Here is a 71,028-nt window from a genome sequence, read left to right as displayed (position 1 = left end):
TTAAGGCATTCATCATGATCTCAAGGGTGTCTAAGTATATTCCCCTGTTCTCACTGGGTCTAGAAGCTTCTCCGCCCTGGCCAGCAGAGTCTTCAATGGGGACCTGAAGGGAGGGCTGTTGAATGAGAGGGACAAGAGACATAAATAATGAGAGTAAGACAGAATGTCTAATTAAGCTCCAAATTTTTATTTTCCTCTTAAGGCATATGTTGGCAGGGGCAATGAAAGGTGCAAGCAGGGAGGGGACTTTAATCATGGGTTGTTCGGCCAGCAGGGAATGCTGCTATGTGGATTATCTATCTACTCTTGCCTAACTGCAGCGCGGTCACCTGATTTCTGAGAAGAGGTTCTGGTATTTGTGAGAATTGGTTCTGGTGCTATGGAGACTTAAGCAAGGCCTAGGTATAGGAAAAGAAGAAAATGGCGGCACGTGTATCAAGGGTCACTTAGGCTTATGGCACCCATCACTTCTCCAGGTTCTTATGATGATTAAGAACTTTTCCAAGTTCTCATTTAGACCTAAGGCCTTCCTGATTAGTATCTGTGGTCTGTTATGCCTAGATCACAGAGACTCCCAAAAGATCACCATGGAGACTGAATCCCATATATAAAAGCAAAAAGCCTTTATTTCAAGCTTGGAGTTTGGTCTCTGTCTGATGCAGTGGTGAGTGCAAGAGTCCTGATTATATGTGGGGAAGGGCTTTTATCATAACAGAAGTTGGGGTGAGGGCATTTTCAGGATTAAGGATCCTGAATGGCTGACATTTGTCTAGGGTATAGGTGTGTGCTGGGAATGTTTGGAATGTCAGGTATTTCTCCTTAGATGCTGGCCTCTTTGGGTGGGGTCAATTTTGGCTTTCCCTGGATCAGGGTGTTGCCTGCCAGTAAGCCTGTAACAGAAGCTGTGTCTGAGCCCCTAAGCCTGTCATGGCATCTGTATGATCAAGCTGCTTTGTGTCCCCCACATGGCCTAAAGCAATCCTTATGTTTTTACAGATTCTTTAACTCTTGTCCATGTTCTCTCAGGAGCTAAGGCATTATTTTGGGTCTCACTGAGGCCTAAAATTTTCCCAAGTTCTCACAGGTTCTATAAGGACTTTGATGGGTTTTCACTGAGACTGAAGGCCTTCTCCATGTTTTCACTGTGACCAAAAGCTATCTACAGACTCTCACTCAGGCTTAAGGCTTCTTCAGCTTCTTACTGCACTGGAAGGCTTCCTCCAAAGTCTCATTGAGGCCTTAGACCTTCCCTACTTTCTCTCAGAAGCCTAAAATTTTCTACATGCTCTCACTGATGCTTAAGACCTTCTCCAGGCTCAAATTGCAATCTGAGACCTTCCTTTCTGAAAGTCTTATTGAGGCCTAAGTCCTTCCCCAGGTTCTCGTTGAAGCCTAAAACCTTCTATGGGTTCCCACTAGAGTGTTAGCCCTTCTCAGCTTCTTACAGGAGCTGAAATCCTTCTAGAAGGTCTCAGTGGGCTTAAGCCCTTCTCCAGGTTCTCACTTGGATTTAAGGCCTTTCTAAAGTCTCATTGAGTTCCAAAGCCTTCTATTGGTTTTCAGTGAGGCCTAAAGTCTCCTACAGGGTCCCACTGGGGCCCAAGGACTTCCCAACTTTTCCTAGCATCTAAGATCTTCCCCATGTTCTCACTGAACTTAAAGACTTGTCCTGGTTCTTACTGGTGACTGAGCCATTACCCAGGGTCCCACAGCAGCCTAAAATTTTTCTTAAGTTCTCACATGTTCTGTAAGAGTTTTCACAGATTTTCAATGTCTGAACATTTTCTCCATGTCCCCACTGTGGCCTGCAACCTTCTGACTGGGGCTGAAGGCTTTTCCCAGGTTTTCACTGGGATCTATGACCTTCTCCAATGTTTCATTTAGACCTTAAGCCTTTCCCAGGATTTCACAGGACTCTAGAACCTTCTACAGATTCTCACTGGGTTAAGGTCTTCTTGAATCTCTCACTAAAATATAAAGCCTTCTGTTAAGTCAGATTGATGCCAAAAGCCTTCCCAAGTTCACTGTGGTCCAAAACCTACAGATTATCACTGGTGCTTAAGGTATTCTTCAATATCTCACTGGGACCAAAGACCTTTCCCATGTTCTTACTGTACCTTAAAACTTCGATAAGGTTTTCATTGAAGCCTAAGGCAATACACAAGGTCTCATTAGTGTCTAAAATTTTCTGAATTATTTACAGGTTTTATAAGGCCTTCAACATATTTTCACTGGTTCTGAAGGCCTTTCTCAGGTTCTTTCTGGCCTATAAAACCTTCTAAATGTTCTAAATGTGGCCTAAAAACTTCCCAGGTTGTCACTTCCTTCTATGGCATTCTCCCTTTTCTCAATGAGCCCTAAGCCTTGCCCAGGTTCTCACTTGAACCTAAGGACTTTCCTGGGGTTTCACTTGCTCCTAAAACCCTTCTTAAGTTCTCACAGGTTCTATAAAAACTTGAACCAGTTCCACTGGGTCTGATGACTTTCCTCTTATTCTTTTATTTATTTATTTATTTATTTATTTATTTATTTATTTATTTATTTATTTTTGTTTTTCGAGACAGGGTTTCTCTTGTGTAGCTTTGTGCCTTTTCCTGGAACTCACTTGGTAGCCCAGGCTGGCCTCGAACTCACAGAGATCCGCCTGACTCTGCCTCCCGAGTGCTGGGATTAAAGGCGTGCGCCACCACCGCCCAGCTTTCCTCTTATTCTTACTGTAGCATAAGACCTCTACTAGTTGTCACCTGGCCTTCTGCAGGTTCTGACTGTGATCTAAGGCCTTCCCATAAGACTGCATGGAGACCTTAGGCCTTCTTAAAGTTCTCAGTGTGTCTAAACCTTTCTAAAGGTTCTCACTAGAGTTTAAGACATTTCTCAGGGTTTCCAATGGTGCCTAAGGTCTTTTACATCTTTTCACTAGGTCTTAAATTTTTATCAGGTCGTAACTAGATCTAAGGTATTACACAGGATCTCACTTTTTCCTAAAATTTCCCAAAGTTTTCACATGTTCTATGAATCCTTTGAAGGTAATCTTGGTTGAAGTCTGTCTCCATATTTTCACTGTAACCTAAAATATTCTATGAGCTCTCTCTGGGGCTTAAGGCCTTCTCTGGGTTCTCACAGTTATCTAGTCCTTCTCCAAAGATGTACTGAAGCCTTAGACCCTCCCCAGGTTCTCACTGGGGCCTAAAATCTTCTATAGGTTCTTATTTGGAGCATAAGTTTCCCCCCAGTTTCTTACTACAATGTAAGGCCTTGCCAAAAGATCCATGAAAATTTAAGGCTTTCTCCAGATTCTCCTTATAGCCTAAAATCTTCTGCAGGATCACACTGGGGCCTAAGAATTTCCCATGTAGTCACTGGGGTACAGCCTTCTCCAAAATCTCATTGATTCCTTTGGCCTGCCCCAGGTTCTCACTTGAATATAATACCTTCTATAGGTTCCCAGGTTGTCACTGGAGTTTAAGGCCTTCCCCTGCTCTCACTGTGTCTTATAGCTTTGCCCTGGTTCATACTGGAGCCTCAGACATTACTCCTGTTGTCACTGGGGCCTTAAATTTTTCCTAAGTTTATACAGGGTCTACAAGACATAGAACAGGTTTTGACTAAGTCTGAAGCCTGCTCCATTTCCTCACTGTAGCATAAAACCTTCTACATGTTCTCACTGGAGCTTAAGGCATTTTTTAAGAATTTCAATGAGGACTAAGGTCTTTCCCAGGTTCTCACTGGATCTAAAAGATTCACTAGGTTCTAGCTGAAGATCTAACACAGGTGTTCCGGATAGTTTTATGTCAACTTGACACAATATAAAATCATCAGACAGCAGAGGGCCTCAATTAAGAAAATGCCTCCACAGGATCAGACTATAAGAAACCCTGTACAGATTTTCTTAAACGGTGATTGACGGGGCAGGGACCAGCCCATTGTACATTTTGATACCCCTAGGCTTGTGTTTATGGGTTCCATAGTTATATAAGCTAAGCAATCCTTGATGAGAAACCCAGTAAGCAGCATCCTCCATGGCCTCTGTTCAGCTCCTTCTTCCAGGTTACTTCTGTAACACGAATTACTAAACATTGTGGAGCCCCAATTGAATGTCAGATGAAAGATGAATTGTTAAATATTCTTATTAATAAAATACCCAGAGCCAGATATTGGGGTGAAAACTGAAAGATCAGAGAAACAGAACAAGCCAGAGCCAACCTAACTTCGATGTCTCCTCAGCCAATGATGTTTCCATGAATCCTCAAACTGAAAGCTTCTGAGTCCTCATCCAAAAGCATCATAGTTGAACTGATTAAACGTCACTAGTTCCTGGTCCTCACACCTTATATAACTGGTGATAAACTATAGAATATTTTATGCTACAGTGAGAATGTGAGAGAGACCTTCAGACCCAGGGAAACCTATTGAAACACCTTTAGAACATGTGTCTTCCAGGTCCTGATCACAAGTGTGGCCTCCATTTCTGGATTGTAGTTCATTCCAGATATAGTCAAATTGCCAAACAAGAATAGTAATCACAAACCTGTAGAATGTTTTAGGCTACAGTGAGAACCTGGGATAGGCCTAAGGCTTCAGTGAGACTTTTGAGCAGGCCTTAGATCTCTATGGCAATCTGAATAATGCCTTTAAACCAGGGGGAACATGTAGATGGTTTTAGAGCATAGTAAGAACATGTGGAATGTCTACAGACGGAATGAAAACCAGTACAAGGTGTTATGGACCCTGGGTAAATTTAGGAAGTAGGCCCAAGTAGGATCCTTGGTAATGTTATAGGCTCTAGAGAAAGCCTAGGCAAGACTTTAAGACCCTGGAAAGACCTTAGACCCCAGCTACAGCCTTCAAAGTCTTAAGTCCCCAGGGTGGACCTGTAGATGGTTTAATGATACAGTTAGAACCTGAGGAAGTCCTTAGGCCTTGATGAGACTTTGAGGAAGGCCTTCAATACAATGAGAACCTGGAAAAAGAGTATAGCACCAGGAGAATCTGTAGATGGTTTAAGTCACCAGTGAGGATCTGGGGAAGGCGTAAGGCCACAATGAGACTTTTGAAAAGGCTTTATGTTGAACTGGAGAAGGCTATAAGCCCCAGTGAGAACCTGTGAGAGACTTTAGGCACCAGTGAGAACCTGGAGAAAGCCTAATGTTTCTGTGAGTCTTTGGAGAAAACCCTAGATTATAGTGAGAACCAGTAGGAGGCCTTAGGTACCACTGAGAACCTGCAGAAGGCCTAGAGTTTCTGTGAGACTTTGGAGAAAACCTTAGATTATAGCAAGAACCTGGAGAAAGCCTAAAGCCCAAGTGAGAAGCTGTAGTGAGAACATGGGAAAGCTTTCAGTCACGTTGAAAATCTGTTGAAGCCTGATAGAATTTGAGAGAACTTGATATAATTTTTAGGCCCCAGTGAGACTCTACATAATGCTTTAGGCTCCATTGAGAACCTGGGCTAGGATTTAAGACCCAGTGAAAACATGGTAAGTCTCTAGACCCATTACAACCTGGGAACACTTGAGATACAAAGGAACCTTAGGGAGGTTTTAGGACCTCTGAGAACCTAGGGAAGGCCTTAGACCTAAAAGAGAATTGGGGGAAGGCATTAGATGACAGTGAGAACCTGGAGACGTCCTTTCACACCAGAGAACCTGCAGCAGGTTTTATGCTGCAGTGTGAACCTGCAGAAGGCCTTAGATACAGTGTTAATATGGGAAGGCCTTAGGTCCAATGACAACCTTGGCAGGCTTGGGCCTGGGTATAACCTGGAGATTTCTGTAAGCCCCACTGAGAACCGTGGGAAGCTTTAAGACCCAGTGAGAATAGTAGAAAGAATATTAGAAAGTGCAACTGAGTCCCTGAGGAAATCCTTAAACACTAGTGAGAACCTGAAAAGGTTTTATTTAGGCCACAGTGAGAACCTGGGGAAAGCCTTACACCTCAATAAAATGATACCATAAGTTATAGCAAAAAATGGTTTAGGTATAAAACTTCAAGTCATCAAGATCAGGTAGATAAGAGAGTATTTGCCCCAAATATGCCAAATACAAATGGATTGGACATTGTAAATATAATTCTTACTTGATAATTGTTCTTATTGTATATAGTTTCATTTGTTAAAGTTAATAACTTTCCTTTCTATTTAGACAATATCTGATAATTGTTCTTATTGTGTACAGTTTACTACATTATAGTTAAAACATTTCTTTTTTATTTAGACAAAAAGGGGGAAATATTATGGAATAATATTTTTACATTGTAACAATATGCCACTTTGACTGGTTTAATAAAAAGCTGAATGGCCAATATCTAGGTGGAATTTTTGGACAGAGAGAATGCTGGGAAGGAGAAGGCAGAGATGCCAGTAGACACAGAGCAAGCAGGATAGATACTAGAGAGATGAGATAATAAATCCACAAGGCAGAAAATAAATTAATAGAGATGACAGAATAGAGAGGCAGAAAATAAATTAATAGAGATGACAGAATAGAGAGGCAGAAAGTAAATTAATAGAAATTAATAATTTAGGTTATAAGAGCTAGTTAGAAATAAGCCTCAACTATCAGCTGAGCTTTCATAATTAATAATAAAGCTGTGTCATTACTGGGGAGCCAATTGTCCTCAGGAAAATGTCTGACTACACTTCTCCTTCCTTTATTCCTATTATTCTTAGGTTTGGTCTCGTCATGGCGTCCCATATTTCCTGGGTGTTTTGTGTCAGGAAGTTTTCAGATTTAACATTTTCTTTGACTGATGTATCCATTTTTTCTATACTATCTTCAATGTCTGAGATTCTCTCTTCCATTTCTTGTATTCTGTTGGTGAAGCTTGCCTCTGTAGTTGCTGTTCAAATTCCTAAATTTTTCATTTCCAGAATTCCCTCAGTTTGTGTGTTTCTTATTGCTTCTATTTCCATTCTCAGGTCTTGAACAGTTTCGTTTCTTTCTACTGTTTGTTTGTTTGGTTGGATTTTTCCCCCAGGCTTTCTTTAAAAGGTTTTTCATTTCCTCCAATTGTTTGTATTTTTCTGGCTTTCTTTAAGGGATTTATTTCCTCTTTAATGACCTCTCTCATCCTCATATGTTGGTTTTAAGGTCTTTTCTTGTGCTTCAGCTATGTTGGAAAATTCAGGGGCTGCTGTGGTAATATAGCTGGGCTTAAGTGACTATGGATTGTCCTGGCTGTTGTCGATTGTGTTCTTATGCTGGTATCTGAGCATCTGTTTTGGAGGTTATTATAGGTCTAGGTGCTGATTTCCAGGGTTTTCTTTCTTGGGTGAATGTTTTATTCCTTGCTTTCTGTCTCTTCTCTGGACTTTCAGAGTATGAGCACCGTGTGTTGTCTGCTCTACTGGCCTGTTCAGCAGGTGTGCTCACAGGGAATGTCTGCTGCTGTCAGAGGCTGTGACACAGTGACAAATAAGGGGAGAGAAGGCAGGAGGGGACAGTCTGTGGGATTCACAGGAGATGTGGACAGGTGAAGAGAGGCTGAAGCTGGTGTTCTGTTGCAGCACTAGGAACAAGCCTGAGACTGGGTCTGGGGGAACAGAGAGAGTAGAGAAGGTCTCTGAGGGGCATAGCTGCTTTTCTAGAAGGCATGGACTGTGCTAAAGGCCTCATCTATTTTCATTGGGGCATTTGGCCTTCCCCAGGTTCTCATTGTGGTCTACAACCTTCTACTAGTTTTCTCTGGAGCTTAAGGCATTCTTCAGGATCTCAGTGAGGCCTCAGATCTTTATCATGTTCTCACTGAGTCTTAAAGCCTTGGCCATGTTCTCATGGGATCCTAAAGCATTACTTGGTTATTGACTGGGCTGAAAATTTTTCCTAAGTTCTCACAGGTCCTGTAACGTATCCAAAAGCTTTTACTGGGTCTAAAGTCTTTTCTCATGTTCTTTCTGTTGCCTAAAACATTCTACAGCTTTTCTCGGTTGCACTAATTTCAAAGACCTTCTCCAAAGTCTCATATAGTCCTTCATCCTTCCCCAGGTTCTCCCTGGAGCCTAAAACATGCTATAGTTTTTCATTCTGGCTTATGACCTTCTCCAGGTAAACACTGTAATCTAAGGCCTAGAACTTTTGACAGATTCTCACTGAGGCTAAAAGCCTTCATCTGGTTCTCACTGGGATCTAAGACCTTCTGTAAAGTCTCCTCGAGGCTATCTTCCTTGGGTTCTAATTGGAGCCTAAAACTGTCTGCAGATTCTCACTAGAGTTTAAAGTTTTCTCCAGATTATACCTGTGACCCTCCCCAAAGTATCTTGAGGCCTAAGGCTTTCCCCAGGTTCTCATTGGGGCCTAAGGGATTTTCCATATTATCACTAGGGTGTGGGGCCTTCCCAGGTTGTCACTGGAATCATAGACTTTCACAGATTCCTACTAGTGTTTAAGGCCTTCTTCATGTTCTCACTAAGTTCTGAGCCCTACCCAGCTTTTTTTTCTTCTTTTTTAAAAAGGTTTATTTATTATGTATAGAGTGTTCTGCCTCCACGCCAGAAGAGGGCACCAGATCTCATTACAGATGGTTGTGAGCCACCCTGTGGAATTGAACCCAGGTCCTCTGGAAGAGCGGCCAGTGCTCTTAACCTCTGAACCATCTCTCCAGCTCCCACATGTATTTTTTTTTTATTTTTTAAATTACACTCATCACTCATGATATTCATTACTTACACTCATGATATTAATCACATTTGTGTTATTCATAGATTACATTTGCAGTATTCATTCAATTTTTATATATATATATATATATATATATATATATATATATATAATTTTAAATGTCGAATGTCATTTCTTGAAGCGGGTAGGAGGTTAAATACAGGCTTACAGCACAATGGGAGGACCCCAGAGGGCAGAAGTTCGCTACTGATGTTTTACAATCTTGCATCTAAGTTGTTAATATCCATTATTCAGGATACACAGACAAGAAACTTCCCTTAAGCATTCAGGAGTGTGGAATCTGGCAGGGAATTAGCATTGGGAGGATATCAAGGTCAAGGTCCGCAAGCAAGGCAACAGTTACCCAAAACAGGGGCCAGGACCCTGCAGGTCCCCCTTTTATTAAAAAATGAGCTTTTGACTTGGGTTGAGTGGGACGTCAGCAGGTCACCTTACCCGTCATGGAGACGCCTGCCCAGGCTACACAGGCGCTCTGTCCTAGGTTGGTGAGTGCCCCCCAGGCATTACCCATCTCTGAATACTCATTATCATACCGGCTCAATCATGTGTGAGCAGCATGGTTAATTGCTGTCAAAGATCTCAAAGTGGCACTGGGCTTGCAATCTGTGTGTTCGCTACAGAAAAGACCAACAGAGGTCCTATCTTACCCATAGCCAGTAGGCTAAAGGCAACTGAGCCATTCCCTTCCTTAATGAGCCATACTGTACATTGGAGTCCTTGTAAGATAGTATACCAAAAGCAACTGGAACTTGAGTTTATAAGTTTATAATTTTCAAAGCCAATCAAGATGTATATAACTACTGAATTAAATTTATCATGCCCAATAGAATGAAAGATTAACTAACTGTCTACCCAGCTTTTTAATGGGGTCTCCTTACCCATTTTTCATTTGGTCTTAAAACTTTTCCCAGGTTCTCACTGGATCTTAATGCCTTCCCCAGATTCTCAATGGAGCTTAAATCTTGTACAAGTTTGCTCTGGAGCTAAAGGTCTGCTCCACTTTCTCACTTGGATCTAAGAACTTCTCTAATCACACAGAATCCTTAGGCCTACCTATCCCACATTCTCATTGTGGCCTAAAACCTTCTACAGGCTCTCACTGGAGCTTAAGACATTCCTCAGAGTTTCCAAGGGACCTTAAGTTTTTCCCATGTTCCCACTGGGTCTTAAATGTTTTCCCAGCATGTAATTGGGGCTTAAGGTCTTTTCCAGGTTTTCATCTGATCCTAAGGCCTTCCAAGATTTTCATTCTAACCTGAGGTGTTCCCAGATTCTTACTGGACTTCCACAGGTTCTCACTGGGGCCTAGGTAGTCAAAGGAGCCTAAGGCATTCCCATGTTCTCACTGGAACTTAAGTTCTAACTGGAACCTAAAGCATTTGTCAGGGACTCAATGGGGCCTAAAAATTTTCCCAAGTTCTATAAGGTTGTTGATATGTTTTTCCTGGGTCTGAAGGCCTTCCACATGTTCTCATTGTGGCCTAAAACTTACTGCAGGTTCTCAATGAGGCTTAAAGTCATCTGAAGTTTCTCACTGTGTTCAAAGCACTTTTTCAAAATTTTGTTGAGACCTTAAGCCTTCTCTGTGTTCACACTGGCTCCCAAAAATTTCTACAGGTTCTCATGGTGGCTTACAGATTTCTCCAGGTTCTCACTGACATCTCAGGCCTTCCCCAAAGTCTCATTGGTCTTAAAATTGTGCCCAGGTTCTCACTGTTGCTTTAGCTGGAGCCTAAACATTTTCTCAATTATTCACAGGCTCTAGAAGGCCTTTATCAGGTTTCCCCTGAGTCTGAAGATTTTCCTATGTTCTCATGTACTCTAAACATTGTACAGATTCTCACTGGGAACAAAGGCCTTCTCCAGATTCTCACTGGTATCTAAAGGCCTTCTCCAAAGTCTCAATGATATCTTCTGACTACCCTAGGTACTCACTGCGATGTAAGGATTTCTACTGATTCTTACTGGGACTTAAGGTTTATTCCATGTTCTAACTTCAATCCAAAGGCGTCCTAAAAGACTTGATAAGGCCTAAGTTCTTTCCAGGTTTACACTCTGATAAGGTCTTTCATAGGCTATCACTGGGGCCAACCACCTTCCTGGATTGTCACTGGATCCTAAGACTTTCCCAGATTTTTTTCTAGTGTCTATGGGTTCCTCCCAATTCTCACTAGGGCCTAAGGCCTTTCAAGTTGACATTGGGGTCTAAGACCTTGCCTATATTTCCAGTGGGTCTTAAAACCTTGCCCAGGTTCTCACTGAGGCCTTAAACATTCTACAGTTTCTCACTGGAAACTAGAACATTGTACATATTCTCCCTAGGGCCTGAGACATTCTACAAGTTCTTATTGGGCCTAAAGCCTTTCTCCAAGTTCTCAGTTTGATATAAAGCCTTCTTCAAAGTGCGTTGAGGCCTTAGGCCTTCTCCACATTCTCACTCAGGCCTTAATTTTTCTACAGGTTTTCACTGTACTTTGTGGCATCCCTCAATGGGGCTTTACATGTTTCCCTTATTGTCACTGTGTCTTAAGATTCACCAGGTCCTAACTGTGGCCTAAGGCCTCCCCCAGATTATCACTGGGGACTAAGTTCCCAGGTGGTCACAGGTGCCTGAGGCCTTCCCAGATTCTCACTATTGTATAAGGCCTTCTGCATGTTCTCCCTGAGGCCTAAGGCCTCACAAATTGTCGCTATGGGCTAAGGCCTTCCTAATATATTCACTGTGTCATAAAGACTTGCCAAGTTTTTCGTTGGATTCTAAAATATAATAAAGTGTTTCACTGGTGCCTAAAAAATTTCCCAAGTTCTCACAGGTTTATAAGTGAATTTAAAAGGAATTCACTGAGTCTAAATAGTTCCTGCCACCCCATATTCTCAATGTGGCTTAAACTTTCAGAAGTTTTTATCTCAGGTGTAAGGCCTTCTTCAGGTTCTCACAGGGATCTAAGGCCCTGTTCAAAGTCTCACAGAGGACTTAGGCCTTACCCAGATTTTCAGTGGAGCCTAAATTTTCATCAAGTTCTGCCTGGGTTAAAGATATCTCACAGATTCTCACTGTGGTCTAAGGCCTTCCACAAAGTCCCATTAAGACCTAAGGTGTTCTCCAGGTTTTCACTGTGATCCTCAGTGTTTTCTGACATTTCATTGTGGCTAAGGTTTTCTTCAGTTTTTTCCATCAGCCTAAAAGCTTCTACAGGTTCTCACTGTGGCCTAAGGCATTGCCATGTTATAACTGAGTCTATAGCTCCACCCCCATTTTCTGGCTGGGTCTTATACCCTTACCCAGTGTGGTGGTTTGAATGAAAATGCTCCCTGTAGGGTCATAGGGAGTGGCTCTATTAGGAGGCGTGGCATTGTTAGAGTAGGTGTGGCCTTGTTGAAGGGCGTGTCACCGGGGAATGGACTTTGAGGTTTCAGAAGTTCAAGTCCGGCCTAGTGTCACTCTCTCTTTGTGCAGCCTGCTGATCCAGATGTGGAGCTCCCTGTTCCTTCTCCAGCACCATGTGTACTGATATACCACTTTGCTTCCTGCCATGATGATAATGGACTAAACTTCTGAACCTGTAAGCCAGCCCCAACTAAGTGTTTTCTGTTATAAGAAAAGCTATGGTCACCAGGCGGTGGTGGCACAGCCGGGCAGTGTTGGTGCATGCCTTTAATCCCAGCCCTTGGGAGGCAGATCCAGGTAGATCTCTGTGAGTTCAAGGCCAGCCTGGTCTACAGATCGAAATCCAGGACAGGCACCAAATCTACACAGAGAAACCGTCTTGAAAAAAAGTAGTCATGGCCATGGTGTCTCTTCACAGCAATTAAACCCTAACTAAGACACCCAGATTCTCACTGATGCCTAAGGCATTACCCAGGGTCTGAATGGGTCTTTATAATTTACCCACATGTTCTATGAGGGCTACAGGATCTATAGACCTCCCCTGTGTTCTCAGTATGAACTGTAACATTCTATAGTTTCTTACTGGAGCCTAAGGAATTCCTCAGGATCTCAAAGGGGCCTATTGTCTTTACCATGTTCTAATGCATTCTTAAAACTTTACCAGGTTCTAGCTGGAGCCTATGGCCTACCATAGGTTGTCACTGGGTTCTCAGGTTCCAAGGTTGTCACTGGGACCTGAGGTCTTCCCAGAGTCTCACTGGTTTGTAAGACCTTCAACCAGTTTACACTGAGGCCTAAGGTTTTCCCAGATTGTCACTAGGCTATAACACCTTCCCCATGTTTTCACTGGGTTTTAAAATATTGCAAAGTTTCTTACTAGAACCTAAGATATTCCCCAGAGTTTCACTAGTGGCCCTTAATTTTACCAAGATCTAATAGTTCTATAAGTCCTTTGACAGGTTTTCTAAAAACCTATGGTTATGCATTTGGGCCTAAGGAATTCACAGGTTGTCACTGGGTCTAAGGTCTTTCATATTTCTCACTGAGTCTTAAAGTTTTGCCCAGGTTCTCAGTGCATTACCCAGGATTGGACTAGAGTCAAAATTTTGCCCAATTTCTCAATGGGTATCTGAGGTCATTGACATGTAGGTGGACTTTTCTTTCCTGTCTGCCAGTTCCCAAATAACACAGAGACTCAATATTAATTATAAATGCTCAGCTGATAGCTTAAGATTATTACTATCTAGCTCTTACAACTTAAATTAACCCATTTTTATTAATCTATGTGCTGCCATGTGACTTGTGTCTTTACCTGTCCTCCAGCATGTCTTGCTCCCTTTGCATCTCTTGGTGACTCTTCTGACTATGCCCTTCCTCTTCCCAGAATTCTCCTTGTCTAGTTCTCCTGCCCAATCTCTCCTGCCCAGCTATTGGTCAGGCAGCTCTTTATTAACCAATGAGAGTAATACATATTCATGGTGTAGGAAAAGTGTTCCACAGCATTGAAGGGTTGTCATTGGGTCTGAAGACCTTCTCTATGTTCTCACTGTGACCTAAAACATTATTCAGGTTCTCACTCATGTTTAAGACCTTCTCAAGGTTCTTACTGCTATCTAAGGCCTTCCCCAAAGTCTCATGGAGGCCTCAGGCCTTCCCTAGGTTCTCACTGGTGTCTAAGACCTTTCCCAGGTTATCACTAGGGCCTTTGTCACTAGATCACAAACCTTCCCAGATTCTCACTAGTGTGTAAGGTCTTTGGCACCTTCTCTCTTGCATGTTCTCACTCAGGATTACAGCCTTCTCCAGGTTTTCACTGTGAACTGAGGCCTTTTCCAAAGTATCATTGTGGCTTTAGTCCTTACACAGATTTTTACTGGAGCCTAAAATGGTCTTTAGGTTCTTACTGGGGCTTAAGGTCTTTATCAGTTTATCAAATGGGCTTAAGGTCTTTCAAGGTTGTCACTGAGCCTAAGACTTTCCCAGATTCTCACTGATATCTAAGGCTCTCCACAGGTTTTCATTGGGACCTAAGGCCTGCCCAGGTGCTCACTGTGATCTAAGGCCTGCTGCAAAATACCACTGTGGCCTTAGGATTTTACAGGTTCTCACTAGAGCCTAAAACATTCTATAGGATCTCATTAGGGCTTAAAGCCTTCCCAGGTTCTCACTAAGGTTTAAGATCTTCCACATGTTCTTACTGCTCTTAAAGCCCTGTGCAGGTTCTCACTGGAGCCTACAGTATTACCTAGGGCACCACTGGGGCATAACTTCTCCACAAGTTCTCACAACATCTCTATAGACTTTGACAGGTTTTCACTGGATCTGAAGATCTTTCCTGAAGAACTAAAGCACCCCCATTTCAAGCAAGCCCCTCACCCCAACTTGAAAGAGGCCTGAGTTTCAAAATTCTCAGAGCTGCTGACATAGGTCCCTGGACAAAGTCAGGATGTTTGAAGAGCCATCTGATAACAACTAATTAACCATAGAATGACCCAATGCCGGAGATGGTCAAAAGTACAAAGTCGAGATGTTTGAAGGACTATCTGGTAGCAATTGATTAACCACAGAATGCCCCAATGCCGGAGGTAGTCTACAAAGTTTGACAAACAACCAGTTAAAACTGCAGAGTAAGATAACACAGAAATTCTGAAAAGCCCCTAAAACTTGAGCTAATCAGAATTGTACATATTAGCACACCTAAATGATGTGACCTTATGGTTTTTGCTTTTAAAACCTGAGCTTGCAGAGGGGCGGGCACCTCCTCCAGCCTCTACTGTATTGGATGGCTTGACGAGGTCCCTGCCACAGCTTGAACAGCTTCAATAAACCTTGCTTTGCATTTTGGTGAGTTCGTGTCTCTAGTGGTCTCTTCGGGGGTCTTGAGCACAGGGCACAACATTTCCCATGTTCTCAATGTGGCCTAAAACTTTCTATAGGTTCTCACTCATACTAAAGGCCTTCCCCAGGTTCTTACTTGGATTTAAGGCTTTTTCCAAAATCTCATTGTAACTCAACTTCTCTACAGATTCTCTGTGAGGTCTAAAAGTTCCTGTGGGTTCTCCTTGGGGTCTAAGGACTTCTCAAGCTTTTCTAGGGCCCAAGGCTTTCCCTACATTCTCATTGGACTTAAAGACATGCCCATGTTCTCACTGGAGCCTAAGGCATTACCCAGGGTCTCACTGGGGCCTAAAAATTTTTCTAAGTTCTCATAGGGTGTATAAGTTCCTCAACACATTTCCTCTGGGTCTGAAGATTTTTCCATGTTCTCACTGTGGCCTACAGTCTTCTACATGTTCTCACCTGGGCTAGAGGCCTTATCCAGGTTCTCACTAGGATCTAGAACCCTTCTTCAATGTCTCATTTAGATCTTAGGCCTTTTCCATGGTCTCACTGGTGCCTAAAACATTCCACAGTTTCTCACAGGGGCTGAAGTCCTTCTCTAGTTTCACATTGTGTTGTAAAACTGTCCTCAAAGTATCATTAAGGCATAAAGCCTTCCCAAGCTTCTCACCATGCCCTGAAACTTAGTACACTGGAATTTCACAGGAGCTTAAGGCTTTCTTAAATATTTCACTGGGGACTAAGGTCTTTCCCATCTTCTCCCTGGGACTTAGAGCTTCACCAGGTTATGACTGGGGCATAAAACCTTTTACAGGCACTCACTGGGGCCTAAAGACTTCCTAGGAAGTCACTATAATCTAAGGCTTTTCTCTGGTTCTCAATGAGTCTTAAAGGCTTGCCCAGGTTATCACTGTAGCCTAAGCATCACCCAGAATTCCACTGGATCCTAAAGTGTTTCCCGGGTTCTCACAGATACTATTAGAACTTTGACCAGTTTCACTGGGTCTGAAGGCTTTCTCCATGTTTACTCTGGGGCCTACAATATTCCACAGGTTCTCTCTTAGGCTTAAGGCCTTCTCCAGGTCCTCACTGTGATGTAATTCCGTCTCCAAAGTCTCTTTAAAGCCTTAAACCTTCCCTGGTTCTCACTGGAGTCTAGAACCATCTATAGGTTCTCACTTTGGCTTAATGCCTTCTGAAGGTTTGGACTGTGCTGTCAGTCCTTCCCTAAATTTTCCCTGAGGCCTTAGCCCATAGCTAGGATCTCACTGGAACCTAAAACCTTTTAAATGTTCTCCCTGAGGCTTGAGGCTTTCTCCAGTTTCTCACTGTGATTCAAGGCCTTCTTCCCAATCTCATTGAGGCCTAAGTCCTTTCCCAGGCTTAAGGCTTTACCATGGCTTAGAACTTCTATAGATTCTTTTTCATGTACTCACTATGATCTAAGGCCTTCCTGAAAGCCTAAGTTATGCCTGAAGCCATCCCCAGTTTCTCAGTGAACTAAATTCTTTCTACAGGCTCTCAATGGAGCTTAAGTTATTCTTCATGACCTCAAGGGTGTCTGAGGTCATTCTCCTGTTCTCACTGGGTTTAAAGGGTCTCCAGGTTCTTATGATGACTAAAGACTTCCCCAGGTTATCATTTGGACCTAGGGCCTTCTTCCTGAGTTGTAACTGTATTCTAAAGCCTTCCTCATGTTCTCACAGATTCTTTAACTCTTGTCCATGTTCTCACAGGAAATAACATTTAGGCCTCTCACTGAGGCCTAAAATTTCCCCAAGCTTTCACAGGTTCTATAAGGTTTAAATGGGTTTTCACTGAAACTGAAGGCCTTCTCAATGTTTTCACTGTGACCAAAAAGCTATCTACAGGTTCTCACTTGAGCTTTCTCCAGGTTCTCACTGCATTGGAAGGCTTTCTCCAAAGTCTTGTTGAGGCCTTAGACCTTCCCTACTTCCTCCCAGGAGCCTAGAACTTTCTAGGTGTTCTTACTGATGCTTGAGGCCTTCTTCAGGTTAGAACTGCAATTTAAGACATTCTTTTCCCAAAGTCTCATTGAGGACTAAGTCCTTCTCCATGTTCTCATTGGGGCTGAAAACCTTCTAGGTTCCCTTTAGAGCTTAAGGCTTTTTCAAGTTCTTACTGGAGCTGAAATCCTTCTAAAGGTTCTCAGTGGGCTTAAGCCCTTCTCCAGATTCTCACCTGGATTTAAGACCTTTCTAAAGTCTCATTGAGTCCTAAAGTCTTCTACTGGTTTTCAGTGAGGCCTAAAGTCTCCTATAGGTTCTCACTAGAGCTTAACAATTTCCCAAGTTGTCCTAGCATCTAAGGTCTTCCCTATATTCTTAATGAACTTAAAGACTAGCCCAGGTTATTACTGGTGCCTAAGACATTACCCAGGGTCTCACTTTTTCCTAAAATTTCCCCAAAGTTTTCAAGTTTTCTATAAATCCTTTGAATGTTTAATCTTAGTCAAAGCCTGTCCCCATATTTTCACTGTAACCTAAAACATTCTATGAGCTCTCTGTGGGGCTTAAAGCCTTTTCCATGTTTTTACAGGTATCTAAGGTCTTTTCCAAAGTCTTTTTTCCCTTTTATTTTATTTTACATTACCATTCAGTTCTACATAACAGCCACAGATTCCCTTGTTCTCCCCCTTCCTGCCCCCCTCCTCTTCCCCCAGCCCACCCCCCATTCCCACCTCCTCCAGGGCAAAGCCTCCCCTGAGGACTGAGATCGACCTGGTAGACTCAGTCCAAGCAGGTCCAGTCTCCTCCTCCCAGATTGAGCCAAGCGTCCCTGCATAAGTCCCAGGTTTCAAACAGCTAACTAATGCAATGAGCACAGGACCTGGTACCACTGCCTAGATGCCTCCCAAACATATCAAGCCAATCAACTGTCTCACCTATTTAGAGGGCCTGATCCAGTTGGGGGCCCCTCAGCCTTTGGTTCATAGTTCATGTGTTTCCATTTGTTTGGCTATTTGTCCCTGTGCTTTATCCAACCTTGGTTTCAACAATTCTCGCTCATATAAACCCTCTTCTTTCTCACTAATTAGACTCCCAGTGCTCCACCTGGGGCCCAGCTGTGGATGTCTGCATCCAGATTCCTCAGTCCTTGGATGGGGTTTCTGGCACAACTATTAGGGTGTTTGGCCATCCCATCACCAGAGTAGGTCAGTCCTGGCTGTCTCTCGACCATTGCCAGCAGTCTTTTGTGGGGGTATCTTTGTGGATTTCTGTGGGCCTCTTTAGCACTTTGTTTCTTCCTTTTCTCATGTGCTCTTCATTTACCATGGTCTCTTATTCCTTGTTCTCCCTCTCTGTTCTTGATCCAGCTAGGATCTCCCACTCTCTTTCCCTCAACCCTCGCCCTTCATTGCTCCCACTCATGTCCAGGTTGTTCATGTAGATCTCAGCCATTTCTCCATCATTGGGCAAGCCTCGTGTCTCCAAAGTCTAATTGAAGCCTTAGACCTTCCCCAGGTTCTCACTGGGACCTAAAATCTTCTATAGGTTCTCAATTGGAGTGTAAGTTCTTCCCCTAGTTTCTCACTGCAATGTAAGATCTTGCCAAATGTTCCATGGAAGCTTAAGGCTTTCTTCAGATTCTCCCTAGAGCCAAAAATCTTTTGCAGGATCACACGGGGGCCTAAGGACTTTCCATGTAGTCACTAGGGTATGGCCTTCTCCAAAATCTCATTGATTCTTTTGGCCTGCCCTAGGTTCTCACTTGAGTGTAATACCTTCTATAGGTTCCCAGGTTGTCACTGGAGTTTAAGGCCTCCCCCTGTTCTCACTGTGTCTTACAGCTTTGCCCTGGATCATACTGGAGCCTCAGACATTACTCCTGTTGTCACTGGGGCCTTAAATTTTTCCTAAGTTCTCACAGGATATGTAAGACACAGAACAGGTTTTGACTAGGTCTGAAGACTGCCCCCATTTCCTCATTGTAGCCTAAAACCTGCTACAGGCTCTCATCAGAGCTTATGGCATTTTTTCAGGATTTCAATGGGGACTAAGGTCTTTCTCATGTTCTCACTGGATCTAAAAGATTCATTAGGTTCTAGCTAAATATCTAACACAGTTGTGCTGAATAGTTTTATGTCAACTTGACACAATACAAAGCCATCAGAGAGCAGAGAACCACAATTAAGAAAATACCTGCATCATATCAGACTGTAAGAAAGCCTGTACAGATTTTCTTAAACAGTGATTGATGGGAGAGGGCCCAGCCCCATTATAAATTGTGATACCCCTGGGCTGGTGGTCATGGATTCCACACCATTATAGGCTAAGTAATCCATGATGAGGAAGCCACTAAGCAGCATCCTCCATGGCCTCTGCTTCAGCTCCTGCTTCGACGTTTTGAGTTCCTGTCTGGACTTCCTTCAGTGATCAATAGTGATATGGTGAGCCAAGTAAACCCTTTTCTCCCCAACTTGCTTTTAGTCATGCTGTTTCATTGCAGCAATAGAAACCCTAGCTAAGACAAATTGGTACCAAGAGCAGGGTATTGCTGTGACAAAACTGATCACGATTTCTAGAGAATAGTGGGAGGATTTTGAAACTTTGAGTTGGAAGAGCCATTGAGGTATTGAGCATTGAGAGCTCAGTGAGCTGTGGTGTTGGATAAGAATGTTGAGAGCAGTGCAGATGATAGAGACCTGGCTTGTGAAGTTTCAGAGGGAAATAGATTCTACCAGGACTTTTGTGTTAAGAATATGTAGTTATAGTTACCTGGGTCTAAAGAATCAACTGTGATTGACAAGATACCAGAACTATGAAAGTGAAAACTTTATTGCTGGGATGCTTGATGCTGGTCATCTTGAGCTGAGAATTAGCAGTGATTGACAGTAGACCAGCATCATTGAGGTGAAATCTTCTGGAAAGTGTTTCATGACATTCAGCACACAGAAGGTGTGTATCAGACATGGCCAAGGTTATACCTTGTGCTGGCAGCTGAATTTGGTAGTGTAAAGTCACCCACGTGGTGCTGGTTTTGAAAGTGTGAAGGAGTCATGGAGATTGGCAGACTTGGCATTGTGTGGTAGGGCTGGAGTGCCTAAGAGAGACTAGGAGAGGGTATTGGTGAAAGTGCATCTTAATTGTATCAGCCGTTTTGGAGATGCCAGTACCATGGGATGATCACCAAAAACAGCATCAGCAATGGAGTGGAGCCAGTTGGAGCATAGAAGACAAGCTGTGTGCTGTAGAGGGCACAGCTAGAGAAGTGACCTAAGCTCCCTTTGGGAGCCCTGTTGCAGCATATTCAATCACACTGTGAACCCTAAGTTTGTATTTGCATAAAAAATAACATCAACCTTGGTTCCAGAGGCAGAGCCAGCAACTAGTTGACAGAAAGTAATCATAGAGAGTCAGAGGGAGTCTGGAAGATGGATAGAGAGACACACAGAGGGACTTTGAGTGTGGTGGTCTATTTTGGTGTGGCAGAGCGGAAGGATACTCTCTTGCTGAAATGCCAGCAGAGAGAAGGTCAGTTGGTTGCTCCTTAACCTCTCTGAGCTGGCAGGCTGCCCCCTAGCCTCTGACTCTTAAGTCTTTATTGGTAAGTAGAATGATAGAGATTTAGTTTAAAAACTACATTTGGTGGCAGCAGAAGGAGGTGGACCTGCAGGACTTGAAAGTCTCACTGGGCTGTTACCTAATAAGCAAGGCAGTAACTGTGGAGCTGCAATTACTGGCTGAAACAGCAGTAGATTCAGGTGCAGCTGCTGCCCTGGCAAAAAAACAACAGAGCCCAGAACATCATGAGCGATTCTCAGAATCACACAATGAGTTGTTTGCACTGTTGGAGTTTGGTTTGCTGTTAGATTGTGACTGTGCCCTGGTTCTCCCTCTTGAAGAAAATATTTAAATTAATTTTGATTTTTATAGGAGCCCACAACTGAAAGACTTTGAACTTTTAAAAGAAATTTTGGATTCATTTTAAAAAGATTGGATATTTTAAAGAGATTGATTTTAATGTGCTTAAATTTGTAAAGATTGTGGGATTTTTGAAGTTATTTATTTTTTACTGTAAGATCTTGGGGATAAATGAGAAAGGAAAGGTTGAGTCCCTGTATTGAGTCAACAGGGGATCAATTGTGATGCATAGTTCTATATCAATTAAGAAAATACCTCCATAATATCAGGCTATAGGAGAGCCTGTACAGCATTTTCTTAACTAGTGATTATTGGGGAGGGCCCAGTCCATTGTGGATGGGTCTATCTCTGGGCTGATGGTCCTGGGTTCTATAAGGAAGCAGGCTAAAGAAGCCATGATGAGCAAGCCTGTAAGCAGCATTCTCCATGGTCTCTGCTTCAGCTCCTGCTTCCAGGTTCCTGCCTTGTTTGAGTTCCTGTCCTAACTTTCTTTGATGATGAACAATATGGAAGTATGAGCCAAATAAGCCCTTTCCTCCTCAACTTGCTTTTGGTCATGTTTCATCACAGAAATAGAAATCCTAAATAAGACACCAGTTTATTACAGGGTCTTAGGGACTTCCTAGGTTTTCTCTGAGGTCTGAGGCCTTCCCAGATTCTCAGTAGTGTCTAAGGGATTCTGCAGGTTCTCTATGAGGACTAAGGCCTGCACAGGCTGTTACTGAGGTCTAAGGCTTTCCCCATGTTGTCACTGGGTCTTAAAGCCTTGTCCAACTTCTCTTTGGAGGCTAAGTTATCACTCAGGGTCTCACTGGTGCCTAATAAATTTCTGAAGTTCTCAAAGTTTCTATAAGTAATTCAACAGGTTTTCTATGGGACTAAAGTCCTTACATATGGTCTCGCTGTGGCTTAAAGCTTTCAGCAGGTTCTCACTAGGGCTTAAGGCCTTTTCTGGGTTCTATCTGGGCTCTAATGCCTTCTGTAAATATTCATTGAGGCCTTAGGCATTCTCCAGTACACATTGGAGCCTACAACCTTCTACAGGTTCTGAATGGGGCTTAAGGCCTTTCATAGATTCACACTGAAATCAAAGGCCTTTGTCAAAGTCCCATTCAGGCTAAAGCCTTCTCCAGCTTCTCAGTTTGATCAAAAACCTTCTCCAACATCTCCTTGAGGCTTATGGCCTTCCTTAGTTTCCCAATGGGTCATAAAACCTTCCACAGTTCCTCAATAGGGCTTAAGGCCTTCCCATGTTGTACCTGGGACCTAAGACCTCCCATGTTTTCACTGAGTCTTAGAGCCTTGCCCAGATTCTCAGTGGTTCCTAAGGTATTGCCCAGGTCTCACTGTGGCCTTAAAGTTTCACCAAGTTCTCACAGAATCCACAAAGTCTTGGGCAGATTTTCAATGGTTTTGTAGAGCTTCTCTGTGTTCTCACTGTGGCCTAAACCTTCTAGAGTTTTTCAGTGGAGCTTAAGGCATTCCTCAGTGTCTCAGTGGGGCCTACAGCGTTCCTATTATTCTCACTGGGTCTTAAAGCTTCATTAGAGTCTCACTGGGACCTAAGGACTTCCCAGGTTGTCACTGTGAACTAAGGGATTTGCCATGTTCTCATTGCATCTAAAATATTTGATGAGGTTCTCAATGAGCATAAGATATTACAAAGGGTCTCACTAGTGTCTAAAAATTGTCAAAATTCTCAAAAGTTCTATAAGACCATTGGCAAGTTTTCATTCGGTTGAATATGTCCCCATGTTCTCACTGTGGCCTAAACAATTCTACAGGTTTTCACTCATGCTAAAGACTTTCTCCAGGTTCTCACTGGGATGTATGGCCTTCTTAAAAGTCACATTGAAGCCTTAGACCTTTCCAGGTTCTCACTGTAGCCAAAACCTGCTACAGGTTCTCACTGGGGCTTAAGGCCTTCCCCAGGTTCTCACTATGGCCTAAAGCCTTTCCCAGAGTCTCACTGTTACCTAAGGCTTTTCAAAGGTTTTCACCCAGGCCCACACCTTTCTCAGGTTTTCACTGAAGTCTAACATTACAAGATTTCCACTGGTTTCTAAGTTTTTCTGCTTGTTTTCACTGGGGCTTAAGGCCTTCTGAAATTTTCAATGAGATTCAAGGCATTCCCTATATTCAACTTGGTCTTAAAGCCTTGCCCTGATACACACTGGAGCCTAAAGTTATTGAGTATCCCTTTACACTGTGTGAACATACATTACTGTGATTGGTTTAATAATGAAGCTGACTGGCCAACAGCTGAACGTGATAAGAGTAGGCGGGACAGCCAAACTGAGAATGCTGGGAGGAAGAAGGGTGGAGTCAGAGGAGACACCATGAGATGCAGAGGAAGCAGGATGTGTAAAAAATGAGGTAACAGGTCATGAGCCATGTGGCAGAGGGTCAATAAAAAATATGGGTTAATTTCAAATGTAAGAATTAACTACTAACAAGCCTGAGCTATCGACTGAGTATTTATAATTAATATTATGTATCCATGTTGGTTGTTTGGGAACTGGCAGGTAAGAAAGAAAAGTCCACCTACAGAAAGTATTTCCCAGGGTCTCACTGGGACCAAAAAATTTTCCCAAGTTTTAGCATATTTGATAAGTCCCTTGTGTTTTCACTGGGCTGAAGGCCTTCCCAATGGTCTCACTGGGGCCTGAAACATTCTGCAGGGTCTCTCTTGGGCTTAATGACTTCTAAAATGGTTCACTGTGATCTAAGGCCTTCTCCAAAGTTTCACGGAGGTCTAAGGACTTACCTGGTCCTCAATGGGGCCTAAGGCCTTCCCAGATTGTCACTCAGTCTTAAAGCCTTGCCAAGGTTCTCTCTGGAGCCCATGGCATACCCAGGTTTCACAGGTGCTTTTAAATTTTTCAAGTTTTCACAAAGACTGTAAGGCCTTTTGCAGGTCTTTCCCCATGTTCTCACTATAAAGCATTACAGGTCCTAAAAAATTTTACAGGTTTTCACTAGGTAAGGTAAAGGCCATCTCCACATTCTTAGTGGGATGTAAGTCCTTCTCCAAGTCTTATCGAGCCCTCTGCCTTCCCCAGGTTCTCACTGGAGACTAATGCCTTCTAATTCTTCTCACTGAGGCCTTCTCCAGCTTCTAACTGTAATCTAAGGCCTTCTCCAAAGATTTATCAAGTCCTAACACCTTCCCCAGGTTCTCACTCTGGACTAAAACTTTCTACATGTTCTCACTTGGATCTAAGGCCTAAAACTTTTCCCAAGTTCTCACAGGTTCTATAAAGCCTCTGACTTGTTTTCACTGGTTCTGAAGGACTTCCCCATGTTCTCACTGGAGCCTAATGCCTTCTATAGGTTTTCACTGTGGCTTAAGGCCTTCTCCAGCTTCACACTAGGATCTAATACCTTCTGCAAAGTCTCATGGAGGTCTAAAGTTTTCCCCAGCTTCTCACTGTGGCCTAAAATGTTCTACAGGTTCTTGCTGGAGCCTAAGGCACTACCCAGGGTCTGACTGGAGCCTAAGGTTTTTCTCTTCACCCTAAGTCTTAAAGCTTCCCTAAGTTTCTCACTGGCATCTACAGCCTTTCCCAGGCTATTACTAGGGCATCAGGCCTTCCCAGAATGTCAGTAGGGTCTAAGGCCTTCCCCATGTTCTCACTGGGTTTTAAAGCCTTGCCCAGGTTCTCACTGGAGCTTGCAGCATTACCTTGGGTCTCACTGGGGCCTAAAATTGTCCCAAGTTCTTACACACTCTAGAAGGCCTTTGGCAGCTTTTCACTAGGTCTGATGGCCTCCTCCATGTTATCACTGGAGCCTGACACTCTCTAGAGCAGCAGTTCTCTTCCTGTGGATCATGACTCCTAAAAACCATCAGAAAACACAGACATATACATTATAATTCATAACAGTAGCAAAATGACAGTCATGAAGTAGCAACAAAAATAATTGTATGGTTGGGGAATCACCATAACATGAGAAATTGTATTAAAGGGTTTCAACATTAGAAAGGTTGATAACCACTGTTCTAGAAGCACTCACTGGGTCTTAAGGCTTCCTCTGCATTCACACAAACCCTTCTTCAAATGCCTTCTTCAAAGTCTCATTGAGGGTTTAGGCCTTTCCCGGGTTCTCACTATAGCCTAAAACTTTCTACCAGCTCTCACTGGAGCTTATGGTATCCCTAAATGTCTCAGTGGGTCCTAAGGTTTCCCCTTGTTCTTACTGGGTCTTAAAGCTTCCCCAGGTTTAGCAGGGGAGAGATACACCCCCTGCCCATCAATGCCTGAGACAGATGGGTAAGCTGGCTCTGAGGTCATGGGAGTGTTCCTGCCTCCAACAGGTGCAACACTCTGGAAAGCAGATACTGCACCCGGCCTGGGCAGCAGAGTAAAGCTGACCCTGTTGGTGGATGTGTGGATGAGCCATCCCCAAAGTAGTGAGCATGGGAGAGCTGTCCCCAACACTCATCTGTCATGTGCCGCCATGGGAGTGTGGTCTGGTTGGTCTAGGGCTACAGGATCTCCACAACACAGGGCAGCAACAGAATGTCCAGTAGAGTCCCAATGAGGGCACAGCATCCATGGTATAGCAGAGACTTGAACCAGGCCAATGATTCTTTGCAGTGGATGCTTGCATGTGAAAATGTATGGATAAAGGGGTTTACTGCCTGACTCACTGCATCACACTGCAGCTTCCATGATGAGATTTTTCCTTTCTCCCCTTTCCCCCTTCTTTCTCTTAAATTTTATTTTGTTTTATTGTGGAGTGGGAGAGGAAATGGGTGGAATCAGAAGACATGAGGAGAAAGAAACAGAGATTAAATAAAAAGGAAGTTTTTAAAAAGCTTTCCCAGTTTCTCACTGGGACTTAAGGCCTTTCCCAGGTTTTCACTGTGCCAAAAGGTCTTCCCAGGTTGTCACTGGGGCCTAAGTCCTTTTGATATTCTTCCTGTTGACTAAGGGCCTCTGCAGGTTCTCACTGGGACCTAAGGCCTTTCCCATGTTCTCACTCTCTCTTAAATCTTTGACCAGGTTCTCACTGGAACCTAAGGTATTTAAAAAGGGTCTCACTGGTACCTAAAATTTTCTCAAGTTCTCACGGTCTCTATAACACCTATGACAAGTTTCACTGGGTCTGAAAGCCTTCCTCATATTCTCCCTGTGGATGAAACCTTACAGGCTCCAACTGTAAATTATTGGCTTTCCCAGGTTTGCACTGCAAAATAAGGCCTTCTCCAAAGTCTCCTTGAGGCCTTAGGCCTTCCCCAGGTTTTCACTGAATGTTAAGACATTCCTCAGTGTTTCAATGGAGCCTAAGGTCTTTCTCATGTTCTCACTGGGTCTTAGAGACTCCCCAATTTCTCATTGGTTCATAAGGCTGTTCCTGGGATTGCTGTGATCACTGAAGCCTAAGGCCTTCCCAGATTCTCAATGTGGCCTAAAACCTTCTACAGGTACTCATTGGTACCTAAGGCCATCCCAAGTAATCACTGGGGTAAAAGGCCTCCCTCATGTTCTCACTGGTTCTTAAAGACTTGTCCAGTTTCCTCACTGGAGCCTAAGGCATTATCCAGGGTCTCACCTGTACCTAAACGATTTCCCAAGCTCTCACAGGTTCTATAATCCTTCACTATACTTTCACTGGGCCTGTAGGCCTTCTGCATGTTCTCACTATAGCCTAAAACATTCTGGATGCTCTCACTGTGGCCTAAGGCCTTCTTCAGTTTCTCACTATGACCTAAGGCCCTCCCCAAAATCTCTTAGTGGCCTAAAGACTTACCTGGTTCTCATTATAAGACCTTCTATGGGTTCACTGGGGCCTAAGGCCTTGCAAGATTGTCACTGGGTCTTAAAGCCTTGCCCAGATTCTCAATGGAGCTTAAGACATAACTCAGGATTTCACTGGGGACTCTTCTTTCTTAAGTTCTCACAGGAGCTATAAGGCCTTTGCAAGGTATTCACTGGCTCTTACAACTCTCCCCAAGATCTAACTGTGGCCTAAAATTTTCTAAAAGTTCTCACTTGGGCTAAAGTCCTTTTCAAGATTTTCCCTGGAATCTAAAGCCTTCTCCAAAGTCTCACTGGGGACTTCTGCCTTCCCCAGTTTATTACTGGAGACTAAAACTTACTACAGGTTCTAACTGTGATATAAGGCTTTCCCCCAAAGATTCACTGATGCCATAGTTTCAATGGTTCTGATGCCATTTTATCCAAGTTCTCATAGAATCTATAAGGCTTACAACAGGTTTTCACTGGGTCTGAAGGCCTTCCCCGTGTTCTTCCTGTGTCCTAAAACATTCTGTAAGTTCACATCATGGCTTAAGGACTTTTTTAGCTTTATACCATGACCTAAGGCCTTCTTCAAAGTCTCATTGAAAACTTAGGCCTTCCCAATTTTTCACTGGATCCACAATTTTGAACATGTTTTTGCTGGGGCTAAAGGTATTGTCCAGGTTTTCACTGGGATCTACAGACTTTTTCAAAGTCTTGTTGATGCTTTAGAGCTTTCCCAGGTTCTACAGCCTAAAACATTCTACAGGTTCTTTTTGGATCTTAAGACTCTCTTCAGGTTCTAACTGTAATCTAAGGAAGGCCTTAACCAAAATCTTATTGAGGCCTAAAGCCTTACTCAGATATCACTGGTGCCTAAGGCCTGCCCCATAATGTCAATAGAGGCTAAGACATTCCCAGATCACTAGTATCTAAGGTTCTCTGCAGGTTCTCACTGGGTTGTTACACCTTCTATAGTTCCTCACTGGGGATTAAGGTCTTCTCCATGTACACACTGGGATCTAATGCCTTCTCCAAAGTCTCATTATGGCCCTAGGCCTTTTCCTAGTTCCAACTGTGGCCTTCCACAGGTTCTCACTGGGACCTCAGACATTACTCAGAGTCTTAGTGGGACCTAAGATTACTTCCCTTGTTCTCATTGGGTCTTAAAGCTTCCCTTTGTTGTCATTGGGAACTGAGGCATTTCCCAGGTTATCACTGGGGCATAAGGCCTTCCAAGGTTGACACTGGGACAAAAGTTCTTCTAAGGTTGACACTGGGGTACAAGGCCTTCCAAGTTTGATACTAAGGCATAAGGCCTTCCCAGGTTGACACCGGGGCCTAGGCCTTCCAATAGTCTTACTGGCGCCTAAAGCCTTCCTCATGTTCTCACTGTGTCTTGAATCCTTTCTCAGGTTTGTTAAAAAGTGTCTCACTTGTGATATTTATAATCTAAGAATAAAGCTTTCCTGAAGACCAGAAGACAGAACCAGCCACAGAGTTAAACATAGAGGTCAAGCAGTGGTGGCATACGCCTTTAATCCTAGCACTCAGAAGGCAGAAATTTATCTGGATCTCTCTGAGTTCAAGTCCACACTGGGCTATATGAGATTGATCCAGTCTAGGAGAAAAACAGAGCCTGGCAGTGGTGGCACACACCTTTAACTCTTATATTTAGGAAGCACACATGCCATTAATACCAGCACTAGGAAGGTTGAGATAGGAAGTGAAATGACTGGGCAGAGAAAGGCATATAAGGTGTGAGGAGACAGTTACTAGAAATCTGTTGGCTGATGACTCAGAGGGAACTGAGCCTTCCCCAGTCTCTCACTGTTACCTAAAACCTTATACAGGTTCTCACTGGATCTTAAAGCATTACCGAACCTCTTACTGGAGCCAACAATTTCTCCCAAAATATCACAGATTCTGTAAGGATGTCTATGGGTTTTCACTGGGTCTTAAGGCCTTTTTCTTGGTCTCATTGTGACCAAAGACTTTCTTATTGGGGCCTAAGGCCTTCTCTGGTTTCTTACTGTGATCTAAGTCCTTCCCTAAAGCCTCATTGAGGCCTAAGGCCTTTCCTAGATTCTCAAATATTCCTAAGGCCTTCCAATATTGTGACTAGAGCCTAAAACCTTCGCTAATCCTCCCTGGTGTCTAAGGCCTTCCGAATGTTCTCACTATGGCCTAAGGCCTTCCCCACGTTTCTTAAATCCTTGCCCAGGTTCTCATTTGAGCCTAATGCCTTCCTTAACTTCTCACTGGACCGTAAAATTGTCTAAGTTTCTCTAGAGGGCTAAATGCCTTCTCCAAGTTCTTACTGGATTCTAAGGCCTTCTTCCAATTATTATTAAGGCCTTTGGACTTTACCAGGTTCCCACTGGAGCCAAAATATCCCAGAGGTTCTCCCTATGCTTAAGGCCTTCTCCAGTTTTTTCTTTTCTTTTCATCTCTTTTTTTTTTTTTTTTTTTTTACAAAATAATAGCAACAGCACATTAAAACATTTTACAAACTTAAAAGTCAAACAATTGAAAATTTAAAAGTCAGTCTCTTTAAAAATCCAAAGTCTCACATGGAAACCCCCAGTGACATCAGGGTGGATGAAGAGGTGATGGAGAGTCAGACACCTTCTCCAGCTTCTTCCTGTGATCTAAGTCTTTCCCCAAAGTCTCACTGAGGCCTAAGGCCTTTCCTGGATTCTCACTTGGGCCCATTCCTTTCCCAGGTTATCAATGGGACCTAAGGCCTCCCAGATTCTAAATGGTGTCCAAGGCTCTCTGAAGGTTGCCACTGGGGCCTAAGGTCTACCCAAGGATTCACTGTCCTTCCTATGTTCTCACTGGGTCTTAAAGCATTGCCTGGATTCTCACTGGAGCCTAAGCTTTAGGGAAGGTCTCACCAGGGCCTGAAATTTTTCCAAGTTCTCACACATTCTCTAAAGTCATCTATTGCTTTTTAATTGTTCTGAGGCCTTCTCCATGTTTTCCCTGTGGCCTGAAACTTTCTACAGGTTCCCATTCAGGATTAAGGCCTTCTCCAGGTTCCTACTGAGATCTAAGGCCTTCTGCAAAGTGTCATTGTGGCCTTAGGCCTTCCCCAAGATCTCACTGGAGCTAAAGCAGTCTGTAGGTTCTCATGGAATAAAGCATTCTATATTTTATCATGGGCCATAAGGCATTTTCCAGGTTATCACTGGGACCTAAGCCCTTCCAAGTTTGTCCCTGGAGCCTAAGACCTTCACAGATTCTCACTGCTATCTAAGGTCTTCTGCAGGTCCTCACTGGGTGCTGAGGTCTTCCCACATCATCACTAGAATCTATGGATTTCTCTATGGTCTCACTGGCCATTAAAGCCTTGCACAGGTTCTCACTGGAGCCTAAGGCTTTACCCAGGGTTTAAGTTGATCCTAAAAATTTCCCAACTTCTCCTAGTTTCTATAAGGCCTTTGAAAGTGTTTCACTGGGTCTGAAAGCCTTCCCCATGTTCTCACCATGGCCTAAAACATTTTAGATGTTCTTATTGGCGCTTAAGGCCTTCTGCAGGTTCTTGTTGTGATCTAAGGCCTCCTGTAAAATCTGGTTGAGGCCTTAGGCCTTCCCTGGCTTCTCACTAGTTCTAAAACATCCTACTGGATCTTACTAGGATATAAGGCATCCTCTAGATTCTGACTACACTCTAACACCTTCTCCGAATTGCCACTGAGTCCTAAAGCCTTCCCCCAGGTTCTCTTGGGGCCTAAAACCACCTACAGGTACTTTCTGGGGCCTAGGGACTTCCTAGGTTGTAACTGGAATCTAAGACCCTCCCCATGTTCTCACTGGGCTATAAAACCCAGGTTTTCATGGGTGTCTAAGGCATTAAATCAGGGTCTCACTGGAACATTAAAATGTTCCCATCTTCTAGCAGGTTCTGACTGGAGCATAAGATATTCTCCAGTTTCACACTGGGCTCTAAGGCCTTCTCCAAACTCTCATGAAGCATTAGGTCATTCCCATGTTCTCACTATGGATAAAAGCTTCTACATGTTCTCACTGAGCTTAAGGCATTCCTCAGTATCTCACGGAGACCTAAAGATTTTCCCCTCATACTCTCTGGGTTTTTAAACTTTTCCAGTTTCTCAACGCTACCTAAGTTCTTTGACAGGTTACCACTAGGGCATAATTTCTTCCAAGTTTCTTCCTGGTGTATAAGGTCTCTGTAGCTTTTCACTGGGGCCCAAGGATGGCACAGGTTTTCACTGGGGTCTAGGGCCTTTACCATGTTCTTACTGGGTCTTAAACCATTGCCCAGGTTATTAATGAAGCTTAAGGCATTACAAATGGACTCACTGGGGCCTAAAACTTTTTCTAACTTCTCACAAGTTCTATAAGATCTTTTATAGGTTTCCACTTGTTATGAAGACCTTCACCATGTCCTTGCTGTGGCCTAAACCTTTCTGCAGTCCTCAATGAAAGCTAAATCCTTCCCAGAATCATAATTGTGTCTAATTAGCCTTCAACTAGTTTTCACTGGGGCCTACTGGATCTTAAAGCCTTTCACAGGGTTTCACTGGACTCTAAGGAATTGCCCAGATTTTCACTGGTGCCTAAAAATTTTCCCAACATCTCACATGGTGTATAAATCCTTTGCCAGGTTTTCACCATGTCTGAAGAATTTTCTCATGTTCTTGCCGTGGCCTGAATGTTTCTACAGGTTCTCACTGAGGCTAAAGCCATTTGTCAGGTTCTCACTGTAATCTTCATAAATTCTCACTGGAGCCTAAAACCGTCTACAGGTTCTTATTGGGGCATGAGGCCTCATCAGGTTCTGACTGTGATCTAAGGCCTTAGGACCTTGTCAGTGGCTTAAGGCCTTCCAGGTGTCTCTCTGAGTCCCAGGCCATCCCCAGGGTCTAAAAGGGAAGCACAGCCCTCCTGTGCTCATAATGAGCATTGCAATTTTCTCCAGGGTCTCACAGATATCTCTGACATTGTCTAAGTCATCATTTAGGACTAAGGATTTGCACCAGGTCTCACTGCACCTAAGGCCTTCCCCATATTCTCATGGGGACCTAAGGCTTTCTCTCTTGAATGGGGCCTAAAGCCTTCTCCTGGTTCTTACATGGGTCTAATGTTTTTCCCAGGTTCTCACTGGAGCCTCAGGCTTTCCCCCAGGTTCTCATTGGGCCCTAAGACCTACACTAGACTATCACTGGGCCTCTGGCCTTCCACAGATCTTAACTGGGACCTATAGCCTTCCATGGGTTTACACTGTTATCTATGCTGTCCCATACAACTTGTGTTTAAAGACCTTCTCTATAATATTGCTGGGGTTTAAGGTCTTAACCAATTCTCACTAAGAATAAGGATTCCCCCCTGTTCTCCTTGGGGCCTTCTGCAGGTTGTCATTGGGTTTTAAAGGCTTTAAAGTCTTTCAGGTTCTCACTGGAACTTAAGGCTTTCCTTTGAAACTGATTTAGGCATAATGCTTTCTCTAAGTTATCACTCAGCCTAAGCCCATCTCTGGGTTTTCCCTGGAGCCTAAGACTTTTGCTGGGTTTCAGTGGGACTTAAGGTCTTCCCTTCTTTTCACTGGGACCATAAGCCATCCCCAGATTCTCACTGAGGTCTACGGCTTCCCCATGGTTCTTAAGTCCTTCCTCAGATTCTCACTGAATCCTCAGAGTATAAGGCTTTCTGCAAGTTGTCTCTGTCTTAAGGACTTCTCAGAAATCTCTCTGTGGTCTCAGGGCTTTCCTAGAATTTCACTGGGCCCTCAGACATTTCTAGGATTTCACTGAGGTCCAAAGCCTCCCCCATGTACTCACAGGAGCCTAAGGCCTTCCTAGGTTTTCACTGTAGTCTAAGGCCTTTTCCAGGTTCTTACTGGGGCCCAAGGACTTCCAAGTATCTCACTGGGACCATGCAGCTTCCTCAGGCCCTCACTGGGAGCTAATGCCTTTCCCAGTTTTTCATTGGGTCTGAAGCCATCATCTCCAGATTCTCCCTAGAGCCTACGGTTCTTGATGTGGTCCTCGGCCCACACCTGATTCTCATTCTGGCCTCCACAGACTAACTGGAGTGTAAGGCTTTCCACCGGTTCTCACTTAGTCTTAAAGCCCTTCTTAGGATCTTACTGGGGTCTAAGGCTTTCCCCAATATCTCTTTGGGACATAACACCCAGATTCTCTCTGCATCTTAAGGCCTTCCACCCAATATTTCTAGTGTCTAAGAATTCCCTAGGATCTCACTGGGCACCAAGACTTTCCTAGGTTCTGACTGGGACCACATACCAGCCACAAGTATTCACAAGGCTCTAAGACCTTCCAAAGTTTTCACTGTGGTCTAGGGACTTTCCGGGGTCACTGGGGCCCAAGGTCTTCCCTAGTATCTCACTGGAACATAATGCCTCTCCAGGTTTTCACTGGGATCTAAAGCCTTCCCCAGGTACTCACAGGGACCTAGGACCTTCTCCATGTACTCACGGGGACCTAAGGCCTTCCCCATATACTCACAGGGGCCTAAGGCCTTCCCCAGGTACTCACAGGGACCTAAGGCCTTCCCCAGGTACTCACAGAGATCTAAGGCCTTCCCCAGGTACTCACGGGGGCCTAAGGCCTTCCCCAGGTACTCACGGGGGCCTAAAGCCTTCCCCATGTACTCACAGTGACCTAAGGCCTTCCCCATGTACTCACAGTGACCTAAGGCCTTCCCCAGGTACTCACAGGGACCTAAGGCCTTCCCCAGGTACTCACGGGGGCCTAAGGCCTTCCCCAGGTACTCACAGGGACCTAAGGCCTTCCCCAGGTACTCACAGAGACCTAAGACCTTCCCCATGTACTCACAGGGACCTAAGGCCTTCCCCAGGTACTCACAGGGACCTAAGGCCTTCCCCAGGTATTCACAGAGACCTAAGGCCTTTCCCATGTATTCACAGGGGCCTAAGGCCTTCCCCATGTACTCACAGTGACCTAAGGCCTTCCCCAGTTACTCACAGGGACCTAAGGCCTTCCCCATGTACTCCCAGGGGCCTAAGGCCTTCCCCATATACTCCCAGGGGCCTAAGGCCTACTCCAGGTTTTCACTAGGGTCTGAGGTTGTCTCTAGCATGTGACTGGCACCTAAGACCTTCTCACAGATTACTGGGCTTTCCCCAAAATCTCCCTGGGATCTAAGGTCTTCCATGTGTTTTACTGGGGTCTCAGGCCTACCCAGGTTCTCACCCAGACCTAAGGCTTACCCAAGATACTACCGGGACCTACAGCCTTCCTTGGTTTTCATTTGGGTCCAAGGCCTTTATTAGAGTATCACTGGGGCCTAAGGCCTTCTAATGGTCTCACTGGAGCTTGAGACCTTCCCCAGGTTCTCACTAGTTTCTAAGGTCTTCCCTGAGTCTCACTGTGTCTAAGCCCTTCTCTGTGATCTAATTGTGGTCTAAGAACTTACCCAGATTTTCACTGGGATCTAAGGCTTTCCTGTATTCTCAATAGGTCTTATGCCCTCCCCCTGTTCTCACTGGGACTAGGACTGCCCAGATTCTCAATGGGGTCTAAGACCATCTCCAGAGTATTACTGGGCCCTAAGACCTTCTTCTGATTCTGACTCTGTTCTAAGCCTTTCCCTGGGTCTCACTGGGGCCTTAGGCCTTTCCAAGTTCTCACTGGGACATAAGACTTTTCCCTAGATTCTTAATGGGGCCTAGACCTTCTCCAGATTCTCAGTGAGGTCTAATGCTATTCCCAGAAAGTCACTAGGGTAAAGTATTCCCCCACGTTCTCACTGAGGTCTAAGGTTTTGCCTAGGTTCTAACTGGGTCATAAGGTAGACCCAGGTACTCACAGGGACTAAAGGTCTTCCTAAGTTTTCAATGTAGTCTAGGTTTACATTGGGGCCCAAGGTCTTCTCTAGTATCTCACTGGGACCTAAGACTTTCTCCAGGTTCTCACTGGAATCTAAGACTTTTCCCAGGTTCTTGGAGGTGCCCAAGGATTTACCTGCATTCTGACTAGATGATAATGCCTTTACCACATACTCACAGGAGCCTAAGGCCTTCCTAGTATTTCACTGTAGTCATCCACTTGGGCCCAAGGCCTTCTCCTGCATCTCAGTTGTACAGAAATATTTTCCAGGTTCTTCTCGGGGACCCAGGGCTTTTTGTAGTACTCACTGAGGTCTAAGGCTTCCCCCAGGATCTCAATGCATCTAAAAGCCATCCTCAGTATCTCACTGAGACCTAAGACCATCCCAGATTCTCAATGGCACCCAAGGCTCTCCCCAGATACTCACTGAGATCTAAAGCCTTCCCCAAGTTCTAACTGGGGCTTAAGACCTCCCAAGATTCTCCCTGGGGCTGAAGGCCTTCTCCTGATTATCATTCTTGTCTATGGCTTTCCTGAGGTTCTCCTTGGATCTAAGACTTTCTCGGGGTTCTCAGCAAGTCTTAAAGCCGTCCTTAGGATCTCACTGAGGTATAATGTTTCCCCTGGTTCTCACTGGTGCCCAAAGCCTTCCCCAAGTACTCACAAGGGCTTAATGCCTTCCTTGAGTTCTCACTGAGGTGTAAGGTGGTCCCCAGAATGTAACTGGGGCCTAAGGTTCTCTCGTGGTCTCAATGGAGCCTAATGACTTCACTACATTCACACAAGGTTTTGAGGCCTTCCCTACATCTCACTGGAGCCTCAGGCCTTCCCAGGATCTCGCTGAGACCTAAGGCCTTCTCCAGATACTTACAGGTTGTTGCGAGCTATAAGGTAAGTACACATAGTTAGTATAACAAAATTTATATTTTATTATGCTGAGGGTCTTCACACATGTTTTATACCACAAGTTCCTAACTATGGTGCTAACCCTACCTCCCCATTGCTGTTCACCTGTGTGGTGTATCTTAGCTAAAGGTCAGGTCCAGTCTTTCATGGTAGTCTCCAGTTCAAGGATCAGGATCCCAGGGCAGACTCTCCACCTGCAGGGCAGATCAAGGTAGTGTCTCTCCAATGTCTCCAGCAGTCCTAAAGAGGCAAAGAGCTATGCATTGCTCTTGGTCTCTGCTTATATACTGTCAAGTGGACATCATGGAGTTTTCTGCTTATGCAGTCATATGTCTGGTTATCAGGTGCAGTCTTTGGTATTCTGGGGTTCCTGTTTCATGACTAAAAGGTGTTGTGGGATATTTGTACACTGTGTGAAGGTATACAGCTGTGATTGGTGTAATAAAAAGCTGAATGGCCAATAGCTTGCGCAGGATGTATAGGTGAGATCTCCAAGGAACGAAAGGAAGAAGAAGAATCTAGGCATACAGGAGATGCCAGGAGACACAGAGAAGAAATGGGAGGTGCAAGATGGAAGAGAGATAACAACATATGATAGAACATAGATTGATATAAGTGGGTTAAAAAATTAAGTTATAAAAACTAGTTAGGAACAAGCCTAAACTATAGGCTGAGCTTTCATAATTAATAAGAAGTCTCCATGTCATTATTTGAGAGCTGGCTGGTGGGACAGAAAAAGTCTCATTACAAAAAGGTATTTTTCTTTATTGTGCTCATCATACTGAGGAAGGCCTTTGGCTCCACTGAGAAACAGTAGAGAAACATAGGCCCCAGTGAAAACCTGGGAATGCTACAAAGGTGAGCAACCTTGAAGAGATAGGCTTAAGACTGTAGTTAGGAACTCAAAGTGTGAATTTTATGTGAAGACCTCCACATAACAAAATATAACATTTGTTAAACCAACTACACTTACCTACCTTCTTGCTAATGACACTCAGATTCTTACTGGGGCTTATGGACCCCCCCAAAACTTCTAACTTGAATCAAAGGCTTTCTTGAGATTCTCACTAGGGCCTAAAGCCCTTCTCCAGGATCTCTTAGGGTCTAATGTCTTCTCCAGTACACATTAGGGTACAAGGTCATCCCCAGATTCACACTGGGGCCTAAGGCTTCCCCAGGTTCTCACTGTGTCAAAAGGTCTTCACCCTAATCTCTTTGTGGTCAAAGGGCTTCACCAGGATCTCTTAGAGTACCAAGACCTTTCCTGGTGTTTACTGGGGCCTTCAACCAGGAACTCACTGGGGCCTAGGGCAATCCCCAGATTATCCCTGGAGCCTAAGGCCTTCTCAGAGTCTCACTGGGACCTACAACCTTCCCCATGTTCTCACTCAGTTCTAAGGCTTTTTCCAGACCTCGGTGGGACATAAGACCTTCCCCATGTTCTCACTTTCCCAAGTTTTCATTAGCACCTAAGACCTTACCTAGTTTGTCACTGGGTCTAAGGTCTTCCCAGGTTCTCACTAGGATCTAAGGCTATGTCTTAAAATCTTCCCCATAATTTCACTGGGGTCTAATGTCTTCCTGGGTACTCACTGGGGCCCAAGGCCTTCCCCAGGTACTTACTGTAGCCAAAGTCTTTCCAAGGTTCTCACTGGGACCTAAGGCTGTCCCTAGAATGTCTCACTGGGCCTTAAGGTCTTCTCAGGGTCTTGCTGGGCTTAAGGCCTTCCCCAAGTTCTCACTTAGTTCTAAGGCCTTCCCTGGTTCTCATTGGTGCCTTAAGGCCTTCCTCAGGTTTCCATAAGAGCCTAAGGCCTTCTCGGATTTTATTTTACCAGGCACTAAGGCTTTCCCCCAGATTCTTACTAAGCTCTAAGCCTTTCTCAGGTTCTCACTGGAGCCTACAGCCTTCCCCTCGGTGGTATCTATGGCTTTCTGATTATCTAACTGGGGATGAAAGGCCTTGGGTCTAAGGTCTTCCCCAAGTCCTCACTGGGACCCAATATCATCCCCAGGTTCTCACTGGGTTCTAAGGCCTTCCCCATTTATCACTAGTAAGTAAGGCTTCCCCTGAGTCTCACTGGGACCTAAGGGAACCCACCAAATCCCATTCATGTTTAAGACCTTCTCCACATTCTCACTGGGGCCTAAGGCCTTCCCTGGGTAACACTGAGTCTTAAGGCTTAATTTCACTGGGATCTAAAAGCTTCCCCAGTTCTCTTTGAGGCCCAAAGTCTTCCTCAGGTTCTCACTGGGGCCGAAGGCTTTTCCTAGGTTGTCATTGTATGGTAAGTTCTTTTCCACGTTCTTCCTGGTGCCCTAGATCTTCCATTTCTCACTGGGTCCTAAGGCTTTCCCCAGGTTCTAGCTGAGTCTTAGGGGCATAACCTAGATTTTTCTATGGGTCTTTGATGTGAAAATGGGAATGTTACCACACTTGGAAGGTTGTCCATGGAGATTACAGCATGGGGTATGCAGCAAGTGCATAATCATGAAGGCTATCTTAGTCAGTGCTTTATTGCTGTGAAGAGACACCATTACCACACCAAATCTTATAAAGGAAAGCATTTAATTGGGGCTTGCTTACAGTTTCTTAGGTGTGGTGATATTTGTAATTTAAGAAATAAAGCTTGCCTGAAGATCCAAGGAGAGAGCCAGCCACAGAGTTAGCCACAGAGGTCAGTCAGTGGTGGCACACACCTTTAATCCTAGCACTCTGGAGGCAGATATCCGTTTGGATCTCTGTGAGTTCAAAGCCACCCTGGACTATATGAGATTAATCCAATTTAAAAGAGAACCAGCCAGGCAACAGTGGCACACACCTTTAATTCCAGCACTTGGGAGTCACACGCCTTTAATCCCAGCATTAGGAAGGTTGAGACTAGGAAGTGATATGGCTGGGCAGATTAAGGAATATAAGGTAGGAGGAGACAGAGATTAGGCCCTTTCAGCTGAGAACTCAGAGGCATTCAGTCAAAGGATTTGTGGAGTTGGTGATATGAGAAGAGGCCGTGGCTTGTTCCTTTATTTCTCTGATCTTTCAGCATTTACCCACTCACCTTGCCTGGCTGTTTCCAGTGTGGCCTTGAACTCACAGAGATCCTGATGGATCTCTGCCCCCAGAAGGCTAGGATTAAAGGTGTGTGCCACCACTGCCTGACCTCTATGTTTAATATAGTGGCTGTTTTGTTCTCTGATCCCCAGATAAGTTTATTGTGGTGCACAATATTTCAACCACAACTGGAGTCTAAGGTATTCCTCAGGTTCTAACTGTGGCCTAAGGCTTTTCTAGGTTCTCATGGGACCTAAAATCTCTTTAGGATCTTACTGATGTCTAAGGCCTTCCAGAGGTTTTCAATGGGGTCTATGGTTTTGCCAATGTTCTCACTGTGGCATAAGGCCTTTCCCAGATTCTCATGGGGGGGGGGGGGGGCGGCGGCTAAGGATTTTCCAGGATCTCACTGTGGCCTAAAGTATTCTTATGGTTTCACTGGGGCCCAAGACTTTTGCCAGGTTCTCACTGGACCATAAGACCTTACCATGTTCTCACTATGGTCTAAGGAATTTTCCAGGACCTAAGGTCTTTCCAGGTTCTCAATGGGTCTTAAGGCCTTTCCCAGGTTCTCACTGAGTCGTAAGGCCTTTCTCATCTTTTCACTGGGGCCTGAGGCTTTTCCCAGATTTTCACTGTGGCCAAAGGCCTTTGTAAGATTCTCACTGAGACCTCAGGCCATCACCATGTTCTCAATGAGTCTATTGCCTTCTCCAGTATCTTAATTGACCCAAAGGCCAGAATCTCACTGGGACCTAAGAATTTCCTGGGCTCTCACTGTGGCCAAAGATCCCACTGTGGCCTATAACCTTCCCCCAGGTCTTCACTGGATTATAGCCTTACCCAGGACCTCACTGGGAACTAAGACCTTGACAGGGCCTCAGCGGCATAAAGCCTTCCTTAGGATCTCACCAAGGCCTAACATCTTCCCTACCATAACAAAGTAACGTCTTCTCCAGGTTTCAATGGGGACTAAGCCCTTCCCCAGGTTTTTCCTGGGACCTAAGACCTTCCCAGGATCTCTTTGGGGCCTAGGCCCTTCCCCAGGGTCAACTTGGAGTCTAATGCTTTTCCAAGGTCTCTTGAGGCCCAAGAACTTCTCCAAAGTCTCACTGGGACTTAAGGTGCTCCCCAGGGTCTCACATAAATCAAAGATCTTCCTCAGTGATTCCCAAGGTGTAAGACGTTTCAGAGTTCCATCGGGACATAAACCTTCCCCTGGGTCTCATGTAGATGCAGGAAGGGCACCATGGGTGCTGTGTCTTGCCTGCCTTCTTTGTTCCTCTGCCTACTTCCTTGGTGCCCGAGACTCCTGGGCACAGGGAGAGTACTGTTTGGGAGCTCAGAATTGGCAGGGAGATGATGCCAGATGATGTCAGGCGTGCCCAGGGGGCTGGATTGGAAGGGAGCAGTGGGAAGAAGAAACCTTCTAAACCTCCAAGTGAAGTTAGAGCAGCTATGAATACCAAGAACTATCTTTACATGACAGAGGCCAGGAGCACTCCTTGAGACTTTTCCTTCCTTTATTGAGATAATGTCCAGGTGGTGGACAGCACAAAGGGCAGAGGGCAAGCAGGACCACCCTGGAGTGCATGCAGTAGTAAGACATGGGGCTGAGAAGCAGTGAGGTTCCTTGGGGGAGCCCTTCACAGGGCACAAGCAGATTCTGGGAGTGCCCATGGCCTAGCTGCACACATGGGAAAGCCTCTGGGCTGGGGAAGGTTGAGGAAGGGGTTGGAGACTTTAAGGAAGACCCCTGGCACCTGTGGATGGTACCCCATGCATTTAGCTAATGGCATTCAGTGCATGGGCCAAGGTGTGCAGCTCATCCTGGACCCCCTCCAAGGAGCGCCGAATAGTGTGAGGACTGTCCAGTACATCAACAGCCAGGGTGTACGGGTCAAACTTCACCGAGAATGGGCGCTGGATACGGGAGGCATAGTTCCTGGGGAGAGATGCCGGCATGAATCTTTCAATCACAGGAGATTGGGTATGGGCATGAGAAAGCAAGCTGGAGTCAGGTGGCTTGGAACAGGATCTGCAACCTCCGGGAGCATAGGAAAATGGTTTTTCTGCATCTCCCACACCCCCAAAGCCCATTCTAGACACTCGGGAGATTAAAGCCTCCTCAGAGGCCACATAGTAAAATAAAAGGCCCCAGCACCTCTTGTAGGCAGGCCTCTGTAGAGCGCTCCATTCCTCAGTTAGGCCTCCTCTTTCAGGAAGCCTGCCTTGGCTATGTGTCCTAGAGAGCCCCTAAACTGGTGTGGAAATGCCAGGTGCAGTGTAATAGGCCTGGAAACGTGACGAGGACCATCCTGCCAGTCTCTCCTCTTCAGACCCCTGTGTAACTGGATCCCTGCCTTTGGACTGCCCACTCCCTCTATAGTCTTTGCCCCCAAGGCTAGCTACCATGGTGCCTCTTTTCCCCCCTTATCTGTCCCCATCCCACTTAGGCCTGTGGTGCTCAGAGGATGAGAGACACGGGCTCCGCTGAGTCCCAGAAGGCTGGCTTGGACCTGACTTTGCCCCTGCCTTGGCCCGTGCTGCTGGCCTCCCTCTCCTCAGACTTCCAGGGCTCCCTCTTGGAGCATGTACGCTTGTTACATGGGGGTGCTGCTGAGGGGGCAAAAGGAGCTCTCAAGAGGAGACAAGGTCTGGCTTGCACAGGTGAGGAGGGATGAGGCTCCTTCCTGAAGGCCTCACCCACCTGAGCTTGTCCTTGGCATCGCTGAAGCTCTCAGACACAAAGTACACCGGCTGGTAGGTCTGGTCTTGGTAGGGCTGCACGGCGGCCGCGTCTGGGTCAAAGGCCCGGACCTCAGGCTCTTCTGACAGGGAGTGCTAGAGAGAGGGGCGTCACAGCCAGGGGCTCAAGGAAAATGAGTGGCGTGGGCCTCCCTGCTCCCACAAAGGTGCTTGGCCAGCGTATAGTGGGGTCTGGGCACACGTTCTCCAGAATAGGCTGCATCTCAGCCCTGGGCCAAGGAGACCCTCTTGATGGGAGCAGGGCCCTCCACACCCTGAACCCTGGTCTCCATTGCTGAGGGCTGGGAGCAGGGTAATCTCACCAGGAGCTCTCCATAGGAGGACAACAGCCCTGCACCGTAAGCCTTCAGCTCCCCGTTCTGTTTGCACAGCCCAAACTCGACAGTGAACCAGTACACCTGCCAGATAGTCCGCAGAGTCACCTAAAGTCACCTGACACCAGGCACAGCCCCTCTGGGTATAATAGGCCACCACCCGTAACAGGCAAGGCTGCTCTTGGGAACATAAAGGAAGGTCTGAGCTCTGCCTAGGGCCCTGAAAACCAACCGTAGAGAGTTTCTCAATTTCTTCATCTGAGGCCCCCAGAGAGGCAAGTCCAATGTCCTGTGGATAGAGAAGGAAGCTGAAGTATGGAAAGACTCTGCCCTGGCATTGTACTTGAAGCAAGGGCACTGGGTATCAGCCACCTCTCCAGGGGTCCCTTGGACCTACACTGCATAGACTGGCCAAGACAGCCAAGAGCTCAGGACCTGCAGTTCCCAGAAGAACCAGCAGGTGGCAGCACAAACCATGGAAATCTCTCCCCTGGGACCGCACTCCCAGCCAGTCCCTTCCTGTTGGAGGAACTATCTCCATTTCAGCATTCCGTTGCCTGAAAGTCTTGTGGACCCGTAAGGGCAATGTCTACCCCAGAGGAGAGCCCCATCAAATGAAACTTGTGAATCTCTGGTTCAACCAACCCCCCCTGGTTTCTGCCCTGAGGCCCTAGACACACCTGGGAGAACTGGGCAAATGTGCGGTCAGCCAACATCGGTACATGTCCCAACAGCTCGTGGCAGCAGTCCCTGTGTGAGGCCAAGAGAGAAGGAAAGTGGAGTGGCCAGGTTCTCTGTCCCTGCCCAGGGACAAGGAGGCCTTGGCCCCTCCACACCTCTGTCCTCATTGTGCAGAGATATTACTGGGCCGCAAGTTCAGGATCCCCTGCCCCAGGCGGCATACTCACGGCTCAGGAGAGTGCATGGGTGAGGAGGCATGGCGGATGTACTGTGTGCATTGAAACACACGGAAGGCCAGGCTGGCCAGAAAATCACGGGCAGACAGTAGGCCGGCCACGGGTCGCAGCTGGAAGCCAGTCCTCTCTGCAAGGGACCACACATCAGGGTAGGCAGAGAGGGCACCCTCCCCGCCCTACTTCCTCTGTATCCGCACCCTTCAAGAAGCGGGACACGTCCTCCAGCTGTGGGATGCTGTCCTCTCGGTAGCCGCAGTACCGTTCCAGAAGCTGGAAGGCCTCCAGGTGCTCCCGGCAGGCGTGGGTAGCATAGAGGCCCTTCAGTGTGCGGTAGACTTCCTTCCTGCAGGCCGCAGGGTCTCAGGGACTTGCCTGGTGTTGGGGCTCTCCCCATGACCGCCCCAGCTGCTCACAGCCTCCCCCCCACACACACACATCATGGATGCTTTGGCTGCTTCCATCAGCCTCCTGAACTATGGACCTCCATTAATGGGTAGAGCATTTGCGTGGTTGAAGGGAACCCAGAGGTTGGGAAGGGACCAATATGGACATCTCTGGGTGATCTGATATTCCCGGCCACTAGATGGCCTTCCTCTAACTGACCTCAGTCTCTCCTGTTACACCAGTGTTCCCAGAGGTGGCCCTCACAGACAGGGAGTTTGGGGGTGTCTCTCTCTGGTCCTTCTCATGCCCAGCCCTGTCCTGCCCCAGCCACATGTGAGCAGGGTCTTACCAGGTAGCAATTTCCTCCGCAGTGTACTCCACATGGGGAATTGGTTCGCCCCTGTGGAGAGGGATCGGTGGTCAATAGGGCCCCCCTCCATCTCAGAGAGAGTGGGAAAGATGGGGTGAGGCACTTAGCCTGAAGCTACATCAGCTGTTCAGAGGCCTTTGGAGTACAGAATGGACTGGGTGGGGTATGCTGACCCCAACCTGCTGCTTAGCCTGTCTGCCTCAGGCTCCTTAGCTGTGACTAGGAATAATGCCAGTGCCCAACAGAGAGCACCAAAGAAGAGACAGACAAGCTGACATGCGAAGCTGTGGGACAGCAAACCAGCCACCTCCTCCCTCATCTCCTCCCCTCTCTACAGGCTGGGGACTCTGTCCCACGCGCGGGCTCCTTACTGCTTGTACTGGAAGGCGATCTCTGCGATCAGCTTCCGGCGCTGGCGGTACACCTGGTCAGAGAAGCCCTGATGGCCAAGGGACACACATCAGGAGGAAGCCAGGCTCTCCCTGCCCCACAGACCAGGGTCGGTCCTTAGCTGTGCCCACCCCACAGGCCTCAGCTATGGGATGCAGTCAGGACATCAGGCTCACCGGATGGTCCAGATCCAGGTCAGGGTCAAATTTGGTGACCAGGTGGTGACACTTGTCCAATTCTGACACTTTCCTTGGGAACCAGGGAACTTCACAGGCAACAGAGACGACAGGGCCCAGGTGAGTATGGACCCATGGTTAGCTTTGGCCATCCTGAGTCTGGCCTCCCCTAGGGACCTCCGACAGGGCAGAGGTTGCTGGGATGTATGAAAAGGACCAGGGCAAGGGTGAGGTCAGCATGGACGGACACCAGCACTCTGTGGACACTTTGGGGTCTCCCCTGGCAGGATGCTCTGCCCCCCAGGCCTCAAGATCATTAGTTGGACTCAGGGACAGAAATGCATCCTCACCCTTGTCCTCTCTGGCACTGCGCACATCGTCAGACACCCGACGCACAGAACTGAGGAGGGCGGCCAGGTCTCCACTGGGCACCTCGAAGCGCACAAAGTACTCCAGGTGGGGACTTCCTGCCAGTGGCTTCTGGGCAGGCCGGGTCTCTAAGTGGTGGATTTTGGCTTCAAATGTCTTTGGGAGCAAGAGCAGGAAGAGGGAGAAGGAGAGAGACAGGGAGGGAGGGAGCAATGGAGACAGATGGGAGGAAAGAGTGGAGAGAAATGAAGAGAGATGGAAAGAGGCAGAGATAAGTGGAGAACAGGAAGATGGGGAGGGAGCAGCAGAGAGATTGAGAGAGACAGATGGGGGAGCAATGGAGAGAGGTGGAGTAGAGATGGAGAGAGGGAGAGAGAGGTGGGGAGGGATGGAGAGACAGAATAATGGAAAAGAGGGAGATGGAGGAGGCAGGCCTGGTCAGTTTTTTTGTCCCCGCCTATGAATTTTGGAATGTGTCACCCATAGATTGGGTTTTGTCTCATGCATCCATCTAGGAATCATCACAGCTGTGCCTTTGCCTCCTTTATGGACAGGCCTGTTTGTCTGTCTGGAGGTCATACCAGATAGCCTGATTTCCCTGCTGATGGGAGGTCCCACCCCCTAATGGTCTCATTTGGCTTACTGGCCACACCCAAGGGCCTGGACCCCACTCTACCATATCAAAGACACAAGGCTCGGGCCCAGCCAGAGCAACTAGGATACCCAGGACTGGTGGGCAAGGGTTGACTCCACCTCCACCTTCTGTTGCCCAGCAACAAAACTCTTAGGCTGTGCAGTCAACTCTGGGAGTTCACAGGGATTCTGGCTTTAATGTCATTTGAGAGTTCTTCGGGGGGGGCGGGGGGGGGGACAGGTCATTAGCCAAAGCAGTAATGCAATCAGTAAGGGCTTCGTTAGGCCCTTGGGCAGGTGGGTAAGAGGCTATGTGTATGGCAGTGGGTGTCAGGTAGCTGAAGTTGGATAGGGGAGCTGAAGGGTAGTCCCTGAGACCTAGCCTTTGTGGGCCTGAGCAGACATATTTCTGCCCTGGAGAGGGACACAGTCGTTCGTACATGTTTTATGTGTGCTTGCTCTGGCACACCAAGCCAGCAGCCCATAGGCCTCACCTCAAATACTTTCACAGCCCGGGACAGTGAGGAGGGTTTTGTGCCCTTCAGGGAGAAGAGCAGGTTGAGAACAGCCTTCCCATCCTGCTCCTCAAAGACCACAGCCTCCAGGGGGTTCCCAGGTTCCGAGGAGGCTACTGCCGCCGCCGCTGCAGCTGCTGCTGCCTCCCTCTCTTTCCGAGCATCCTCGATGAGACTCTGCCGCCGCCCGATGAACCTTGGGGACTGGGGGTGGGGTGGGGTGGTCAGAGAGATGCCTGTGTCTCCACGCTGGTGCCACCACTGATCCAGGTGCCGCCTGCCACCCCCTCCACGGGATGACATGAGAGGATGGAGAACAGAACACACTCGTCAGTGTTCTGACTGGGGATGGTGGGCAGGGAGGCAAAGCCATGGCAGAACTGGAGGGCAAGGGCTCCTGGCCACCATCTCCCAAAGCAGAGGTGCCCTGTCACCTGCCTCCTGGGCATAGACGTAACTGAATTAGTGATAGAGGACTGTGACTCAGGCTGTTTCTCCTGATTTCTGTGGGCAGCGCCCAGAGCAGCGAGGAGACAGAGCACAAAGCCTCAGGCATCACTTGGCAGTGGATAGCTTGGGTGGTTCATTCAGGGAGTGCATACTATATGCTCAGTTAAACAAGCATCCTTCCCCTCCTGATTTCCTGAGAGAGGCATGGGGCTGGCTCTTCGGCAGATGGCTGTGCGTGCTGTCCTGTCACCTGGGAATACTCCCACAAAAATGTCTCCAGCCACCCTATTCCTTTTCTCCTTGTACCCTGCCTCCTCCTCCTCCTGGCTACCTTGTCGAAGTCTGAGTATGGTTACCTCAGTATGGCCTCTGCCGGCTGTGTGTCTGCCACAGCTGTGAACCAGTGTGCCCAATCCTCCAACACCCAGAACTACCTGGACCTGAGTGAGGAGGGGCCTGAACTCTTAGCTGGGATCTAAGCTCCCCAAAAGGTTCTGAGTCCTTCAGTTGACATAATAAGCCACCCCGGGCTTTGAGGATGTCACAGTCATAGGGAGAAGCATCCCCTCTGGAGCCCCCTCCTGACTTCCAGCAGGACACTGTGAATACATCCAGAGCCACAGGTTCCCTGGGGAAAAACATGCGACTGGGCGGTTCCCAAGGATGCTGAGGGGAGAGCCGTGCAGCTGAGAAGTGTGAAGGGGCCCTTTGACCCCACTATCATCTCTTGAGGAGTGCCTGCAAATTAAATTTCTAAAGGTCACGCTGGTCTCATTAACGTCTCTGTTGGGCCACGGCGATGGCTATCTGGGGTTCCAAGGAAAATCTGAAAGCCCTTCTCGTGAGCCAGGGAGCCCCCTTGCCCAGGCTGGCAGAAGGGACTGTCCGATGTCTTGGCAGCACCTCCACCTTGATCCCTGGGGCTCCCTGACCCAGGTAACACAGACACAGGGCAGTGGGAAGGTGAAAGGAGACATGGGGACTGCCCCAGAGCTGGGGACCACTTCTAACCCAGTGGAACCTGTCCTGTTTGTACAGGACAGACCAGCCAATTACTGACCAGGTCTCCCCAGAAGTGTACACTGCAGGAACCCCACACCCTGTGACAGGCAAGCCTAGAGAACCCCAAGAGGGCAGACAAGTGGGGGGGGCTTCTAGAGGGGGACCTGAATCACGAGGCTCTCTCCCAAGACCACCCAAGGGAAATTATCCCCCTACTTTATGAAATGGGACCCACAGAAGTCCCAGAAAGGATGGCACAGGGTGACAGGCACTGGCTGTCCCCGCCGAGTCCAGCAGGACACAGCAGAGGCATTTACCCAAGTACAGGAATATCTACTACGACTAGGACCCAAACTAACCCTGGGACAGAGACCCACTCCAACCCTGGGTTCTAGACACTGAGTGGACTCTAAGCCTGGGGTATCCACCCACCCGCAGGTGCAGAAGCTGCTCCAGATACCCCGGGGTGACAGCATGCCCTTCTCACCATGATGGCTTCGACCTGCTTGGCATCCTGCTCCGAGACGGCCCTTCTGAAGCCCTTGGGCTGTGGCGAGGAGGCGCTGGGGGTGGGCATAGTGCAGCCTGGTGGTCCTGGGTTCTGTCTCCACAGCCCTTGCCGGGCAGGCGGCCTCTTAAAGGCCAGGCTGACGTCAAAGCCCCTCTGGGTCCCCCACCTCCTACCTCCTGCGCATCCTCTCCACGCCTGCTGTGCCTGAGGGAGGCGGGGGGTGGGCATAGAGCGAGGGCGAGGAGAAAGGCCTCCGTCCCATTAGATCTAATTGCATCCACTGTCACAGGCACCTGCCTCTGAATCACCCTCAGCCCGAGGCACGACATGAGGACAGGGACTAACTGGTGTTCTGCAGGGCAGGAGACAGATGCAGGACCTCTGCTCAAACCAGGGCACGCAGGAAGGGTCATGCTGGATTCCTAGCCCCTGGGAACAAGTAGGTCCAAAAGCTCCCTGGTGGCTTTTTGGGTATCTTCAAGTCCCCTCCAAGGCACAGGTCATGTTCCCCCCAGCCCCACATAACAAAGTGTGCCGTTTACTCACTCCTTCAGTTTTATGTGTGCTGGCATGAGGGCTGGATCCTCAGGCAGGTCCTGTGAGACGGGAGGCTATTCCCTATAGTGTTTCCAAGACTGGCCCGCTTTCGCAGGGTTCCTATCCCCCTGGTTATCATACCCTTGAAGGCATTGCCCAGGAGGTGGTGCCAACCCTAGCCCCTGGCATCTCCCTAGGACCCTCTGCCCTCACCTCCTGTGGGAGCAGAGTTCTCCTTTGGTTATGAGGGTTCTGAGCTCCCCAACTCACTTCCTGTCTCAAGCTAGCTGCAGCCCCATTCTCAGCTGGCCCCCACGTAAGGGCACACTCAGTCATCATCTCTGCCATGGCACTCCAAGGTCTCACGCCGAGTGATCTTTTGTTTTCCAGTTACCAACCACCCCCACTTACCCAAAGACCCACCACCCCTTCCTCAGCCAAGGAAATGGTCTCCAAGAAGAACAGGGAGGGGACCTTTCTCAGTGGCAGATGAGTTTTGCTGGACCCACCCCACCTCCCTGGGGTCATTTTCTTCCTGTGGGTAATTGCTCAGGACAACTACCCTTCTGGAAAGGTGTCCTCTTACTAAGGGAATTGAGAAAGAGCCCCCCCCCTCCCACTTGTCCATCTGGATACTATAGGGTCAGCAGAAGTGCCCAAAGGACAGAGCTCACCCTGAAAATGGCCACCCTGGGACTCCGAGGACCCAGCACACAGGAAATGGCAAGAGCCAGAAGCCCTGAACTCTCGACCCCCAGTTAACTGCCCCTCCCACTGATCACTGCACAAGTCACACTCGACTTCCTGGGCATCACTCAGCTGTCAGGAACTGCCTGCAGGGTTCACCAGGACCAGCCCTAGCTCTTCCCAACTCTCTCTTTCACAGCAGGAACTGGGAGTTCCCCCAAACAGCCTGCCACTGGATAAATGCTAAGTGAGCACAAAGGGGACTCTCCCTAACCTCCCCTGCCAACCTTCTGCACCCCCTCACAATTCCTGTTCCAGGGCAGCCAGGGGCTTCGTGATACCCAGATTAACATGCCATCTCTCATCTACCTTCTCTGAGCAAGCTCCTATGAGTCCCATAAAACCCAGCTCAGCTACCATTTACTCTGCAATGCCTACTCTCTCTTACTGTACGAACACCCATCCACCCCCAATGTCCCATGCCCCTCTCTGAACTCTCTTTGGGTCAGCAACCTTGCTGGCTTGGCCCACTCCTATCTCTGTGAGCCCACTACATCCCTGCCCTGACTGGTGTCCCAGGACTCCTGGTAGAGTGCTCTCAACAGCTCAGAATGGGGTCCTATGGAGACACTCCCACCACAAAGGCAGAGCTGGCTGCACCATAGTCTTCCATCCTGAGGACTGCCTGCATGCCCAGCCCTCCAGATCTTCGCATGCCCCCCAGGCTCCTCCTTTGGAGGGTGCTGGGGATTCCTGGGTGAGGCAAGTCCGAGCTGGTCCACCCACCCAGCTTGGCGTTTACTCGGGTGACGCAGGGTAGGAGGGGCTGTATCCAGTCCTGCCTAGGGGGCCGCTGCACAGCACCACGAGTGTGGATTTAACCTTTCAGCAAAGGTCTTACACTGACACAAACATGGCTTCTGAATTACTTCTCTTGCCTTGGCTGGAGGTGTTTGCATAGAGGACACTGGTGGGAGTGGGGAACACGTGCCCTCCAGACCCATGTCTGTGCCTGGGCTCACTCAAACAGCACCTGGTCGAGGCATGAGAACATGATGTCTTTGCACTCTCTTGGGAGGTAACTGCTGCCCCAGACTCTTGCCTCTGTTCATGGCCAGCCTGGTAGCACACCCAGGCTTCTGTGTACTGTCTGTGGGATACCTACACAGAGAGAGAGAGAGAGAGAGAGAGAGAGAGAGAGAGAGAGAGAGAGAGAGAGAGAGGGAGAGGGAGAGGGAGAGGGAGAGAGAGAGAGAGAGAGAGAGAGAGAGAGAGAGAGAGAGAGATATGCAGACAGACACACACACGGAGACACACAAACACAGACAGACAGACACACACACACATACAGACACACAGGGAAACACAGGCAAGCAGACAGACAGACAGACACACACACACACACACACACACACACACACACACACACACACACACCATGGCTGGCTGACCAGACTGTGCCCGGGTCTAAGGCATCTGTAGGCACAGAGAGCCCAGGACACTTTAGCCCTCTCCTACCCCAGTTTAATGGGAAAGACCCCAAGAGGCCCCTCATGTCTGCCCTTCGTCAGGCTTCTGGGCCTGAGCTCTGCTCTGTGTTAGAGGGCCCTGTCTCCTCTCAAAGCTCACCAGAGGCCAGGAAGCTTCTGTTCAGCCACTTCCACATTTCAGGATGAGACCCTTGCCATGAAGATTCACACCAGGGCCTGCAGAGGAGTACCTTCCTCTCCACTTTCAGACAAACCCATTCTACAGAAGGGAGATTTGAGTCCCAGACACGCACAACCTCCTGGACCACACAGCCAGTTTCTAGCCCAGGTCCCTGCTCCCAACACTTCAGTATTCAAGGAAGACAGCAGGGGTGGGGCTCAGGCCCCCCAGCTGCAGCTGCCAAACCTCACTTTGAAGGGACCTTGACACTTGAGGGCAGGACAGGGCTGGAGAGAGGCTTCTGATTGGTTGAAGTGAGGTTTCGAGGGCTCCCTGGACAGCACTCAGGCTAAAAGTCAAGCCCATGGGGCTGAGGAGTGGTTGGGAGGCAGCCCCTAGCAGTAAAGAAAGGAGACTGGGCTGAAGTGCCTGTACAGGCGGCCCTTGCCTGCTCTGGGCTCAGATGGGTGCTGGGGCCATAGCAGCCCCTCCTCCTTCCTGAGCCCTCTGCCCCCCTGCAAAGCCCATGCCTTTCACAGTCATCCTGAATAATTACCCTCCTCTGTCACCACAGCGATTAAGCCTGCAGAGCCGGGCAACACACGGGGCCTTTCTCTGCCTGCAGCCTCTTTCAGCACGATGCTTAATTGTCCATAATGACAGCGCACCCACTCCCTGGCATTGGTGCGGCTGGATCCCACCCTGGTGTGGAGGCTGCTGCCTTATCCTGTTCACACAGGGCCTCCCTGCCCAGGACACCAAGGAATTGATGAGGTGGGGGACTGGTGGGGATGTCCTGATCCCTGGTCCTGGGCCTAGGACCCCAGCCACACCAATCACCTCAGCTCTACCCTACAGCTTTGGGCACTGTGGAAACCTGTGTGCATTTGGGGACACATGCCCCCACAAACTAAACCAAAAGGCCACTTCCAACCAGCACTATGGCCTTCTGCAAGAGCCTGGGCAAATGTACACATCTATGCCATACACCCACACCAATCCTCATGAACACACACATGATGAGAACACACAGGTATCCACACACAGACACATGCAAGATGAAAACACACATGTGGACACACATGAGGTAAACACGTATGTCCATATGTGGAAACATACTAAATGAGTACACACAGGTGTCTATATGTGAACACGCACAAGATGAGAACACACAGGTATCCACATGTGGATAAAAAAATGAGATGAGCATGTAACCATGACCACATGTAGACACACATACAGACACAGATGTTCACAGACACACATAAACATGCACATATGTCTACCATAGACATACGAAGAGTGCATGTTTGTACAGAGACACATGAGCATACACATATCTATATGAGGACATACATAGGAATACACACATGTATAAAAACATACATGTATACATATTCAGAGAGAAATGAGCACACACAAATGTATATATACACAGGTATAACATAGAGACACATGGGTACACATTCATGCACACAAATATGTATGCATACACAGATATATAGGTATTCACAGTGCTTACACACAAAGATACATAGACACACAAATACACTTAGATATAGAGAGACAGGCACATATACACATGTACACACAGAGGCAATCATATGCACACACAAACACACATGTACACAGATATACATATGTGCAGAGAAACAGGCACGCACAGGTACACACATATAAATAGGCACACATAAATAGGTATACATATTATGTTCATGCATCCACATACATGCTATACATACACACACAATACCCCACCCACTTTGACAAGTCCACACAAATTACTCTCTACAGGACCACAGGGTGCCAAGGTCTTGAGAAACCCATCACCAGATGGGCTCTGGGGCCAGTGTTCCTGATCACAGAGATGCAGGTCATGGAATCACCAACTGACATGCCCTGAAAGGTAGTGGGACCCTCTCTGGGGTTTAAGTTGCTCAGGACATCATGATCATGTCTGGGTGCTATGCAGAGTGAGCCCCAGACAGAGGGAAAGTGAGGTTACACTTCCCTACCACGCAGGAGACTGGGGTGGGCTGGGAAGCAGGGGCCTGGTACCGGCCTGGGCTGTGTGGTCTCATGACTTCAGGTCCATTTGTGGAGGTCTGAGGCAGTGTCCTGTCACTACTCACCTACCCGACTGGAAAGAGAATGAAGCTCCCCGACATCGGGCAGGATCCAGCCATTCTCATCCTCATCAGACCCAAATGCCAGAGCAATTAGCCCTAACAAGGCCATTGGATGGAGCAGCAGCCTCGGGCTGTAGACACAGAGTATGCACCGGACAGCACGGCTGCGGTCGATAGGAGGCACTTAGGGATAATTGGGCAGTTGGAAGTCAGACCAGAGGCAAGAGCTGATGGATCAGCCTCCATGTCTCAACTCTGGCTGAAGCCTCTCCCCTCGGAGCCCCCACCTGTCTGCTCCCAGCACCCAGGTCCAGAGCATCCTCTGGGCAGCCCACCTGCCTAGCATCCAAGCCATTTTCATCTTTGGCTGGTAAGATAAGCACTCTTTCTCTTCCTGATCATGTGGGCCCTGCCTCAGTCCTGGAGACCCACTGTCTGTAGGGAAGAGGGCTCCAGCTCAGCTCAGCCCCTCATACCTTAGGACTCAGTCTCCTTATCTTCACCGTGGGTTCCTGGGAGCCACCCTGGCAGCTCTGGTCCTTCCAAAGAACCCTGCATCTGCTGAGGGATGGAGGGCCCTTCTGTGAGCTCCCATTGAGAGATGGCTTTGAGTCCCATGTCTGTAGCCTTCTCAAAGGCCAAGGGTCCTAGGTCGGAGTGGTCCTTCCAGATGAGGGGACCAATAGCCAGAGTACAACCAGTGCAGGGAGGGAGAGGCATGTCTAGGGGACAGGTTACAGAGCCAAGGGTCCATCTGTTAGTCCTAGCCAACGGGATGTCACCATGATAGCAGGGCCTCACATCAGCAGAGGCTCACAGCTGCCCCTACATCACCTGGCAACCCACACACCAACCCTGAGGCTCTTTTATAGGGAGGTACCAGATGCCAAAGTATTGGTGGCTACATGTGTGACCAGGCCAGGGACCCATGATCTATATCTCAGTGTATCTGGTCTGCATGTAAGAATATACTACATGTGAGTGTGTATGTGCATGCATATGCCCATGAGCAAATGTCCTTGGGCACATGTGAATGGGTCTATATGCTCATGTAGGCAGGTTTCTACATCCCCAAGCTTTCATGTAAGTGTGTATGTATACAGCAGGGCCTAGAGGGACTCACCAGCCATGCATATGTGACAGGTGGGGTGACTTCAGTTCCCATACCCCTCAGACCTTTAGAAAATGTCATGGCTCATTCTGAACATCTCATGGTTCTGCCAGGTACTCCTGGTTCCTTTCCGTCCCTCTCTAAGGCCCTTGCCTTGCCCTCCCATACCCCCCTGCTCCCAGTGAGTCACGTAATACCCTCCACGCCACCTCCCAGGGTACTTGACAGTCTCTGACAAATTAGCCAGTAAAAGCAATAAGAGTGACATTCAGTTCTCATTAGTCACTCACAAGGACCGCGGTGTTACCGTGACAGCAATCATGTCTAATTGCAAGACGGCTGCCTGCCCACCCCAGTTCCACGGAAGCCCTGGAGCCTGTGGGTGATGGTCACCCGCCCACCCTGTGGCAGGGAGGGGCAGTGGTTCCTGCTTGGAATGAGAGTGATCTCTTCATCATAGTTTGTGGGAGCTGGGGCTATGTATTCCTCCCTTCCTGTCTACAAGGTGGCTCCCGCTCCCCACACCATGGCTCCTCCCACCATGGTGGGACCCATGGCTCTGGGCTATGTTAGCAGAATTATAGTGGCTGGGACAGTCTCAGAGTCTCATTTGCCTCGCGTGGGTCAAGCCATGGCAGAGCAACTTTCTATAGCCCTGCCTTCCTTCTATGGGAGGGGACAAGAAATGAGACAGTAGCAGACTCTGGAGCTTTGGTCCCTGCCCACCCCTGGACTGCAGAGCCATTCAAGGGAGAGGCTTCCTCATGTGTGTGGGGCACTGACAGGGGAGCCTGGGAGCAGCTGTGCTGAGGTGAAGGCAAAGACTCCCATGAGTTTGGGGTCAGGGGTAAACCTATCACCTCTGCCATTAGTTTACGCTCCTCCAGGTGGAGAGGGCTCCTGTCCCATGGCTTCCCAGCCTCATAGTTACCTAGTATGGTGGTTTGAATAACAATGGCCCCGCAGGCTATGTATCTGAATGCTCAGTCACCAGGGAGTGAGTGGCACTATTTGAGAAGGGTTAGGAAATGTGGCCTTGTTGGAGTAGGTGTGTCATTTGGGGCGAGCTTTGAGGTTTCAAAAGCCCATGCCAGGCCCAGTCTCTCTTTATCTGGCTCCCTCTCTCTCTGCCTATAGGTCAGGATGTAACTCTCAACTACACTGCTCCAGGGTCTGCCTGCATGTTGCCATGTCGTGTCATGACGGTAATGGACTAAGCCTCTGAAATTGTAAGCTAACCCTCAATTAAATGCTTGCTTTATTATTATTATTATTATTATTATTATTATTATTATTATTAATTAAACTTATTCATTTATTTTACATCCTGACCCCAGTTTCCCCTCCTTCCTCTTCTCCCATCCCCTTCCCCTACCCCCATCACTCCTCCTCTGGTTCTGTTCAGAGAGGGGCAGACCTCCCCTGGGTGTCAACAAAGCATGGAATGCTTGCTTTTGTAAGAGTTGCATTGGTCATGGTGTCTCTTCACAGCAATAGAACAATGAGTAAGACAGAAGTTAGTACCAGACTGTCTGTGGACAGTCTCTCTCTCTCTCTCTCTCTCTCTCTCTCTCTCTCTCTCTCTCTCTCTCTCTCTCTCTCTGGTTTTTTGAGACAGGGTTTCTTCTTGTAGTTTTGGTGCCTGTCCTGGATCTCACGCTGTAGACCAGGCTGACCTCGAACCCACAGAGATCCACCTGGCTCTGCCTCCCCAGTGCTGGAATTAAAGGAATGCACCACCACTGCCTGGCTCTGTGGACAGTCTCTTATACCATCTACCCAAGGGTACAGTTTGGATGTGGGGACTGTTAGGACCTGGGACTGAAAGTCTCTAACTCTGTCCTGCCCCTGAACCTGGGCCTCCTCTACAATGCCTGCCACTTTGGGGCTGTGAACTCCTTTTAGGAAGCTGTACCTCAAGATGGCCCCACATCACCACTCTGGAATTCTATCCCAGTGGTTCCCACCCCTGTTGAGGCCAAGGCCCCCTGTGGTAGTAATGTGACCTCCTGGAGGACTTAGCCTGTTCTTGCTCTCAGCACAGCCCTTTCCCTCCATCTGTGTTCCTGGGAAGCCCAAGGCCGGAGGCCAGAACTAAAGTGAAGACTCAGAGAGAAGAAAGTGGGTAGTGCTACAGAGACAGCCCAGTCCACAGAGTGCTTGTTACACAGGCCTGGGCCCTAGCAAACTGTGATCCCTAGAACACGTGTAAAAAGCCAGGTGTGGTGGTGCAGGCTTGCAATCCCAGCACTGAGGAGGCAGAGACAGGAGGATCCCTAGGACTCAGCCAGCAAATGCAGCCTACTTGGCAGGCTCCAGGCCGGTGAGAGACACTGCCTCAAAGAACAAAGTGAGCTCACCTGTTCTGCAACACTGTTCCCCAAGCCAAACAACTGCCATCTTCATGAGTTCACCTGAGGTAAGCTTGCAAAGGATCTTCACAGCTGGGCTTGTGGACTGTCGACTGCCCAGTGTAGAAGGAAAGGGGTAGGGAGAATCATAGAACCCTCACCGGAGCATTCAGCTACTCCTCCCTACAAGCTGTGCGTGAGGCTGCCCTGATTGTACTTGGTCATGGTGTCTTGAGGAAGGGCTCCTGTTTATAGTCCGAGGACGACTAGAGGAACGAGGCTTTTCTATGTGGCTATGGAGAAAACCTGATGAGGGAAGACTTTCCAGGGTGGCTGCTTTGGGATCACCCACACTCTGGTCAGTAATGCTTTATCCAGGCTCTAGAAAAGAGCCCAGTAAATCCACGTGTTACTCCAGAGAAACTTCGGTTGAATTGAACTTTGCTTTGTCATTGGGACTTTATGAGGAAGGAGACAGATGTCCAGTCCCTTCCTCTCCATGCTCCTCCCTGCTCCCAGAGAGAAAATTCTCCCAATGCATCAAGAACCAACATTGTAGGCTGACTTCTGGCTTCCCCCGTGCTGTTCACATACAAACACACATGAGCACACACACATGCTACAGAAGAGGAAAAGCACTGTTCTAGTTGGCTTCCTATTTCTGTGACAAACACCATTGCCAAAAGCAACTTGGGGAGGAGAGGGTTTCTTTAGCTTGCATGTCCTGATCATGGCCCATCACGAGGGAAGGCAGGGCAGGAGCCTGGAGGCAGGACCGGGAGCAGAGACCATGAAGGGATGCTGTTGAGTGGCTTGTTCTCTGGGCTTCATCCAGCTTGCATTTTTATACACCCAAAGACCACATGCCCAAGGTTGGCACTGCCCACAGTGGTCTGGGCCCTGCTGCATCAATCCTTAATCAGGAAAATGCCTCACAGACATGTCTACAGGCCATTCTGATAGAAAGCCAATCTGGTGAAGGCATTTTCTCTTAACAGGCTTTTGGGGGGTGATTTTTTTTTTCCTTTAAATGCATATGTGTGTTTTACCTAAATATGTGTCTTTGCACCACTCACACATCCTGGTGTCTTGGAAGTCAGAAGAAAGAGTTGGATCCACTGGAACTGGTTGTGAGCCGCCTTGTGGGTACTGGGAATTGAACCCAGGTCCACTGGAAGAGCAGCCAGTGCTCTTAACGGTTGAGTCATTTTCCCAGCCCTGGAAATGGCATTTTATCAACTGAGGTTCCCTCTTCCGGAAGACTCTAGCTTGTGTCAAGTGGACAAAGACAACTCACACAAGCAGGAAGGGGCCACCAGTGACAGAGCCAACGCCAGCTGCAACGCCACATTGGACCACTGTATGAGCAGGAAGAAGGGCTAACTGGGACTCAGACTCAGGCTCTCTTAGGGGTGGGGATAGAAAAGCAGAGTTCATTGGCAGTAAGTAAGGTGGGGTCTTTGAGCTGATACAGGCTATGTGGCCTGACCCGGAACTAAATGCCCGTACCCAAGACTGCTGACCTTTGGGGCAGATTAAGGGTAGTTCCTGGTGGTTTAAGAAAGGCTCCTGGTAAACAGAACCCTGCCGTTAGGACTCGATTTGCCCAAAAACAATCCGTCTATTTACCTGGCTAAGCCTTTCTTTTTGAGACAATGTCACCAGAACTGCTATTGGGGTGGAGGGAGGGGGCACACTTTGTACCTAACAACTATGACAGCCACAGCCACAGCCACCTCACCCCCAGAGCCTATCTAGGTGGTAGCCGAGGTCCCCACCCAGCACTCTCAACTACCACGTGAGTAAGTGGTCAGTTTCTGTCCAAGTGAGGAGGCCGCAGGGAGGAAACCATTGTGAGTGGTCTCACAGTGAGGGTCTGGGACAGCAAGGTTCTCCTCTTGAGGCTGCCCCCACTCTGGGTTCCCAGTGAGGACGTGGAGGTGTGCCATTCCACAGGCCACAGACATTTCTGACTCAGTCTGACCTCATGGGTGACAGCCTTCCCACGGCAGGCTCAACCCCATGACCTGGTAGTGGGCACACACCTGGGGCCTCTGGGTTCCTGGACCAGCCAAGAGCAGAGCCAGGGCCAGGCTGAAGGCAAGCACACGTGACTCAGGAGCCTGGGCTAATCCTGGGGCTCCGAGGAGGCCCCCACCATTGACATTTCCAGGCTGCGGTATGTCTGACCCATACACTGTGATATTTAGACAGTGCTTGTTTGCCAGGCGATTACTTCGGAGTGGGGATGAAGGCACCTGACACCGGAGCTGGCCTGTGTTATCCAGGACCTTTTTTAATCATCTCTTTCCCTGCTTCACGGGGTCTAGCCAGCTGCAGGCTCAGGGTCCTACTCGGAGATGAAGAACTAAAGGTCATAAGATGGCCAAGGTCTCAGTTCCCATAATGGGGGATGTGAATGAGGTCATCCATCCATCCAAATTCATTCATTCAAAGCATTTGCCTTCTCTTCCTCCTTCTTTATCTCCCTTTCCCAGAATGCCTCTCTAGAGTACACCCCACCCCACCCCCGCCCCTTGGGAAGCTACAAGGGCTGGCCTTTGTGGCTCTGGCATCTTGTGGGGGAGGGGCGGATGCAGCTCACGGACAGGGCTCCCATGCTGTGCAGGTGTCATCTTCGGGAACTAAGTCTCCTATCCCTTGGGGAGATGGCTGGAGTCTAACTAACCTAATGGTGTCACCCTACCCTCGCCCAGCATAGCTTTGGGGACCCACGGTAACCCACTGCTCTCTGAGGAGTGATCAGTAGTCAGCAGAACTGGATGAAATGGCGGAGAGAGGGGGCCATGGTTTGGGCTCGAATTCTTTTTGGAAGAGGGATCCAGTTCCTTGGCAGACTCCAAGCCTCACGCAGCCACAGCGGTTTCCAGGGAAAGAGCAGCAGCCCAAAGCTAGAGGCCGCAAGATAACTGAGTCCCAGAGAGGTTTCTGAGCCCATCACAGTAAGTGGAAGCCAAGCTTCATACCGCAGCACCCCAAAGACCAGGGGAAATATGGAAGGACTCTGAGAGGAGAGAACATCTTCTCATCTGACATGCAACTAAAGCAGGGTCAGTGTGTGGTGGCCACAGGTTTGGGAGGGGCATCTTGTTCACTGTGGCCCCAGTGGCTTCTGGGTATTCCTCTGGCTCCCACAGGCCTTCTATAGATGATGAACCATGATGCATGCCTGGGGAATCCAGCAGGAGGGCTGGGCAGGGCAAGGGCTGTGGCTGTGTTCCCCCTGCTGAGTTTACCTTTGAGCAAAGGCTAAGAGAAGTTACAGGCTGCCTGCAGCAGGTCTCCCAGCGCCAGGCACACTGGGCACATATGGGTAGACAGAAATGGTAAAAGCATGGCCAGGACTCTGCCTCCCACCACAGGACCTCGGCTTCTCACCGAGGGCTCACCTCATCCCTGAAAACAGGGACACACCTCTGGAGGTCCCAAGTGTCTGTATCCATCCTGCTCCACAATTGAATGAGAAATTTGATTCAGAAGTGGCAAGATTGGAAATAGGGACCAGCAGTCTCTGCCTGGAGCCCTCTTCTGTCCAGAGCTGGGTAGGGTGGCCAGGGACCTGGTACCGGCTTCCCCTGGTGGCCCAGTGGATTTGAAGCATGGGAAGTAGCCTACATTGTTCTAATTATGCCCGTTTCCCACCCTGGCTGCTTTCTCAGGATTCAGGGGATCTTGAGGGCTGCTTTCTCAGGATTCAGGGGGTCTTGAGGGCTGCTTTCTCAGGATTCAGGGGGTCTTGAGGCCTCGGAAGTGGCCCCCGTGTGTCTCCGTTCTCACCCAGCCCTGCTCCTTCCATTCCAAAGGCTCTTTGTATTTTGGGGGTGTGGTGCTTAGGATTAACTGTCAATTTGACACAGTCTAGACTCACTGGGGAAGAGAGTCAAATGAGGGATTCTCTAGATCAGGGCGGCCTGTGCGCAGGCGTGTAGGGGATTAGCTTGATTATCTTAATGAAGGTGGGCAGAGCTCTGTCTGCTATGGGTTTGGACCCTGGAGTGTTCAAGAGTGGAGAAAGTGAGCTGTGTTATTCAGTGTGCATGATTCACACTCTCTCTGCTCTTGCCTGTGGATATGACTCGATGCCTCAACTCTCCCCACGATGGCAGACTGTAGACTGGAATTGTGAGCTAAAGCAAAATCAACCCTTTCTCCCTGAAGTTGCTTTTGTCCGGGTGTTTATCACATCGATGGGAAAGGGAACAAAGATGGGTTAAAATGATTCTGATGATAAAAATATGTACAAAATGTGCCGTCCTAGCCGTATTCAAGTGCGTGGCTCAGCGGCACGAAGCTCACCCACTCTCAGTGATATGCAGCCACCCCAACCATTCATCTCTCCATTTTTCCAGACTCCGTCCCCGTGAAACACTGACTGTCAGCCCCTTCCCAGTCAGCTGTGCCCCACCCTAGTTACACTCGGGGGTCTGAATCTAGGGACTTCAGGTGAGTGGAACCCTGCGGTGTGTGTCCTCTTGTGATCAGATTGTTTAGCTCAGCGTAGTGGCCTCAAGGTTAGTCCATGTCACCAGGACACTCTTCCTTTTCAAAACTGAGTGACACTTCACGACATCTGCCACAGGCACTTGTGTGTATCCCCCCTTTTGGCTGAGGTGTGGAGACACCTGCTTGAGACCCGCTTTCTATTCTTTGGGGATATGAACGGAAGTAGGATTGAGGGTCAGAGATGTGGTATGTGTAACCATGAAGGGCTGCTGTCCTGTTTGCCCCAGGGCCGAGTCATTTTTCACTCGAACCACAGTGCACCAAGGACACATTCTGCCTCTGCATTATTAAACTCACTCACAGGAGGTTCCCCCTTGGAACATGAATATTCACACAGAGAAACAAGGTGCCCTATACTCTGCCTGACAACCTGAATCCAGGATGAGCCCCCTCAAGGGAGCCCAGATACTTCTTAGGCATGCGTCAGTCCCCCTCCCCGTTCACAGTGGGCTGGTGAATCCTGAGAAGCTGCTGCTGGGGTCCACAGTCACTCCATGTGATCAAATATCACATCTCTGATTGAAGTGACAGGTGTAGGCAGACGGTAAGCTTCTCTGCTCGGCTCCCCGGGTTCCGCACTTGCGACCCTCTGCCTCCCCCACTCACATGTAAGAAAGTAATGTTAGAATCTGGCCTCTGCTCAGGCCACAATATCTGCAGCAGCTACTCACAGACACCGACAGGTGCCTGCTGAGACGCTGTCTGGGGCTCCCAGCTAATAGACTCTCAAGGCCAGGATCTCTCACATGAAAAGTGAGTTTACATCAAAGGTGGCATTGGTGGCCATAAGTCCTGCCCCCAACCCCTTCCTGCCTCCTGTCTGGAAATCTGAGAGTCTCCTGCAGGTTCTTGCTGTAAACTTACCCCATCCTCAGAAACCATCACAAGAGAGTCTCACTTATGAGAGACCCACCATGCCATCTGTTTCTGTTTTGGGGTTTTTTTTTGTTTTGTTTTGTTTTGTTTTTGTTTTTTTTTGTTTTGTTTTCACTCTAGCTCAGGCTGGCCTCGAACTCACAGAGATCCGCCTGCCTCTGCTTCCCGAGTGCTGGAATTACAGGCGTGCGCCACCACCGCCCGGCCGCCATCTGTTTCTGATGCTGCCTCTGAGGCAGATGCCTTGATGCTTTGCTGTCTGTCTGCCCATGGCATTGATAACTCTCCTAATGACTCTGGCCAGTAGTACATCCATGTCCTTTTGAACTATCCTAAATCTAACAGCTGGGGTGTCTGGGTTTTCCAGGGGTGAGAGAGGCTTAATCTGTTTTATCTGTGAATCCTTGTGTGTAACTAACCTTTCTCTTGACCCAGGGACCACCTTTTCCATGCCCATAGAGCCTTTGGACACCGAATGCAGTTGGCTTATGCGACCTCGGGGGAATAGGGTGGGGTCAGGAGGGGAAGCTTGTCCACCTTCCTTTATGGTTCTTTTATGGCTCTTGTCCAAGAAGCCACCAAATCAAGCTTCGAGCTGCAGGGTGATGCCGGGCCCTGGGGGAGGCAGTGCCCTGGCAGCCACTGGAGCTTCTGTTCACATCAGAAGACACATGGGCATGATTCCTCTTTTACACCCTGAAGATAGGAGGGTAAGACAGAACTTCCCTGTGCAGGCCAACATATCAGTGAGATCAGGGTAGTGGGCAGGGCCATCCCAAGGGCATGACCTCCCAGTGGATGCAGAGAGCTCGTGATTATCAAAGAGTCTCCAGTGACAAATGACTGGGCAGGGCTGTCAGGCAGGGGCTGAAATACACCAGGGAGCTCACCAAAGGATGGCCTTCCCAGAGGTCTGGGAAACAAACATAGGAAGACATAGTCTGTCCCCTGTCTGGGCCAGTGCGTCTCCCCATGTGGCTTCCCCTTGGGATCTAATGAGAACACTGGAGACTCAGTCTGTTAGAGACGTCCCTAATGCTATGAGAACTCTTGCCCAGCTTGAGAGAAGGAAGTGTGAACCACCTTTGCTACCACCAGGGGGATCAGAGACTCCAGGTACCAGGAGAATTGGCCTGAGGAACGGGTTGGGTAGAGCTTGGGCGTTGAGCCCTGGGTGGAAATACCCCTTATATCAGGTGGCTTAGAGGAGACATGTCATTGGGGAGCATCATCCATAGTCCTGGTGCAAGGACATGTCCCAGCTTTTCCTGGCATCCACATTGTGCCCAGGTAGAGATCACTGTAGTTTGAGGATTGTCTCACCTTCCCCTTTCTGGCCTCTGCCGGCCCGCTCTGCAATGTCAGCTTAGCAGTGCATCATTCTCCACGTCATCACTGATCATGGAGAGCATTATAGATGCTCTGCACTCCCCAGGCTCCTCCAGGCTAGTCCTACTCTCTGTCCATCACCTCCCAGTACTAACACTTCTGTGATCCAACCAAGCACATGCACCCTTGGCCACTCACTCCAGCACCTTCAATGGCCCCTGCTGCTTGCCAGTGACGACAGGGCTCCACGACTTGTTGATACAGAGACCCTGCTTTGCCAGCCCCCACCCACTTCCTTCTGTCAACCCCAGAGTCTACAGTGGGGTCCCCCTTCAACCCTGTAAATCAAACTTCCAGACATATGTAGACATTGGTATGCATGAGTATTGATTCTTTCCTGCTTTAGATGCAGGGAGCTTATTTTACAAACAGTCAGAGCAAAGAGCCTTTGCAGACAGACAAGACTGTAGGATCATCATCAGGTAGCTCAGGGAGAGCCCCTGGCATTACTCACCTAAAGGCCATGCATGCACATCCTAGGCTAGAGATCACACTTGCATCCCCTTCATGCAAAATATCAACTCAAAAGGTCATGGTGACAGCCCCAGACAGGTCACTTTAGATAGAAAGCTGCACTGGAAAGGGTGGGGCCTGGGAAAGCCTACAGGACCCTTTTCAGGTCAGTGGTCAGACAAAGGAAGCCTTCCAGACAGCAATGTGTGCCCGGAGACCATGCATGCACACATGTGTACATGTGTACACACAAACACACTCTGGAGAGGGCAGTGAGTGCCTAGCAAGGGTGGGGTGGGGTGCATTCTGTCTGCTGAAAGCTTTGCTTTATACTGTGCTAAAATGCACAGAGCAATCTCTTACAAAAAGAGAGAGCTCAGTCTTGAGGGAAATGGCTTAGCAGTTAAAGTGCTTGTACCTCAAGTTTGACCGGAGTTCAGATGCCTAGAACTCACTAAAGGAAATGTTTGCTAGGCTTGGCAACCCCCATCCCCATAATTCCAGCCTCAGAAGGTGGAGACACAATCCATAGAACAAGCTGTCTAGTGAGGCTAGCCATATAAGTGATAAAAAGGGCAGGAATCTTTTGCAGGAATCAGAGTCCATTGAAAACAGCTGTCCAGTTGGACTTTAGACCTCATCAGCAGGAGGGAATTAACGTCTGGTCCTGCAAACCTAGCCAACTACTCACGGCTGGTTAAGCCACGATGCTAGAGGAGAACCTACTACTGCCATTTTCTCAAGCCAGTCTAATTTCTAATTACATTCTAAATACCCGTCCTTATGCCCACAGATAGGCATAGCTCTCACCCCTTGTCTTAGTGTTCCATTACTGGTGAGGAGATGCCATGACCACGGCAACTCTTATAAAGGAAAAACGTAATTGGGGCTGGCTTACATTCAGAGGTTTAGTCCAGTATCATCATGGCAGGAAGCACGGTGGTGTGCAGGCAGACTTGGTGTTGGTAAGGTACCTGAGAGTTCTACATCTGGATCAGCAGGCAATAGAAAGAGAGGGAGAGCTAGGCCTGAATTGAGCTTCGGAAACCTCAAAGCCCACCCCCAGTGACATATTTTCTCCAACAAGGCCACACCTCATGACTTCTGTCAAGTAGCGCCACTCCCTAATGGCCAAGCATTCACCTATATGAGAGTAGGGGGCCTTTTCTTTTGGAACCATCACACTATGATATGACACAGGAGCTTCAGCCGGGAGCCCAAAAGAATATGGCTGCCTAAACAAGACTTGAAAATGACATGCCAACATGGCTGGGGAAAATGTCACAAAGCCCCACCCCTGCATGAAGAGATACAGCAATTAATGGCTGCTGAGAAAGGAAAAATCAGTCTTCCCTAGAGACAAGACCCCTGATAGGTCCAGTTCCAAAGGGTCATCCCTGAGCACATGTACATCTGAGCAACACTAAATGGACTCAGCAGGCTGTAGTTATATAGTTATTTGCTTTTGTGTGTGTGTGTGTGTGTGTGTGTGTGTGTGTGTGTGTGTGTGTGTGTGTGTGTGTAGTAATAATAATTAAGAAAATGAGGCATGAGAGACATAGAGGAAAGAGAGGGAGGGGAAATGATGTGAATACAGTGCACACATATGAAATTTAAAACCACTGCATTATGGTAGATTTGGCACACTGCCGTTCTAGGCCAAAGCCCCATTTCACAAAGTCATAAGATAAGCAACTTTGCTTTGCCAATGCTGAGTCTCCAGTGATCCCTTTATGAAGTGAGGGTCTTTGTTTCTCACACAGGAAGGGGGGGGAGTATTCACAGATCCCATAACTGATACAGACAGGATTGGTAACTATCCTGTAAAGAAATTAAAACCTTTTGTAGAGGTGATTTTTAAATGGGCAAAGGACTTGAATAGACCAAGAATTTGCAGACAGCCACCATGTGAGGGTCCATCCACCTCCAGGGAGGAACCATCGGGATGGCCACTGTCCAAAAGGACGGGGAAAAGCTATCACTGGCCAGGACATGAAGAACTGAAGTCTTCTTGGTGGGAACTGTTGGGAAGCAAAGTTTCTAGAGGTATGGCAGTGCTTGCCTGTCATCCCAGCACTAGGGAGGCCGAGGCAGGGGGATCACAGTTTAAAGCCAGCCTGGGCTATAAAGAGAGTACCTGTTTCAACCAAAACCAACAATGCCCATAAAACAAACTGGTCTGGTGGATTCTTGAATATTAAACCTAGGGTTTCTATGTGATGTGATTTATGTTTTATCTGGGGTAGACCCAAAGATAGTAATTTGACCCTACCAAGCATGTATACTATTGCTCAAAATGTTCCAGACATGCTCTGTAGCCCCCACGCTGCAATTCAAGTGTTTACCAACAAACGAATGAATGGAGCAAGCTGCGGCCCACCCTCACGGTAGGATATTTATTATTCAGCCTTAAGGAGGAAGTACATTCTGACACTCACTGCAAGAACTGATCTTGAAGACATTAAGTGAAAGAAGCCAGACTCTAAACAAACAGCCACCAGCTAGACAGGGCAGCGGAAGATAGTAACACATACCCTTAGGGACCCCCCTCTTCACTCTAGCTGTAAGAAGTGGGAGGACCAAGCCCAGGAAGAGGCACCTTGGGGTACCCTGGCCTCCTCCTAAACTGGAGTCACATCTGGGTCAGCAAGACCTGCAGAGCCTGAGGCATGAGGCCAGCCTATGACTACTCTGGTAGGTCCCATCTTACAGCCAGGGGAATGGGTGTCTAACCCCATTCCATGTTGCTCCCTCCTCAAGAAACTTCAAATCAGATGCAAAAAGCACGAAGGACCAGTTCCCATACCCAGGGTGCCCCCCTCAGCTATCCAGCTTGGAGCCTGCCAGGACAGCCACAACCTCGACAGTGCGGTGAGGTGGACGGCAATGGTTCTGCCTTATAGTCAGGCTCAGTTGCTATTTATTTCTTCTCCATTAAAGGCCTCAGAACCATTTATTGGTTTTCTTATTAAGATGTGTTATCTCTCATTACATAACAAAGTGGAGAAAACAGGTGTGGGCAGAGGCTACCTGGTTGCCCTGCCAATGAGGCTTCCTGGACCACCTCTCCCCTACATGTTCCTGGCTTAACCCCCTCTGCAGAGACACTGCTTTGTGGCTACCCCTTCCGAAGGTACCTTAGGAAACTTTCCCCTGGGGTCTCTATGTCCAGCCTCCTAGATGAGGAAAAGAAAGAGCATGAGTGGGACCTCTGAGGAAGGCAATGCTCTCCAGGCCCTGCAGGTCTGGAAGGCGCCTGACTGTCTCACTGTGCACCTCATCTGATAGCTGCAGGAACAGCAAGCATTAATGCTCAGACGCCACCTTTGCTGGGTCCTTTATCTGTCCACCATCAGCACAGGGCCACGTGGAGCTACAGCTTGCTGACTCCTTGCACGCATGAGAGGGCTAATTGCTGGAACACAGAATCCAGAGCCCCATGTGACAGCTGTATGGTGCACTTGCCCTGGCTGCCAGTGCCTCAGGGACAGGAAAGTAGAGGTGGAAAGACATGAGGAAGAGGGGAAGGGAAATGGATGAAGGGATGGATGGGGGGATGAGGGGAAAGATGGACAGAGGGATAGATGGAGGGGGAAAGGATAGAGGAAGGCAGAGAGGGAGAATAAAGGAGAAGGATAGAGGGATGGAAGGATGGAAGGGAAGATAGAAGGATGAATGATGTAGAGATGGATAGAAGGATGTAAGGAGGGGAGATGACAGGATGGATGAGGGGGAGGATAGAAGAAATGATGGGTGGATGCAGGAAGGGATGGAGGGATGAGTAGAGGGATGAATGGACAGGGATAGAAGGATGGATAAGGGGGATGGTAGAAGGATAGAGGGAGGGAGGGATGGGTAGAGTAATGGATGAAAGAGGATGGAAGGATGGATGAGGGGGAGATAGAAGGATGGAGGACATGATGGAGGGAGGGAGGAAGGATGGAGGAAGTGAAATAGGGATGGATGAAAAGAGTTGGGATGAATGAAAGGGAAAGATGACAAAAGGGGTGGATGGGGGATGGAAGACTGCAGGGAGACATGGGGGTGGGAGGAAGGGAAGAGGGGAGGTGGGTGTTTAGCTGTATCCTGTCCATTAACACTGAGGGCTCTAAGCTCCTTGAGGTGACACACAGGCTCTGTGTCTGGGGAGAGGCTCGGGACTCACAGAGGATGGGGACTTGGCTTCCCCGTGTTTTCTTTGTCTGTTGACTTTGTCACCAGGCACAGGATGACCTTTTGGAATCAGTGGATGGGATGTCTATGGCTTTGTACTTATTGAAGAAACCGCTTTGTAGCTAGAAAAAAAAAATAATCTGATTATAAAAGTAACCTTTGCTCATCTGAACGCAGAAAGCTTAGGAAGCACAGGGAGGAATAAATGGTCTCTAAATACCCTAGAGCTAGCACACAGAGCTTAGAGGCCCCAGAAATCAAGTGTGCAATACCTCCAAGAGCCTGAAAAAGTTGGGGTGTTCTGTGGACCCCCAGAATGAAGGTGGAGGCCATGCCTAGGGATTCAGTGAGGAAATATGGACCAGATCCATAGCTCCCATTCTTCTGGTCCTTTAAGGCAAGGGGTTTCAGGCTGGATGGTGGGCCTGGACATGACTGCTGCCTGCAGGCTGCAGTTTCTACACCCCTACCCCTGGAATACACATGGAAGGGCCTTCCTCACAAAGCAGCATGCACCTGGTGGGTGACCCTCCAGACTGGGGAGATGCCACTGGGTCTGAGTTTCAGGAGGTCCCAGGCCCCAGAGTGGCCAAGGTTTCACACACATATACACACATGCACTCATGCGTGCATGCACACCATGTAAAGCTACTGTACCCAGCTTTACATGGGTTCTGGGAATTCGCATTCAGGTCCTCGTGCTTATGTGACAGGAAGGGGATGCTTCTGGTAAATATCAGTAAAACTTCAAGTCAAAATTTTCGAGATGCCTAGCTTCCCTCCAGGCACACAGGATCCTTAGCTGACTATGCATTTATGTAAGACGTCAGCCTGTGTGGCCCCAGGTCCATATAGATGGTAAAGATCCCCCCACCCAAGCCTTCTCTCTATCCAGCTGGGAATTCGCCCCAATAGAAGAGTGCAGGACCCAGAGAGAATCAGACACATCCAAGTGTGAAGCTAGAGAGCTCATGACTGGGACAGGGGAAGGTATCAGCGAGGGTGGCAGCCTTAGGAACCCCAGAAAGCAGAACCCAGAACCTGTTGATTCTGCATGGAAGGGGCTTGGGAACCACTGCCGGCCTGCTCTTCCTCTCTCTTCCTAGAGAAAGATGGCTGCTGCCCTCCCCACTCTGGGCCAAGTGTTGCCAGGCTCTGTGGGGCTGGCACAGGGTCCCATCGAGACTCAACAGAAACCTGGCTTCGCCCCTCAGGCCGGTGAGCCATGCTGAAGCCCCGGGCCCAGATGGCCACTTTTCAATGGTCTGATGTCCCAACCTGTACCGTAGCTATTCTGGGACCGAATCTGCAGGCAATGGTGAGAACTGGCAGGGTGCCCAGGGTGGGATGAGTGATGGACCTGGCAGAGTCTGATGGGTGTTGTGCCCCAGGCTATACCAAGGCTACGGTACACAGTGTTCTCCCCAAGGCACCACAGCACCATCATGCTCAGCCTCTCGCCTGGTGGCCTGGTCTGGATCACTCTGACAGGCGGAAGCACCTGCTCCACTGGGGACAGGCAGGGACTCAACTAGGTTGGGAGACAGAAGAAGGGATAGTTGGGGTCAGGCAGCTCAGGGGTCTGGGAGAGGGACAAACGTCCGCAGAGGTAGCGGGGAGGCGGGGAGGGGACGGGGTTGTTCGGTGGGCACAGCAGAGGCTCAAGCAAAGGCAGAGATGGAGGATAAGGGTGGGGAATCCTAAGGGGTACTCAGAGCCAGAACGGGGACATAAGAGTGTGGACAGGTGGGACTCTGAAGATAGCCCTGTTGGGATCCTCTGTCCACTTAGGTCTTCGGTGAATGACAGACAGTTTTAAAAAAAACAACAAACACACAAAGGCATTACTTCTGAGTGTGTTGTCTGTCTGTCATTCGCCGAATCCTTGCCTTCCTGACTACCCAAGCTCTGGTCCCCCTACGGTCGTGGTACCCCCGATGGGCCAGTCCGTGACACAAGGAATAATGTGGGTTCGCAGCTCGCAGATCTCCAGGCAAAAGCAGCACTCCAGGAAATCCCACCCCCATACTGTGTCTCTGCTTGGTGGGCCCTTTCCCCAGCCCTGACCGCTTTGCCCCTTGCTTTCTTGGCAGGGCTCTCTTTGCCTGCAGCAGCTCTGCATTTCCCCGTGAGTTGGCTCCCCCACGTGGCCGACTGCGGTATAACCTCCGCCCCACCACTGCCCTCATGTGGCCAACTGTAGTATAACCTTCTCTAGGTGAGGGTTGTCAATAAAGAGGCTGGGAGGCTCCCTCAGTGGGCTGCTGGGTGTTGTGTGGCTGTACCACTGAGGGGTTCGGGGCTACTGACATTCAATAGACTGAGGCAGGCATTGAAGATTCCAATATCCCAGACTTCAGGGTTCACTCAGGCACAGAGGTCTCTCTGGGCCCTCAACAGCCATAACCTTGTTAAAGGATTGTGGGTTGCATTTCTAGGGGCATTGTAAGTAAAACTTCCAAGTCGGAACTTCAAAGGAGCCGTCAGCAATAGACACAAGGTAGAGGGAGGATCTCTGTCCTTCGGGTCTCTGAAGACCTGGGGCCACTGGTGTTCGAGCTAAAGTCAGCTTCCAGTCGGCCATTTGCAGCTGCCCAGCCCCACAACCACCACAGCGGCCTAGAGGGGTTACATGGCGGCTCCGGCCCCAAACCTCCTCAGCAATGCCCTGCACCTGCTAGTCCCACTCTGGCAGGCCACTCTGTGCACTACGATGGCCGCCCCAGTAGCTCATGGGTACAATGGCCCAGAGCACCCGTGTATGTCCTAGTACTCGTGGGACTCTGTCAGCACTCCCACTTGACTGGAGAGAAGACAGAAGCTCAGAGGATCGCGAATAGGTTACCTAGGCCTTAGGGACAGGCTGCTTCTGCTACCTTAGGATAAGGACATCTTGAAGAGGAAGATGGAGGGGTGCCACCCACCCTGCCCGTGAATCAGGTCATCAGAGTCATATATATGGGCCCCCATATATATATCCTCAGGTGTCAGCTCCCCTGACCCAGGTGGAATGGGGTTGAGTGGGACCTGCCTGGAATCTTAGGGCCTGGAGCTGAGTCTGCTCTGGCAATGAGGTGGTCAGCTCTGGCCTAGTTATATAGCCTTGTGCTTAATATGGTCAGGATCACCACCATTGTCCCATAATACTTGGGAGCTAAGGACATGGCAGGGCAGGAAGATGGGGGTCTAGACCTGTGTCCCCAAGCCCACATTATACACGGGCTTCCCCACCTTGTGTGGCATTCCAGGGCAGCAGAATGCAAGCATGGCCACAGCCATTTCCCTCTCTACTTCACTTGTGCCTCCACTTTTCTTGTCTGTCTGTCGTCTGTCTGTCTGTCTTCCTCTCGGTCTCTCTTGATTTCTATCTGTCAGTGTGCCCCTATCTGTCTCTTTATCTCTGTGTCTGTCTCTGCTTATCTCAGTGTCTGTCTGTCTCTGTCTCTATCTCTGTCACACACAGAGAGAGAGAGAGAGAGAGAGAGAGAGAGAGAGAGAGAGATGGGATAGAACCATGAGGCCACATGGGGACACCCTGGTCCCAATTTTGGGTGATAGATTCCAGGAAAGGGGGCTTTGAGGGGTGCCAGGGAAGCCAGTGACCGTGGGACACCTGGCTTCATCAGCCCACCGGGTCCATAGGACCTTAGAAGGAGGAGCAGGGCACTCCAGAAAGCACCCTACTAAACTGCTATGGTCATCTGGCTGGGGCAGGTATGAGGGAGGTGGGCCAGACTTAGGGTCAGCCAGTGGTCCCCAGAAATGAAAAAAAAAATGCCAAAAAGGAAAGCCTGTGCCGGGATGCACGAGCTGTGTGTTATAGGGTTTCCAGTACTCCACTGGGGTCTGGCAGGTGGACGGGGCATGGCCTGAGGACAAGGTGTCCCAGACACATGCACAGGTAGGCCAGCACTCTCGTATACATCCTCACTCACACATCTCCACTCACTGCAAGGGAAATCCTCAGCACCAGTGCCTCAGCTGTGGCAAATGGCCACAAGTACGTACCTGCCAGTT

General features: G+C 48.3%; 1 protein-coding gene across 1 annotated transcript; it reads right to left on the bottom strand.

Annotated features, from left to right (window-relative positions):
• Positions 1-39,854: 39,854 nt before the first annotated feature.
• Positions 39,855-47,311, bottom strand: Th (tyrosine hydroxylase). Its single transcript, XM_028870854.2, has 13 exons — positions 47,108-47,311; positions 45,148-45,372; positions 44,002-44,176; positions 43,652-43,740; positions 43,457-43,524; positions 43,065-43,115; positions 42,529-42,674; positions 42,323-42,458; positions 42,095-42,164; positions 41,647-41,703; positions 41,403-41,498; positions 41,042-41,175; positions 39,855-40,276 (listed from the first exon to the last, which is right to left on the bottom strand). Exons 1-13 carry the CDS (start codon positions 47,195-47,197, stop codon positions 40,117-40,119), a joined length of 1,497 nt encoding a protein of 498 aa, XP_028726687.2. The 5' UTR covers positions 47,198-47,311; the 3' UTR covers positions 39,855-40,116.
• Positions 47,312-71,028: the final 23,717 nt, after the last annotated feature.

This window comes from Peromyscus leucopus, chromosome 1, assembly GCF_004664715.2.
Source record: "Peromyscus leucopus breed LL Stock chromosome 1, UCI_PerLeu_2.1, whole genome shotgun sequence".
Taxonomy (NCBI): Eukaryota; Metazoa; Chordata; class Mammalia; order Rodentia; family Cricetidae; genus Peromyscus; species Peromyscus leucopus.
Note: the sequence above shows the minus strand (reverse complement) of the source record. Positions and strands in the feature narration are given on the sequence as shown.

What these genes read in the sequence shown, in the direction of transcription:
- Th (XM_028870854.2), bottom strand. Translation starts at nt 47,197, where the DNA reads ATGCCCACCCCCAGCGCCTCCTCGCCACAGCCCAAGGGCTTCAGAAGG. An exon ending in CGTGTCCCGCTTCTTGAAGG is followed by an intron (nt 42,459 to 42,528) that starts GTGCGGATACAG and finishes GGTCCCTTGCAG; the next exon opens with AGAGGACTGGCTTCCAGCTG. An exon ending in CATTTGCCCAGTTCTCCCAG is followed by an intron (nt 41,704 to 42,094) that starts GTGTGTCTAGGG and finishes CTCTATCCACAG; the next exon opens with GACATTGGACTTGCCTCTCT.